General features: G+C 34.8%; 2 protein-coding genes across 3 annotated transcripts; both read left to right on the top strand.

The window, feature by feature from the left end:
• Nucleotides 1-6,032: 6,032 nt before the first annotated feature.
• On the top strand, nt 6,033-14,995 carry LOC145242723 (uncharacterized). Its single transcript, XM_080105867.1, has 2 exons — nt 6,033-6,142; nt 10,676-14,995. Exon 2 carries the CDS (start codon nt 11,041-11,043, stop codon nt 11,734-11,736), a length of 696 nt encoding a protein of 231 aa, XP_079961993.1. The 5' UTR covers nt 6,033-6,142; nt 10,676-11,040; the 3' UTR covers nt 11,737-14,995.
• Nucleotides 14,996-24,333: 9,338 nt separating this feature from the next.
• Nucleotides 24,334-40,442, top strand: LOC145242720 (uncharacterized). 2 transcript variants are annotated; one of them, XM_080105863.1, is made up of 3 exons: nt 24,334-24,480; nt 32,458-32,498; nt 35,112-40,442. In XM_080105863.1, the coding sequence occupies exon 3, from the start codon at nt 36,106-36,108 to the stop codon at nt 37,297-37,299; it is 1,194 nt and encodes a 397-aa protein (XP_079961989.1). In that variant the 5' UTR covers nt 24,334-24,480; nt 32,458-32,498; nt 35,112-36,105; the 3' UTR covers nt 37,300-40,442. The 2 variants fall into 2 exon arrangements, with proteins under 2 accessions (XP_079961989.1, XP_079961990.1); XM_080105864.1 differs by lacking the exon at nt 32,458-32,498.
• The last annotated feature ends 31,647 nt before the right edge of the window (nt 40,443-72,089 follow it).

Below are 72,089 nucleotides of genomic sequence, written 5' to 3' on the forward strand. Positions count from 1 at the left end.
AATAAAACGCGCGTCTCCCTCAAAACAATTAATCTCAAAACGGTAGGGTCGCCATGCTTGTTCGTTCCAAGTCAGTCGGGCGCCAGTTTGTTGTGGACTTGTGGCATAGGAGGAAATGCGTGCTCCTCTCGCGTTCTGAGGGAAAATGAATTGTCTCGAGGAAGAAACGAACGACATGTTAAATTGAATTAAACGAACAGGAATGTCTTTGGTGAAAGAAACAAGTAAAAGAAAGGGTACCACACGTGGTTAGTTTTGCGTGCGTCTTTCGCTGTAAGCTGGTGAGAAAGAAAGTTTATAGCTTGGCGTGCGTCTCTCGTTAAGTGGTGAAGAGGAAAAGTTTATACCTTGGCGTGCGTCTCTCGTTAAGTGGTGAATAGGGAAAGTTTATCTTTGTAGAGAAAGAGTCTGTGTGTGTATGAGTGCTTCATTCAACCTCATCCATTTCATTTAAATAACGGGGTCACCAAATTTGTAGGGGACTAGGATATATAAATACCCCAATCCCGTTACAAAATAATAATGAAACGAATGGGAGTTGAAGGAAAAAAAGACACAATTAATGGATAAGATAAATGTCATTTATTTGCTGTTAAAAGAAATGAACATTTTAGTTATAACATGTCCGCGCGTGGGAAGAGAAATAAATGTTGTGGGAACATTGAGAATGGTAGTCCAGCGTGTAGACAAAGGAGAGGATATCAGAGTTGTCATCAGTTAGTAGTCAGCGACGCGAAGGTGTTCTTAGTGGCCAGTAGTAGGTGGAAAGAGAAAGGGTGAGAATGTATACATACAGTCTTTAGCTCGTGCCCCATACATAGTAGGAAGTGGGCGTGAGGTGCGCGCGCGCGCGCCGAAACGGCGCGCGGCTTGTTCGCCCAACCTCTCTAGTTGAGAGTTGGTTCCAAAGAGAAAGAAACAGCTTATCACCTTGTTTTTATACTCGTTTCCAGAGTGTATTTTGCGCATGTGTATTTCCTTAGAAAGCGGAAGTGACGTCGTCCATGTGCGTGATCGTGTTCGCGTGTGTGAGTACATGTGTGTACGTAAGTGTGTGTGTGTATATATACGTGAATTTGAGTGTATGTACGCGAACGTGAATAAGTGTACATGTGTGGACGTGGGCGCGTATGTTTGTGTGCGCGTATGTATATGACAGCTTGAAATATTAATGTGTGTTTTGTGTGAGACTTGAAAAAGGCTCGTACAGAATGACAAACATTTTTAGCGGACATATAAACATACAAACAAACACACATACGTCGTGAGTTTTATAAATTAGATGACGATATTATCATATGAACAAATGCTAAACAAGAAAGAAACGCAATTCGTTTGTTTTTTAATAAGAGTTTCACGTTGCTTTTGGCAAATAAGTTTTATGTATTTACATACGAGCTGATCAGATACTTATGCGTTCATGAATTAAGTCTCTTGAGATATCGCGTGAAACATGTATTAAAATGCGTTTAACTTTTTTGCTATTTTTTTTTTTAAATCTGTGTTAATGTAAAAAAGAAAAAAGAACAACGGTTGCGTTCTTGCTTAACTGCATGTAAGCATGCATATGTGTGCATATACGTCTAGGTTTTGTAAAGGCGGAGAAAGGTTTCCTACCCCCTCACCTATTCACATTGAAAACCGATACTTTCGCATAACGAGGCCAATGCTTGCATTCCTGCTGTAACAATGCCCTATGCAAATAAACAAGTCTCTCTCCAGCAGACATTGAAAATTTTCAGTGCAAAATTTATACAACAATGAATCCAGTTGCATACGATACTGCAGGATAAGACTACAGGATGGAACGATAAAATTATCTCCCTAGAAAAGACGACATGATTCCATTTCCGTTTGATGAAAGCCGGTTTTATTTTTTTGTTGTTGCAGACCATCTATTGGCCAGTTGTGTACAAATCCCAAGAATGATAGAAGATTTCTATCGTCTGAAAGTGACACAATGTTCAACAAGCGAAATCAAAGATGCGCCGCTGTACAACTCATGCTCTCTACTGATCCAAGTTATGACAACAGGACCATTGCCAGCATCCTCAAAATGCGAATCTGGACGGTTCAACGCTTTAAGGCACAGCTCAACTAAGTTTTCGGCCATGGTTTATAGTCTTTGGTGTGGTTTCAAGTAAAGGCCACATCATGCCACCTCACATCTTCGAAGGCGGCTTGAAAGTCAACACCAAAGCGTACCTGGATGGGCTGAAGAGTGTGGTGATGTCCTGGTGCAATCAGGTGGCGGCTTGCAGACTCTGGGTGTGGCAGCAGGACTTGGCGCCGGCCCACAAGTCTAAAGAGAACTAGTGCTAAAACTTTGTAATTTTCTCTCACTGCCCCCCTCCTTCCCCGACCTGAACCCGTTGGACTACTTCCTTTGGTCATATGTCAAGAACATCACAAACATGACCTCCTACAACACCAAAGCTAGCCTGATCACCGCCATCCACCGAGTATTCGCCAAGCTCCTGCGGCCACTTGTAGAAAAGGCATGCTCCCAGTTCAGGGCCCGTAATATCAAGGCACGGATATTGAGGCTGAAGGCAGTTACATTGAATAGATGTCAGTTCTGTTACATAATGAATTTATCTGAATTATATATATGTGTGTGTGCGTGTGTATGCATCGTTAGTTCTCATTTCCAAACTAGAAATGTGTTTAATTCACACTCATAATATTTTATTAATTTTTTATGAAGATCGTCTCACACTTATTTCGTTAAACAGCAGAAGATGGCAAAACAACTCATTAGAGGCAAATATATGTTCCTAAAAAACTGTTAGAAAGTTTGTACATGGACAAAACAATAGGAGAAAAAAAAGATAAAAGGAAATGGAGATATGTAAAGTCTGCAAAATATAAATACAAACAACACTTACATATTATAGTGATCATAGGAATCTATACCTCCAAAAATTAATTGAATTCAAAACACACGTGGAAAAAAATCGTATGTCGCCATAGTAGATTTCGTATATATATATATATATATATATATATATATATATATATATATATATATATATATATATATATATAATTATCCACTGACACGTGTTTCGTCATCTACGACTCATCAGAGTTGCTGAGTCTAGCGAGATTCGAAATCAGGACCCAACGGTAATGAGCCTAAACCCTTACCCCTGAACGATCTCGCCAACTGTCTGGATATATCGCGATTTACTTAGATGTTGTTTTTGTTTTGGTTTTTTAGCGATATGTTTTGAATGAATTCAATTATTTACGAAAGGGCATTTTTATCTAAATGCGAGTTGGGAATAATTTTCCCTTTAACCAATTTGGTATCCCCCACATGGGGAGCGGTATATATATTATTTTTAAAATATAATTATCCACTGACACGTGTTTCGTCGTCTACGACTCATCAGAGTGGCTGAATCTATAAATAATATATATACCGCTCCCCATGTGGGGGTACCAAATTGGTTAAAGGGAAAATTATTCCCAACTCGCATTTAGGTAAAAATGCACTTTCGTAAATAATTGAATTCATTCAAAACATATCGCTACAAAAACAAAACAAAAATAACATTATATATATATATATATATATATATATATATATATATATATATATATATATATATATATATGTGTGTGTGTGTGTTTGTGTGTGTGTAATTCTTGGTTCGTTCGATATCAATAAAAGCATATTTCTACATTACCAATTTTATTGAAATTTTCAGACAGCCTTTCCTTAGAGTAAAGGAATGTTTTTATGTTATTAAAATAAATTAATATATCAAATTATAAAAATGTTAAATAAAATATTTTTCGTAAGTCGTTTCTGAGGGACTATTCGGTTTTTACTTCCGGTAGTTATTTCAATATATCCACCACGATTTTACGACTCTAATCGATAAGTGAAAAAAAAAACATCCTCTATTTTTTAAATTTAAATTCATTTCCCACTTTTTTTTAAAATTTAAAACAAATTGCTCGCCAGAACGTGCGTTTTGAGTTGAAACATAAAAGTCAAAGAACCTTAACAAAACCATCTTTGTCATAAAACAAAATTGGCAACACACGTTTTTAAAAAAAAATTTTTTTTTTTTAAACAGTTTTTTCTATATAAGAAAATATGAACTTTTTTATTATTAAAACTATAAATTGTTAGGTGAAAGTACAGTTTTTTTTTCGAAGAAAATTCACGGTACATATGCATTTTGGTAACGTGCGGAAATATCTGTTTTATTTTTATTTTTCATTTTTTTCAGCCATTCTTACCATCAAGAGGGGAGGGTGTTTTGTAACTATTCTGTGCTTTCAACTAACAATTTATTATTAAAAAAACAATTTATTATTTACAATTTATTATTACAAAAAAAGATATTGTGAAATTATATAAAAATAACATTGTGAAAGTTGAATTTAACTTGAAAAAAAAAACAACGCGATTAAGGTCCGATTAAGATTCGATTGTTTTGTTTTTGCTTTTTTTTACCGTAAGAAAACTTTTTAAATAAAATTGAAAGTACACTTTTTTTTTCTTTTTTTACAGAAGTTTTTATATGCGAAAATATGAATGCTTTTTCTTTATCAAAGAAATTGTTAGGTGAAATACAGAAAGGTTTTCGGCAGATTTGACGTTTAGTTGTACAAATATCCTCAAACGAGGTAATAATCACTAAAAGGGACTCTTAAAAGTCAACATCAGTATCGAACAGAAGGTTTAAAAAAATTTTTTTTTTTTTACATATTTTACAAACTTTAAGTGGGTAAAATATAATTACATAATTATTGAAAATGTGATCATATGATTAAAATTTAATTTAAATTAATCACGTTGTTTAACAAATTAAAACTAATAATGGAAGATGAAGTATTACAAAGATTAAATATGTTTTATTTTATAATTTAATATTAAAAACATTGAACAATAAAAATAAAATTTTGGGTAGTTATATATTTTTGTTACTGTGCTGAAATAATAAGGTTATTATTTTTGAAAGCCATTCTTAACATGGGGAGGATGTTTTGTAACTATTCTGTGCTTACACCTTACAGTAAAAAAAAAAGATATCTTGAAACTTTAATTTAACCTGAAAAACTATTTAAAAATAGCGTGGTATCAAAAACGCATAAGCACGAAATTTTGGTTTAATTTTACAGGAGATATTGTTCTCGGATGTATGTATGTGGAAAATTTAAGCTCTGCATTCGTAGAAAGATTCGAATGGCAGGGTCTCAAAACGTGTTGATGTCTCCAAACTAAGAGATCCTACAATTTGCATGCTTTGAAGGAAAAACTAAGCACAGTTGAGTTTAATGATACCTGGGAAACTTTTAAAGATCAGGTATATACTTCTGGAGTGGGGATACTTGGTCTGAAGAAGTCTGTAGCGGCAGCGGGGGCCGGGGGCATGATTGATTTTATTGGAAAAAAGGCGAGACTAACCGCGACTTCAAAAGGATAAAAGACCAAATTCGGATGTATAAGGGCCAAGGAAGGGGCTGTGCTTTTACTCAAAACAGAAAACCAATGATAAAAGAGAAAAGTTCCTTTCAAAAGAGAGTTTCGAAGTGTGAGACAGTTTTCAAAAAAATTTTTTATTTGAAGTAATAAATATATGTTTATGAAACTATAAAATAAATATATGTTCATGAAATTATAAAAATGTTTTTCAAATTTAGATTTTTTAATAAATACATTTCAATAATTCTTAAGAATATAAAAAGGATTGGAAAAAGTGTTTTCGCTAAACTTAAGAAAAAAAAAATGCAAAAAAAAAAAAAACGTACATGCACAGGGAGCTTTAGACGTGAGCAAAAATAGCAAAAATAGCGAATGGACTATTTTGCCTTATCACCGTTAGCAGTTATGCGGAAAATTAGGATGATGCTGTTTTTTTTGTTATTGATTTTTTCATTGAATTATTCAGATAAATAAAATAGCTATAATTTTTTTTAATTTTTTACATGGGCGGAGGGCGAGGGGGCACCAAACGAGTCTCTCTTTAAATCGTTAGTTTTAAATTTTCTGCGCTTTTATTTTCTGTGAACCTGCGTTTTCGGTCGACATCTTGAATTTTGGCTCTCGATTGTTAACTCTTTTAATAACACGTATTAAAAGCGTTATTTAATTGAAAGTAGATAAGTTCTACAACAAAAAGTAAGTATTACTTGAATTTAGTTGCTTGTTCAGGTTCTATTCCAAAAAGGTAATCTCCAAAAATACCGTTAGGGCTTACAACATGGCCGCCAGAAGAGTCAACAAAAAACTGCGAATAAAATATATAAAACTCGTAATTTCTGTTTTTAAAGTGGGTTGTCAATTTTCTTTATGAAATATACTTCCAAAATAAACTATTACAGTCGTTTAAAACATAATAGAAGTATTATTTTTTATTTTTTAAAAACAATGTTTACAAAATGTCTACGCACGTTCGTAGACATTTTGTAAACATTGTTTTTAAAAAATAAAAAATAATACTTCTATTATGTTTTAAACGACTGTAATAGTTTATTTTGGAAGTATATTTCATAAAGAAAATTGACAACCCATTTTAAAAACAGAAATTACGAGTTTTATATATTTTATTCGCAGTTTTTTGTTGACTCTTCTGGCGGCCATGTTGTAAGCCCTAACGGTATTTTTGGAGATTACCTCCAAAATTTGCCCTATTGTAATGCGATTTTCGGTTATCTTTAAATTTAACAGGTTTAAAATAAGCAAACAAAATTGGCTGTTTTTCAAAATAACAGAATATTTCAAAACTAATTTAATTAACATTAATCAGAAAGGACTTCAGAACAATAAAAAATTAAAATGAGGAATTTGGGGATAACCCAATTTTCAGTATTTATAGAAAAAGAAATCACACTTGTGCATTTTAACCTCTTCAAAAAAATTTAGAAAGCCATTCTTAACATGGGAACGAAGGGCGGTGTTAATGCTTTCCCTATGTGGGCAGAACTGTACTAAAATGAAACAATTGATTTGCATGGGGATGTTAAATTGCACAAGTACCAACGAAAAAAAAAAAAAGTCTCCCATGAAATTGAACATTTCTCAAATTATATTTGCATATTATCTGAACTCAAAAACAAACAAAAAAAATATTTGCATATTATCTGAACTCAAAAACACGCGGCTTTTTTGTATTTTTATTTTTATTTTATTTTATTTTTTCTTCTAAAGTATGCATTACTTCTAGCTAAAGTTAATACATAACCCTAAAGGTATTACTTCTTAACCAGATTTTTAAACGAGTTAAAAATAACCAGACTTTTTCAATTTGATAAAAGTTCCATTATAGCATATTTATTATGGGGTTGTCGAACATTCTGGCATTAGATAGATAACTCAATGTTGAATTTAAAAGAAATAAATAAAAATACAAAACTCACCAAGACCCCCCCCTCCTCCTCCCACTGCCACCCAACATACCCTTTAAATATCGGCATAAAAGCAGACTGACTGACTGACTAGCTTTCGTCCTCTTTAAGCTATCGCTTCCAAGCTAAGTCGAATGCTATGGTCCCAAAAGCTAAGAAACTTTTCTGTTCATAACTTTTACTTCTCCTTTTTTGTCCTTCAGTCCTCATTTCCAATGAGTGATTTTTCTGACAAAGGGTGAAGAAAAAGCTGCTTTCCAGGTCGGTAGTACTTTGTAAACAGTAGCCTGAGATGTCGAAAATTTCTGTTTCTATGTCTATCCTTGTGGTCATATCACTAGTAAGGGTGCTGGAGGTAAAAGTTTCATCTAGGCTGACGTTACCCGCCTGATAGTCAGGAACCCGAACCTTGGATTAACTACTAAGGAGGCTGTCCTATCAGCAGGTGCAAAGTACCGGGGCTGCTGTATTGCCATCTGGTGAATGGATTCTTTTTTTTTTTCTTTTTTTTTTTTTTATTCAATTTTCACCCCAAACAAGGCACAGTGCCACTTTGAAGCAGGGAGCTACTATCAGGGACTTAATTAGCGGGGTCATTATGAAGGGAGATGAGTAGAAAGATGTTTGTTAACATTACACTTGAACTTCTGCATATCATTGCAGTTGGGAAAGCAGAATCCCGGAAGGGAGTTCCAAACTATTGGAGTAAAAGGCTTTTTTGCACCTAGGGATCTCTACTGTAAAGGGATGAGACTTAGTAGCTTGTTGGGTTTGTCGGGGGTAGTTACGTCGGGGAGGTACAAGTGTTTGCAGTTCGTCAGAGCATTCACCATTGAAGTATTTGTAGAACAGGCAGAGGGATGCAACATCTCGTCGATGGGACAGAGGCTGAAGCCTAGATGACAGTTCAGGACCTATCAGCTTGGCGACTCTCTTTTGAACCCTGTCCAGGAGCGAGAGACAAGAAGCAGATGCACCAGCCCAGATTTGACAACAATACTCCATACATGGGCGAATGGTCACCTTATAGAGGTATAGGATACTGTCAGGCGTAAGTAGTTTTCTAGCATGGTAGAGGGAGCCAACCTTCCTTGCAGCAGCCTTGGCAATGCCCTCAATGTATCTATTCCAGTTCATATTCCCTGTAAACGTTAGGCCGAGGAGTTTAAAAGAAGTACTTTCAGGTAATGTGTTCTTGGCCATTGCTATTGGTGGCAGAGAAGGTTTCTTGTAGTTATTGAAGGAAACAAGCTTAGTCTTAGCAGCATTGAATGTGACCAACCATTTTTGTCCCCATTCCACTTCTGGACCATACAGTAGTTTCTGGTAGGGCCTCTTGATGCCATACTAGTGAGTAATTGTTACGGCTTTACCTTATCATGTGCTACAAAAAAAAGAAAAAATTACTTGTCTTTTTCTCTCTTACTTTCCCTCTCTGTCCTGCTCCAACCAAGTCTATCGACCTGCTCCACAAATCCCAAAACCTCAATCATGACAAATCTCCAAAAAAGAAACACGAATAAACCTAGAACCCCATCCACCAACATAGACCCCTACTACCAGGTCTCCTCCAACATCAGGGGTCTACGTTCCAACCTTCCAGAGGTTGAAACCCAATTACAGGAGACAAAACCGGACATATTCTTTCTAAGTGAAACTGACATAGGGCCAACTACTTCTCTAGACAAATTCATAATTAAAGGATACTCCAACTTACCATCTAAATCTGACCCCCTAAGATCGCCATGGGTATGGAATATGTGCCTACATCAAAGATGGCTTTCCATGTGGTAGGGAGATCTCCAGAGAAGACCCTAATTTACCTTATATGTGCTTTCGGGTTCCACTAGCTTACACCACTGCATTTACATTTGCTCTCTATCGCCCCCACAACAGTGGGGTTACTATCTTTAAGAGCATATCTGAGAAAATTGACCACATCCTGTCTGCTCATCCTTCACATTTAAGGTGATTTCAATGTCCATAATGTGGAATGGCTCACCCATTCAAATAAAACCGATGATGAGGGGAGGTTTTGTCATGATTTTGCCATTGCCTATGACCTCACTCAGATTGTTCACGAACCCACCCGTGTGCCCGATACTACCAGTCAGTATGCAAGCCTTCTAGACCTTTTCCTCACAACTTCCCCTGAGCTGTGTTCATGTTCCATTCTATCTCCTCTGGGATCCTCTGACCACTCTGTTGTAGCAGTTAAGATAAAAATGAAATGTAATAAGTCTTCAGATGTACCTCTCCACCGTACTGTATACCGATACTCCATGGCTGACAGGGATAGCTTCCGTACATTCATATCTGATCTACCTCTGCATTCCATGTTTAAAAAGGATGTGTACTCTATAGTATCAGACCTGACCGAATGGTTAATTGTAGTCATAGACCAATTCATACCATCCAAAAAATTCCAACAAAAACCTAACAGCCAGCCAGGGTTCTCCCCTGAATGTGCTGCTGCTATGGCGCACAGAAATCACTTTTCCCATAGCTACCAACGTAATAGATGTACTGAGACTAAAGCTGCTTTCAGGAATGCCAGCAACCACTGTAAATGAGTAATAAAACATGCAAGAGAGCTATATGCTCAATCTGTTAAATCCAAAGTAGCTGATCAGCGGCTTGGTTCCCACCAGTTCTGGCAAATAGCAAACAGGATCCTGAACAGAAGCATGCGTTCTATCCCAACTATCATCAATGGACCTGAGGTCATCTCGTCAGCATCAGACAAGGCCAGACTATTTGCCAAGAACTTTGCAGCTAATTCTACCCTATGCAACAATGACCATCAACTCCTTGTATTTGCTCCTATAATAGACAACACACTATGCAACATACAAATATCTATGCGTGAGGTCGCCAAGCTAATCAAGAACCTTGATTCCAGTAAAGCAACCCAGGAGTTCATTCACAAAGCAATAGTTCCAGAACCACAATATTAATAACGTCCAGAAGAACAGCTGAAAATGTGCAGAAGAACAGCTGAAGATCATTAAAACCAATGTCAAACCTCCAGTCTACAGGTCTACAGTGTTTGTCACTAGTCCCATGACTAGCTGTCCATAACTATCTTGGCTGCTGTAGACCACAGAGTGGGGGAAATTATTGATAGTAGTTTCAGATAGATGAGTGTTTTTCATGAAAGTTTGCAAGGGGGAAATTATATGCATAAAAAATTTAAAAAATTGAGTGATTATATTAGTATAATGTATCAATATATATGAATTATTTTCATGAATTAAATTCTTTTTATACTGTTTGATATTTGTTTGATATTTATTTTTATTCACAGATAACACCTATAGTGAAGAATAATTGAACTTAAAGGAAAATAACAGGAAATTTTATTCTGGATGAATCAACAATTTAACTAAATCCTAGTTGAACGACATGCTTAAAAGAAGCTTAATTCTTGCATTATGTTTTTAGAATTTATTTATGCATAAATACATTTTTAGAAAGAATACATACTCGAAATAAAATTTTATTTTTATAAAGTTTCTGAATAAGAATGTTGCATATTCTCTTCAGTTCTTTGACAGTTGACTTCTGGTTCTGATATGTTTTTTTTCATTAGTTTGCATGCTTTTGTATTTAACTAGAAAATTGTAGATATTGAATGAGAATTTCCATGGATAATTTATTCAGCAAAAAAACATGCAGTCAAATATTGAATCAAAACGTCGTTCGTGTGAAGTTTGTGGTTTAGGAATTTTAGACAATTCGCATTTAGAGATTCATATGCGAACACACACTGGAGAAAAACCATATTCATGTGAAGTTTGTGGCAAATGTTTTTCAATCAATTCAAATTTAAAAAAACATATTCGAATTCACACTGGAGAGAAACCATATGAATGCGAAATCTGCAAGTCGTCCTTCTCTCATAATTCTGCATTAAAATCACACATGCGGACACATTCTGGTGAAAAACCATATTCTTGCCAAGTTTGTGGGGCATCGTTCACTGTCAGCAGCGCATTAAAGCGACACATGCGAACGCACACCAAAGAGAAACCTTACTCGTGTGAAATCTGTCATTCAAGGTTTTCGTCAAGTTGCGCTTTGAAACGACATTTTCGAATCCACACCGGGGAAAAACCATATTCATGCGGTGTTTGTGCATCAAAATTCTCAAACAATTCACACATGAGACTTCACATGCGAAAACACACACGTGAAAAACCTTATTCGTGTCAAGTGTGTGCATCAGCTTTCATTCAAAATTCCGATCTAACGAAACATATTCGAACGCATACGGGAGAAAAACCTTATAAATGTGACGTGTGTTCTGCAAGATTTGCACAGCATTTTGCTTTAAAAAGACATTTGCGCTCTCACACTCGCAATTAATGATACAAATGCTATCCCATAATGAGGTTCAGCCATTAAGGGTCTGAGCCATGTAATGTTTAGATGCCAAACCTTAAAAAGACATTTCCAGTCACACACTCAGTGAACTTCTTTACTAACTGTGTTTCATAATGTAGTTTGATATGCATTGATGTTATAAAAAAAGACTAAAGTGATATTTTAAAAATTGAAAGTGTAGAGAAATGGAAATATTTAACGATTCGCGTAAATAGAAATATTTTGCTTTAAAAAGATATTTGTGGTCACACATTTTGGTGAACTTCTTAACTAACTATGTTTGATAAAGATAAAGCATAACTTTAATGGAACATTCAAATATTTATGCGTCTCATATAGAAATCAAGTGTTAGCCTCTTGGAAGGGTCTCTTTGATTTTTGAGAATTTTGAATGAAGTAAAATGAAGCAACGAGTGAACGAAGAGAGATTGAAACAATTGTGAAAGAACGGAGATAAGTCATACAGCATTCGTTATGATTGTTCCTATAGCTACATACTTACAAAATGGAACTATTAAGCTTGACATAATGACATGATCTCACCCTTGAATAGTGAAATATTCTTGTGTATGATGTAAAAAGAAACTGGAATCTTAGGAAGAACTCAATCATTCTAGTAGTTACTGGTCTCATCAAAAAGAATAAAAAGGATATTTTTAGTTCTCTATAATACTTTTATGAAAATCAAAAATTACTGGAATAATAAAAAGAATTATAAAGTATCAACAATTTTTTGTATTGTTTAATGTATGCATACAAAATTTCAAAAATGAGTGACTATATTGCCATAATATATCACTTAATATATATGAACTATTTTCATTTATTAAAGTGAAATGAATTAAAATTACTGAAGACCTGAAAAGAAAATGGAGCCTATTATTCCAGTTATCATAGGAGACACCTGGTTCATGGAAAAGCATTTTAAAAAACTGCCCAGTGAAAATACTTGATGCGCCAAGTGTAAAAAAGATGCATGAAAATTGCACTTAAGGAAGCAGTTTAAATATTAAAAACATATCTAGATTAGAGTCTCAATAATATTGGTTGAATATCTGCCATCCCCAGCAAAAACACAAAGAAAAGAAAATTAAAAAAAAGAAAGACCATGTTCTTTTAAAGTCGACAGGTGCTATTTGCAAAGTAATGTCATTAATTATACATTTGAGACACAATTTATTTACATTTGCTTGTGGTATGTGTAACTCCTTGTTTTCAGATAATTTTCTTTACAAAGCTATGTCCAAATGACTAATTAAGTGACCAACGTGAAAAGATAACAAAATATCAGGACCTCAAGAATGCTTTAAAGACGACATGGTCCCTGAAATAAATAAACATCATACCATTTATAATAGTAACTGGCTTGATGAAAATCAATCTTAAGAAATATTTGGAAACAATGCATGGAAGACCAAGCTGTAGCAAAATGCTGATAGCCGCAATTAAATTAAATTATGAGAGCCTTGGGATATAAATTAAAATCATAATGAAATCAAATGTTAGCTCCAGGAGGGAGACCCTTCATCTCTAAAACCTCAAGTAAAATAAAATAATTCAATTGCTCATATAGTAAATTTTTAAAGTAAACAACACAAGGAGGCAAGAACCAAAAGAACCAAAAGAGATTGTGAAGACCTGGAGAAAATTGAAGATAAACTGAAGACCAAAGTGTACCTGGATGTGCTGAAGAGTGTGGCGATCCTCTGGTGTAATCAAATGGCTGCTGGCAGACTCTGGGTGTGGCAGCAGGACTTGGCGCCAGCCCACAAGTCCAAAGAGACCCAGGCTTGCTTGGCTTCAGAAATAGTACTACGACTTTGCCCTTCTTTCACTGGCCCCCTTCTCTCTCAGCCTGAATCTGCTGGACTACTTCGTTTGGTTATACATCGAGAACATCACCAACATGTCCTCTCACAACACCAAAGCCAGCCTAATCACCATCATCTACCGAGTATTCGCTGAGCTCTTGTGTGGAAAAGGCATGCTCCCAATTCCAGACCTATATCGAGGCGGTGATTGAGACTGAAGGCAGCTACATTTAATAAATGTCAGCTCTACTAATACTATAATCTACCTGAATTGATTTTTTCAATAAAAGTTTTAAAATAAATCTGTAGTGTTGTTTTCTTTAGGGTGAGAACTTTATCGTTGCACCGTGCATAAAGAGTCATATATATTTTTGGCCAATGTACTCATCAATCACTACATGTGGTTGTGGCATTATCTTTTAGGCGAGTATTCACTTTTGATGTATGTGTATATTGATGCTGTGTGTATGTAGGGGGGGGGATATGTGGCTCCGGTGTTTTTGTGTCAAGAAAGAATCTTTCCACCCTATCAATAGATACAGTCTCTTTTTTTCCAGGTTAAAAAGTTTGTCAATTCATGAAAGCACACAATAAAGACCAATATAAATTTCTCAAAAAAGCACATGTTCATGAGGAAATGTCTTTTTGAACTGAAGATTTGATGGCCTGCTCCCTGTGATGCATCAGTGAAACTAAAATAAACTCATGGTCTGTTTATATAGAGAGCTGGATCAGTTGATATTAAATCTATCATGGTTAGCATTGTACAAATACTGTTGATCCCTAAAATCCTGGAAAATTCCTAGAAGAGGTTGGATTCAAGTTGCACACTACGGTCAGTGGTAATAGTTGTGGGAACTCTGTAACACGACATCCAGCCTAATATAAGGGCTTGCTGAAATTTCATTTAGGGAAATGGTTTCAGCTGAAATTTCATTTAGGAAAATGGTTTCAAGCCATCGTGTGAGACGGTGTATACAGGTTAGGAGATAAGTAAATCCCTGACTGTCCAGTCATGATCCAACCAGATCCATATGAACATGACTGAACTGAATGTTTAGAATGCTGAATGTTCCAAGCAGTGTACGGATATGCTTGTACACCTTTAACTTTTAACAGGATACCCAGAAACGTGTCCAGGCAGTGATGTCCAGCCTCATATTTGTCCAGAAAGATCTATCTGTAATCAGCTTCACTGTTGCTTTTGAGTGCTGGGTGTACCAGACTGTGTAGAGTATCAAAAACAACCCTACAATGAGTCATTCGAACAAAAGGTTTAGGTGAATCTGTGAACATATCACAGATGATCTCCATATCCGAAGTGGGCACAAGCAGATATGTGAATTTGCAAGTTGCAAACTCAGGCGACGACAGATCCATAATATCCAGATGTGACTGATCTAAGGTCATCTGCTATGTCGATATCCAAAGGAGAAGACAGAAAATTAATAGAACGGCAGGACAATGTATCTGCCGCAGCATTCTGTTCACCAGAGATATGTTGAATATCATTGGTAAATTGCGAAACAAAATCCAAGTTGCGAGTTTCATAAAGAAAAATTTGTCCAACTTAGAATGCAGTGCAAACATAAATGGACACTGATTGGTATAGATCACCAATTGATGACCCTTGAATGAATGGTGAAAGTGTTTCACTGCAAGGTACATAGCTAAATGTGTTGTAATGTTGTTCTGACGGTTTCAGCTGTCTTGAAAAATATACAGGAGGTATTTGTTGTTAGTGCTGCTGTTGCAGCATTGCTCCTACAGTTGTGCTCGCTGCATCAACAACCTATGAAAACTGGGCATGAGGCACAGGATGCACAAGTAACGATGTATCCAAAATTAACAAGAAATTTTAATGTTTAAAAAGGAAAATCCATCACCTTACAGATGCTAAATTTCTGACTGACCAACAATATAGATTTAGGCAAGCACGTTCCACAACCAACATTCTAACTGTAATCTCTGGACGTATATACCATTCACTGGATAAAGTGGGGGAGGGTAGCGTGGTAGCTCTAGATATATCTAAGGCTTTTGACAGGGTATGGCATGAAGGTCTTCTCAGGAAAATCACTGAAAGAATACTTAACATAATTAAATCCTTCTTAGATAAGAGAAAAATCCACGTTGTCCTCGACGGTCATACATCTAAACGATATGATATAAATGCAGGATTGCCTCAAGGGTCTATCCTTGGACTGCTATTATTCCTAATATTCATAAATGACCTCTCTGACAAAATTGTCTGTGAGATGGGTATATATGCTAATGACACCACGCTCTATAACAGACATGACAGGAAAACAAATGAACTCATATCTAAAGAAATGGCAAAAATACTAGAGGATGACCTCCGATCTGTAGTGCAATGGGGGACAAAAATGGATGGTCACATTCAATGCTGCCAAGACTAAACTTGTTTCCTTCAATAATTACAAGAAGCCTTCTCTATCACCAATAGCAATGGTCAGTGACTCTTTATCTGAAAGTACATCCTTTAAACTCCTCTGCCTAACGTTCACAGGAAACATGAATTGGAACAATTACATTGAAAGTATTGCTAGGACTACTGTGAATAAGGTAGGTTCTCTCTACCGTGCTAGAAAGCTACTAATGGCCGAAAGTATCCTGTTCCTCTATAAGGCCACCATTCGCCCATGTATGGAGAATTGTTGTCATATTTGGGCTGGTGCATCTGCTACTAGTCTCTCGCTCCTAGACAAGGTTCAAAAGTGGGTCGCCAATCTGATAGGTCCTGAACTGTCATCTAAACTTCAACCTCTGTCCCATCGACGAAATGTAGCATCCCTCTGCCTGTTCTACAAGTACTTTAATGGTGCTTACTCTGACGAACTGCAAGCACTTGTACCCCCTCGACGTAAATACCCCTGACAAACCTGACAAGCAACTAAATCCCACCCCTTCACAGTAGAGATCCCTAGATGTAAAAGGGCCTTCTTCTCCTGTAGTTTCTTTCCCAGAACCGCTAGACTTTGGAATTCCCTTCCAGGTCCCTGCTTCCCCAACTGTACTGACATGCAGAAGTTCAAGTGTGACGTGAACCAACATCTTGCTGCCCAACTCCTCACATAGTACCCCTGTAGCTTATGTCCCTGATAGTAGCCCCCTACATCAAAGTGGCAACGTGCCTTGTTTGAGGGGAAAATGTAATTTTAAAAAAAAGAAAAGAAAAATAGAATAGAAAATCTGAATGTTTTTATTCTTTTATGGTGTTTCAAAAGTTAATTTATTCAAAGTTTTTAAACTTTTTAATGTTTGTTTTCTTTTTATGTAACATTTATATGCTCATCTGTTTATATCCATTTGCTAACATTTATTATATTTTATTGTCAAGGTAAAAATTAGCATATTTTCTAAGATGCAAACAAAGGTCAACATTTTATATAAACTGCGATCTAAGTTGCAATCTATGCTTTTTACTTTAATTTATGGTTTCCTTAAATCAGATTTTTTATGCTTTTCTCGTGAACAGAAAAGAAAGCAATTATTAAAAGCAACAATTTTGTTTTAACTCCTTTTCAACCCCAAACAAGATATGTTGCCACTTGGAACATAAGGATTTACTATTACTAATAGAGGACTCTAAGGAGTTGAGCAGTAAGATGTCTGTTCATATTATGTTTAAACTTCTCCAGGTTAGTACAGTCAGGGAAACCTATAAGTTATATTTTGGGGGAAATTTTATTATGCTATCCGTTTCAGTTGCTGTGTTATCAGTCGACTGTATTTTGTGTGTAGATCTGTAAGCTAGCTTATATGGAGTGTTGATGCTGGTATTTGTGTTTGGTGTTTAAGCAGTTTGAATTATCACTATGTGAAGGAGATGTGTATATGTCTTGTTGGCAGTATTGACATCTTCCTTGTGATATCTGTGAAGAAACTGTCCTGCTGCAGTTTCAACGACGTAGGATCGTGGTTTAATGCAGACTTGTAAAAATGATGTCCTGTGTGGAGACATAGATTAAAGATTAGAAAAGCCCATTGAAAGAGAAAGAGTTTATGTATGTGTGTGTCTATGTTAGTAGTAGAAACGTGCGTCCATGTGTATGGACGTCACAAAAGATAATAGACAGCGCTGTATGAAGATAAGAGTTCATTTATGTACCATATTGAAGTCTGGTTGTAATACTGGATTATTTGTATTTTGGCTTAAGTCAAACCCCGATCCCAAAGGGCGAGGTGGGTTGTGTAGCGTTCCACATGGAGATGTTGCAAACTCGAGTGCCTAATAGAGGAAGAGAGAGAATTACCGGGTGTTTAATCTTTTATAAACTCATTCGCGTGGCTGAGGACTGCTGGAGTCTCACCTCATCTTGACCAATTAACCTCTAGCACGCTTTGGGTGGGATTGAAACCGCTATCTTCAGACAATGCTCATCTGGAACCGTAGAGATTCAACGTCTCTATCAATTGCGCCACGAGTTGGATTCTTTGATCTTATAAATCCACGTTTATTTATTATCTGATCTTCAATAGTCGGGTCCGTACCGATTGGTATATATATATATATATATATATATATATATATATATATATATATATATATATATATATATATATATATATATATATATATATATTATTCCTTAATTGGAATTCATTAATTGGTCAAGATGTGGTGAAACGACAACAACTACGGATGGCTGTGATGGCTGAGAATTCAGTTAGGAGATTCGAAGTTCCTATCCGTCGCGGTTACCATCTGACGAAGGCCAGAGGAATAGTTGGCCGAAACGTTATGAATAAACAAACCAATAAAAAGATCAAAAAACAACAACTAATAAAGATGAGACTAATAGTCCGAAATAAAAATAAATTAATATATAATGCTCATCTCAAAAAATGAATTCCAATTAAGGAATAATATATATATATATATATATATATATATATATATATATATATATATATATATATATATATATATCCTTATATTTACTTGGAAATTCTCGCATTCTGGACGATCTCCGCACTGACTCACAGAGATTTTGGTCCTCAGCGTCCACATCTTGGGAGCATGGATATTTTTAGGATCAGGTATGGGATTCTTCTCCTTCACGTAGGTATTGTTTTCGTTAGTTGGCGGTTCTTTACGGGCTTCAGGGCTTGCAGGATTGTTTTCATTGTGTTGGTCTTCTTGATTTGAGGAGTTAGGACCCAGGTCTTGCACATTGATAGTAGTTTCCTCACCAGAGGGTAGTCGTACATGAGCATAGTAGGGGTTGATGTCTAATAGGGTAGCAGGGGTTACTGGAGGGTCGAGCTTACTAGACTTAATATGATTTCTGACATATATTGGGCCTGGTTTCGCCCAAATGGGAACAGAAGTTCCGGAGGAAGATTTACGACTATATTTGAATATTCTGTCATGAGGAGTCGTATTAGTGGCAGTGCATAGTAACGACCTAATTGAATGGAGAGCGTTTGGTAGTATATCTTCCCAATGGGGCAGTTTCATGTTGCTAGAGTGTAAGGTCGTTTGGATGGCCTTCCATAAAGTTCCATTGAGTTTCCCAACTTGCCCATTACCCTCAGGGTGGTATCCACTTGTTTTAGAGGTGGCGATACCTTTGCCACGTAAGTAATCTTTGATTTATTCTGCAAGGAAGTCGGCAGCCCGGTCAGTGTGTATCATATCGGGCATACCAAAAATTGAAAATAGTTGGTTTAGGCAGTGGATCACGGTTTTGCAAACATATCCTTACAGGGGAAGGCAAAATGAAAGCGAGTATATTCATAAATTATAGTCAGTAAGTATTTGTTACCACGCACAGAAGTAGGTAAAGGGCCTTTTAGGCCGATGTTTAATCACTGGAAAGATAGTATAGCCTGTATGAGTGTTCCTTTGTTACAACAGACAAATTTAGGTTTCAGATACTGACAGGAGGAGCAGGAGTCTGTTATATTTTTAATTTGTTCTAAAGAGAAAGGAAGATTTCTTGTCATTATGAAGTGGCTGAGTTGCGTGACACCAGGATGGCATAATGTAACATGCAAGTCGCAGAGGTCTTGCAAAGTCTGCATTAATGCAGAGATGCGAGAAAATGTGTCAGCAGCTGTATTTTCTGTTCCTGGGCGGTAAACAATACTGAATTTGAATTGTGACAGTTCGATCCGCCAACGACATATCTTATCATTTTTAATTTTAGATTTCCTCTTATTATCAAACATAAAACTGATGCTCTTTTAATCTGTAATAACTTTGAAATGTCTCCCGAGTAGGAAATGTTGCCACTTTCTGAGAGCTTCGACAATCGCAGCAGCTTCTTTTTCGACAGCATGATGTCTAATCTCATTCAGGTTTAGTGTCCGAGAAAAGAATGCAACAGGTCTACCCTGTTGGTTTAGAGTAGCAGCAATGCAGTAATTACTGGCATCAGTTTCTACTACAAATTCTTTATCCGGGTCAACCATTATAAGGGTAGCATTTTTCAAGTCGGTCTTCAGCGTCTGAAAAAAATTTAGAATAGACGGGGGCAGTGGAAACTCCTTGTTATGGTTGAGAGGCAGTATCTTATCAGAAAAGTTTCGAATGAATTTACTATAGTAAGAGAACATACCAATTATTCGTTTTTATGACCGGAAATTTAGAGGCAGTAGCATTTCAAGGAGTGGTTTTAGCCTCAGGTAATCAGGAGCAATTTGGTTGTTCTGGATTGTGTAACCAAGAACTGTGATAGAAGTAGCAGAAATGATGCTCTTACTTTGGTTGAGCGTGATGTTGTATCTTTTCGCTACATTATAAAACTTTGAAGGTTGTAGTCATGCTCTTTTTGATCCTTTCCACATATTGTGACATTGTCTACATACACAAAAGTGTCTGTTAATTTTTCTTTTTCTACAATGCCATCGATGCATCTTTGAAAGGCACTTACTCTGTTAGCGATGCCAAAAGGGATATGAGTAAATTGGTAAAGTTTCCCATTTACTTCAGATGCTGTGTATTTCTGATCGGTGCGACTAATTGGGATTTGATGGTAAGCAGACTTCAGGTCAAGTGTTGTAAAAACGTTGTATCGAGCTATGTCATCAACCATTGTATTAATGTTCGGCATGGGATAGGCATCCCGTTCTGTAAATCTATTTATAGTGTCGCTGTAGTCGACCACCATTCTTTTTTTTTTTATTCTCATTAGAGGTCACTAAAACTTGGGCTCGCCAAGGAGATATAGAGGGCTCTATTATGCCTTCTCTCAATATTCTAGCAGTTTCCGCTATAATAAATATGTTGTCAGTGAATGAGTGTCGACGAGATTTGGTGGCAATAGTGGTCGTCCGTGTAGAAAGATGAGAGAAAAGGGGAGGAGGAGAAATTTTGATACATGGAAAACTGTCCTTCTTACCCATTGCTCCTATAATAAGTTCTTTTCTGGAACCGTCGAATTTCAGGGTCACAGTTTTATATTGTTTTAGGAGGTCTTTTCCGATAATCATATCAATGAAGAGGCCGTTAATTACTTCCACTGTCATGACGTGGTGGTTTTTTACTTTTTAGGGAGATGTCAACAATAGTTTCGCCGATGATTTTGGCATGATGATTAGGGTCCGCCAATACTACGGTTTTCTGTTTGGCAATAATAAAAAGTTTCAGCTTTCTTGCTGTATTTTTGCTGATAAATGTCCCCACGCTGTTGGAGTCCACCATAGCATTCACTACTTGGCCATTTATTTTGCATTTCGTGTATGTAATGTCTTTGGCACCCGTTCCTAGTCAGAAGAGATTGGGTGGGTGGGGGGGAGTCTGGATCGTATAACACAGCAGCAGTGGAGGAGGAAGATTTACATACCTTCGCCCAATGGCCAGTTTTCTTACATTTCCTACACTCGGTGTTACACGCAGGACATATCGGCCGTGAATGTTGTGTGTTCCCACAGAAGGAACAAATTCCTTTTAGTAAGGTATTTCCTTTTATGGCGACTAAGGGAGTGTCTTCTGGCTTAATTATGGTAGTGACTACATTCGGGTAGTTATCGAAGCTTATTGTATGCTTCTCCTAGAGACCTAGCCATTGTAAATGTCTCTTGTAGAGTTGAGAATGGTTTTTCGAGTAGGCGCTGACGAATAGACGAGGAGGAGATGCTGCTAATGAAAGCATCACGAATATATTGCTTTTTGTTCTCCTCAGCACTTACTCCTTGAAATTCGCAAGATTTGGCAAGTACTTCCAGTTGTTGCATGAAATCGTCAATAGTTTGTGCCGGTTTCTGTTTATTCATCAGAAGTTGATGTCGCTTAAATATAACGTTTGCCGGTTTTAAACAGCATCAAGCATTTCTATAGTGCGGTTGTAATCTGTAGCATCGCTTATTATTTCGAATATTGTTGATGAGACTGAATTAATCAGGGTGAAGAGATGTTGTGCATTATTTTCTATTTCCCCGTTGTTTAAAGTGCGTAAGTAATACTCGAACGTCAATTTCCAGTGTTTATAGATTTTTCCCGAATTCGGAGCTATTGATTCTATGTTGAATCTGTCCGGCCGCAATAGTTTGTCCATTTTTTTTTTTTTTAAGTTGATAAAATTGAAATGATAAGTAGAGATAAAAGAAGAGTAAACAGAAATGCCTTTCATAAAGGTTTTATTAACTTAAAAGTATACACGTGTTTTCGAGAAATCAATATGGCGGAATCCTTAATTCTGGCCAAGGGGAATAACTACGATCCTTTATTTCCGGAAAAGTCAAAGCAATTTATTCTAACAAATAATGACACTACCTTTTGGAGCAGCTTGTTTGAAGAATTCATGGATGAATGGAGAATGAAACTTTGATTTCGTTGTGCATGTGTTTCCTCCAATAATGGCGTGATGTCACAGAACTGTGAAAAGGATTGCGGCTGGAAAATGGTGTACTATACTGGAGGCAGTATACTTGTACAACACTATGCGAAAGGATGACCTCTCCTCTACTACAGCCTCTGCCAATATGGTCTATCAGTACCGCATATGACTTAAAGGAATTAATGAAATAGCGGCACCGATAAACAAACAACAGCAATCTATCTACAAAATGGGTGACCGAGTGTGGGTAAAGACTCTACACAGATGATATACTACAAAGTATGGAGTGGGATGTGTGACTGGGAGCACTAATATGCAGAATCTTTCAGTTGATGGAATGCCATACCATGTGAGAGATGTGTGATACATAGTGGGACCGGGCTTGCCAATGACCTGCTCTGACATGCCTTCGAGGAGTGGAAGTGAGCAGTTCATAACCATCAATGAAATGCTGGGTGAGTGGACACCTGGTGTGGATGAAGATAGCTCATCCGATGACATTCCAGATGAAGACGCAGTAAGTGTGGGTACGATTCCTGATAAAAACACGATGATTGTGCCACAGTGAAGAAGTATACAGCACAAGAGACCATCCCCTGTGTGTTTCATGTGCGCTCATAGGATCAGCGGGGAGTGTAGTAGTAATTCTAACACACTTGCCTCCAAAAGATAGAAGATTTGCTCTATCTGCTATCGATACATAGGGGGCTGGAAGAAGAAGAAGAAGAAGAAGAAGAAGAAGAAGAAGAAGAAGAAGGAGGAGGAGGAGGATGAGGATGATGATGATGATAATAATAATAATAATAATAATATGCGGTAAATGTGGTTGGTTTTATTGGGAAAAAGGCGAGACTAACCGTGAGAATTCCCGAGACTTCAAAAAGCTGTGTTTTTGCTCAAGACAGGAAACCAGTGATAGCAGTTTCCAGAAAGACTTGTAGTAGAAGCACCAGCCAAAATGTGATAGCAATACTCTATGCATGAGCCAATTGTGCATTTGTAAAGATATAGCCAACTCTCTGGTATGTAATTTTCTAGCACAATAGAGGGAGCGCACTTTCTTTGCAGCGGCCTTGGCAATGCTCTCAATGTATTTTTTCCAATTCATGTGGCCTGTGAATGTTAAATTTGTTTTTTTAACTGTAATTTGAACTGGAAATTAATTTCGAATTCATAGGTTTAAAATTCTAAAATTCGTAGTCAAGAAAAAAAAAAAAGACCCACTCCCCCAAAAAACCTAATGGAGAAAAACTATAAGAAAAGATGTTTATGTCGTAAATTTCACTCATTCACTGACAACATATCTATTAGAGAGGTAAAACCTTCAAACTATCAATTTGCAAGTTACTTTAGCGAAAATTAAAACTAAAAGTCAAATATTTTTTATCATAGTTCGATGATTTTCCAGAATAGTTAAAAAAAAAAAAAGTGGCGAAAAAATAAACACACAACAAATAAACGTTATAAAAGGCTAAGTTACTCTTCTACCTATTTGGATGATCTTTTTTTTTGTTTGTTTTTTGACTTATTTTAAAAAAATTTTCTTTCTTTTTTAACTTAAAAATAAACCTACTGTAAAGCATGTCAATGTAGAACGAAAAATTGAAAATTAAACATAATTCTATTAGAACATATTTTCGCACGATTGGTTACCTTTATTGGATGCGTTTCTATCAGTATTTTGTTTAATTTTCGATTTTTGAGCGATTAGCGGGTCTTGAATATTTTTCTAATGAGACCATTTTGTTTTTTATTCTAACTCGACACCATCTTTATTTTTAAGCAAAAAAAAAAAAAATGAAAAACTTTTAAACAAAAACAAAACAAAAAAAAAACGCATTTATTATTGTGAGATTTTCATTCGGTCCTGAAATTGCTTTTGTCTGCCCCTACTATGCACTCTTGAACCCCCCCCCCAAAAAAAATAGTTCCTTCCCAGTAGAAAGTATTTCCTTTGTTGACTTCATATTGAATTATCTCCCCTTTTTTATTCGTACATTTATTTTTTTTCTGAAGTTAAAATTATACTTGAAAATGTTTAATTGATATCTGATTATTTTAGGAAGTTCCTTTTTGCAAAGAAAACAAACAAGGCGAAAGAAATAAAGGTAAGTTCAATCGCCATCGAAATTTGCAATCGAGTTTGAGTTAAAAAAGAAAGCGGCGACACGACCCAGCAATCCAGCGTCGTTTAATCCCTAAAAAAAAAAAAAAAAAGAAGAAAGAAAAACGAAAATCTACTTTTTCTTTTGTCTGATAGGTTTAAACGGCCTTTTAAAATAATATGAAAAAAAAATCTTTTGAAAAACATAAATAAATAAATAAAAAAAAACTAACATTTTAGAGTGGGGGATCATTTTCCTGTATAAATATAACGTAAAATGAGCACAGACAAGTCACCCTAGCGTTTTTTTTTTTTTTTTTTTTTTTTTGAAGTTTGACGACTGAGGGAGGGGGCAGAAATGGTGGCAAAACATGACAAATTCATTTTTTTTGGGGGTGGTGTGTGTGTGTGTGTATGGGGGGGGAGAATTACATTTGAAATATAAAAATAACGATAAATTTAATTAAACTTTTTTGGTGGTGGGGGGGGGGAGAATTAAATTTGAAACATTACACGATGAATTAATTGTTTTTTGGCAGGAGGTGGAATTAAATTATTTTTCTGAGACTATTCTGCACTTTCACCTAACATTTTCATAAACAAAACGGGCCCCAAAACATGACAAATTCATTTGTTGGGGGTGGGGGAGGGGGACTTAACACAATAAATTAATTAAAAAAATGAATTTTTTGGGTGGGGGTGGGGGGAGGAAGAATTAAATTTTAAATATAAAATAACACGATAAATTTAATTAATTTTTGGGGTAGCAAAAAGGAGGATTAATTTTTTTAAGCCCATTCTGTACTTTCAGCTAACAACTTCATAAAAAAACAAAAAAACAAAAAAAAAAAACGAAAAAACAAGTAAATGATCAAAATAAGTTACTCAGGTTTGTTTTACCTAAGAAACTTATCACTCTTCTACCTATCTGAATAAGATTTTAGTGTTTTTACTCACTTTAAAATGTGTTTATTTGTCCCGCAAAATGAATACTGTCAAGCGTTAGATGAGAGCAAGAAAAATATGACCGCCAATTGATGCTTATATCTTTGAAATCTCGATAATGATGTAAAATTTGTTTATTATCGAGACTTCAAATAGTTACATGTCAGTAGCCGTCCATTTTCTTGTTCTCGCGTTTGGGGACGTGTGTTTGTGTGTGCGTGTGTGTGTGAGAGAGAGAAATGACAAGTTCCAAACATCAAAATAAAAACACAATAAATTAAATTTATTGAGGGGGGGGGCATTTAATTGTGAAATTAGAAACCATGTGTTAAATATTCTGTATTTCACCAAACAATTTCAGGTAAATGTGGCCTGGTAGACCAACACACAACGTGCCTTTAAAAACTTGTTCTCTTAGGATTTTAAGGTGCGCTAAAAACGAATATCGCATTTAAAATTTGTGCCGGCAACTAATTTTCATGATATTCTTAACATCTTTTCAGCCTGTTTCATGTAATAATGTAACGTGGTGGCCATGTTTGTATATGACACATGCAGAAATGAGGAGGGGGAAATGACGTAATGAAATTACAAGATAAAGAGGGGTTAATCTTTTTGTTTTTATTAAAAATAAATTTAAAAAAATTATTTTTTTAAGGAAAGAAAATGGTAATTGTGGCCTGGTACACCAACACAAAACCTACCTTAAACTTGTTTGCTAATGATTTTCTGGTGTGCTGAAAATGAATATTACATTTAAATTTTCTGCAAATAAATAGTTTTACAGATATTAAGCAACGTAATTCTTTATGTTATAAGTCGGTGGCCATTGTTATACATGCAAGTGCAGACATATTTTTTTGTCGCATAGCAAAAATTTGTGCACGTATGCATACAACTATGGCCACCACTTATAACATAAAGAATTACATTGCTTAATATCCGGAAAACTATTTATTTGCAGAAAATTTAGATCCAATATCTTTTTACAGCACACCTGAAAATCCCTAGAAAATAAGTGTAAGGTAGGTTTTGTGTTCGTCTATCAAGCCACAATTACTAATCTCTTTCCTTAAAAAAATATTTTTTTTAAATTTATATATATTCATTCTTTCCTTCCAGAAAAAAAAATTCTGTTTTATTATATATATTCATTATTTTCCTTTTTTTTTTTTTTTTTCGGTTATCTCCTATCTCCTATATGATATTTTGACTGGACCAAAGTATCACAGGTTTGCAAAAACATGCTACCTACAAATTCAATACATCTAGGGTAATAGCCACTATCTTATGTAGATTTCAAACACCATTTTAGTAGCATTACAAGTTTTATGTTTTTAGATAATTGTTATTTTATCAACTTGCATGAAAAGAGCTATGTAAAAGATGTTTAAAACCGTTTCAATTATGCAAATACCATCAGTAGTTCAAAAGTTATGAGAATTTTAAGTGCCAAAGTTTATGCTTTTCCATGGACATTTTTCTTTAGAAAAAGTGGGCTAAATTATGGCCCTCAACATTTCAGGATATTCGGTAATTTCGCCACCATTTATTTATTTTTCAAGCTAATCTTATGAAACTTGGTATTCTTATGTAAAATTGTGTGCTCTTTCTGATTATGCAGTCAAATCTGATGTATCTCTTTACCATAAGCCATGAATTATAAATTAAGATGTACAAATTTCAATTTTTTTTAAACTGTCTATATAAAAGCCAAGTACGGCCAAGGATGGAATACTGTTGCCATATCTGGGCAGGAGCTGCCAAAAACAGCCTATCATGCCTTGACAGAGTACAAAATAGACTTCGTGGTTTAGTGGGGGATGCCCTTTTCTCTACCCTGCAACCCCTCTCCCACAGAAGAGACGTTGCGAGCCTATCCTTGTTTTATCGTTATTTTCATGGCAGGTGCTCGTCTGAACTCCAATCCCTGGTCCCCCCTCGCCAATCTTTCACGAAAAATACCCGTCTAGCTGAATCCACTGTGAAAAATTTCCCCCACTCTATATCTGTGCCTAAATCAAAACGCGGATTTCATGAGCAAAGCTTCTTTCTTAGAACTGCACGCCTGTGGAACTCTGTTCCGTCTGCCTGCTTCCCTCCGGACTACAACTTGGATGTCTTCAAGTCTAATGTTAACAAATTCCTAATGAACCGCCCCCCCCTAATTAAACACTTCATAAAATCTCCTCACTAACGTGATGTACTTGCAATAACCCTTATCCCTGAGTGGCTTCCGGGCCTTGATAAGTGGTGATCACTGTGTAAAAAAAAAAACAAAAAAACTGGCGCATGGTATCATTGTCATGAACAAAACTAAGTATTATAGTGGTATTTAAAATATAGCTTTATTGAGAGTAGGCATTTTCCTGCCTCCTCACCAAAGGATAGCTTAATCTTGGGTGTAGCCATTGAATGCCTATTTACTACTCCCCTCAAGGAAAAAAAAAACATGAGTAGATATGAATTAATTTCAGAAATAAATCGAAGAAAATTTTTCATATAGATTTTGGATTTCTGTAAAAGATGGAAATTCCCATAGTCAACCAGAACTTATGCCTTTTGGGACCAGTCTAATTTTCAATTATCTGGCCCAAAATGTAGTCCTATTTTCTGAGATGCAACCATAAATCCTACTCTACATGAATCCTTGATGTAGCTTTCACAGTACCAGCATACCAATAATCCTTATAAGCAACAACTATATATTCACCAGTTGATGATAATTTTGGTCATTTCTATTCTGTTGTTTTACTGAAAACCTAACTATGTAAACAAAGAAATGAAACAGTAATTTTTTACCTTGTTTCCACCTTAACATTTAAAATGATTACTTTTAGGTTTTAAGGTATGCTGAAAACGAATATCGCATTTAAATTTTCTGCAAATATGTAGTTTTCCGGATATTAAGCAATGTCATTTCTTATGTTATCGCTGGTGGCCATCTTGGTACGCACGAGCACGCAAATGTAACCCTGAGAAACTATGTGAAACGCATGTACCAAGATGGCCACCAGCAATAACATAAGAAATGACATTGCTTAATATCTGGAAAGCTACTTATCTGCGGAAAATTTAAATGTGATAATCGTTTTCAGCATACCCAAAAATCTTCAATGGTAGTCATTTTAAAGAAAAATGTTAAGATTGTAACAAGGTAAAAATTTACAAACTGCATCACATCATGGTACGTGTGTGTGCTTCTTTGTGGACCTAGGCCTCGACGTGTCGAACAATATGGTGGAACTCCGGCTCCTTTCCTGGTTCCATAGTCGTCGTGGTACCCGCGTCAGCTTATCTATGTCCACCCTGTTTAGCCGATGCGTTTGCTGCAGCTTCTGCTTCCACCTCAGCCGTCCGCCGCTCTCAGCCGCCGCTGTTGTTGCTGCCGTTCTGCCATTCAACCACAACCTGCAAATCTTTTGAGATAGATTATCGAATTGCCTAATTATTATTATTATTATTATTTAGAGTATTGTTGTCATATTTGGGCTGGTGCATCTGCTACTAGTCTCTCGCTCCTGGACAAGGTCCAGAAGGGAGTCACCAACATAATAGGTCCTGAACTGTCATCTAAGCTTCAGCCTCTGTCCCATCAACGAAATGTAGCATCCTTCTGCCTGTTCTACAATTACTTTAACAGTGAATTCTCCGAAGAACTGCAAGCACTTGTACCCTCTCGACGTAAATACCCCCGACAAACCTGACAAGCAGCAAAATCCTACCCCTTCACAGTAGAGATCCAGCCTTCTACTCCAGTAGTTTCTTCCCCAGAACAGACATCTTGCTACCCAACTCCCCACATAGTATCCCTGTAGCTTATGTCCCTGATAGAAACCCCCTACATCAAAGGGGCAATGTGCCTTGCTTGGGGTGAAAATATAATTAAAAAAAATTAACAAAACACCCTTCCTTCCCCATGTTAAGAATGGGTTTCTAAATAATAACGTTATTATTTCAGCATGGTAGTGTAAGCGCACAAGTACCTTTTATTTGTTATATATTTGTTTTTTATTTTTTTTACTACTAAAAACACAATCCTACCTTAAGTGCAAGTAAGAAGTATAAATACAATGATAAGAGAAACGCATGAACTTAGGACTTTTTGTTGTTTTTTCACGCTTTTAGTACATATGTACTAAAAGCGTTAAAAACAAAATAGTATTGTTTGGAAATCAAATTTGAAAAACTTGAAAAAAAATTTTTACATTGACAAACTTAGAATAAAAAATGAAATGGATTTTTCTGCTTTTGTCAAAACAAAAGCAGAAAAATCCATTTTTTGTCAACGTAAAAGCAGAAAAAACAGTTTTTTATTTTTAAGAGAATACAAACAAAGTGGCGTCGATAGCGATTCCTCGTTAACCAGATTTGAATTTCTATAAAAGATAACATTTTAAAGAAATTTCTGCACAATTAATAATTATCAAATATTTACATATTATACATGAAAATAATTCTGACACTATTATGTATATGAAAATGGATGATATATACCGATTTATTGCATCAATTTTGAAATATTCTTTGTCAAATTTGTTCAGTCATAACTTTGCTGCCATTGGTTGTAAAAATCAAAAATCAAAGTCCAGTAATGATGCACTTCTATGCTTATATAGCCTGTACAATTTTAGCCATATCCAATAAAATTTGACCTCGCACATATGTATCCAAACATAATGTATGAAATGTAAACATTGAAAAAAATGTTTCCCTTTCTCCTGTCATCATTTTTTCCCGTTTTTTCATTTTAACTTGGAGCATAAAAACATTGAACGCATAAAAGAAAAATAATTCAACACAATTGGAAAGATATTCTATTCTCTTTCCAGCAATGTAATTCTTTTAAAAATTGATCCACAAATAAAAAAGATATGACTTGTTGAAGCACATTAGGTATGTAATATTGCCGATGCTCACGAAAATACAGCATATGCTTGTAGTGCTCATTTTAGACACATTGAGTCGTGATAATAATATGCTACATTGCATCCTACGAGCAATACCATCATAATCGCAACATTTGTGGAGGAAGGAGTCCCTATTTTTCTCTCTAAATATTTAGTCCTAGGACTGCTACCAGTTGTCACTGGAACTAATTCTATATGTTCCACAGAATCTGTGATTACACAGACCGTAACTGGCTTATAGATACATAGCATAATCTTTCCAGTTTCTGATTTATAAATAATAAAAGCTCCCTTCCCAAGTCAGTCCATTCTGATTGACTGAGCTCTGAAATACTGATATTCTGGAATCCGGTTAATCGCTTTATAAACGAACACTTCATAACATTAAAATATTGTGTCACTAAGGAACATATTTCTCCAGCTGTCAAGTTTATTTAATGCATAGGTCATTTCAGAGCTTTCAAATATTTGTCTTTTATGTCAAGATTTTTTCTAAAAAGCATAGATAAAACAAAAACAATTTAAAAAAAAATATGTAAGTTTATTTGTTAACTGTTTTATCACAACAACGACGACATCTTAACATAAACAAACTTACAGTTTCTCGAGTTTTCTTATCATGATGACGATGACATTGTCTTCGTCATCTTTGTCTACATCAAAACATAACCAAACTTTGTTTCTCAAATTTTCCTACCATGACGACGGTGACATCTTTGTCAAAACATAAGCAAACTCTCATAGTTTCTCGAGTTTTTTTATCATTAAACACACTATGTGTACATTGGTGATGTTTCAAACCGTCGCATTTCATATATATATATTTATATATTGAAGATTTTAGCTCCCATATATGGGCATCTTTTATATTAAGATTTCTTCTAGAAAAAAATTAAACACTACATGTAGATTGGTGATGTTTCAAACCGTTGCATTTCATATATATATTTATATATTGAAGACTTTAGCTCCCATATATGGGCATCTTTTATATTAAGATTTCTTCTAGAAAAAAATTAAACACTACATGTAGATTGGTGATGTTTCAAACCGTTGCATTTCATATATATATTTATATATTGAAGACTTTAGCTCCCATATATGGGCATCTTTTATATTAAGATTTCTTCTAGAAAAAAATTAAACACTACATGTAGATTGGTGATGTTTCAAACCGTTGCATTTCATATATATATTTATATATTGAAGACTTTAGCTCCCATATATGGGCATCTTTTATATTAAGATTTCTTCTAGAAAAAAATTAAACACTACATGTAGATTGGTGATGTTTCAAACCGTTGCATTTCATATATATATTTATATATTGAAGACTTTAGCTCCCATATATGTGCATCTTTTATATTAAGATTTCTTCTAGAAAAAAATTAAACACTACATGTAGATTGGTGATGTTTCAAACCGTTGCATTTCATATATATATTTATATATTGAAGACTTTAGCTCCCATATATGTGCATCTTTTATATTAAGATTTCTTCTAGAAAAAAATTAAACACTACATGTAGATTGGTGATGTTTCAAACCGTTGCATTTCATATATATATTTATATATTGAAGACTTTAGCTCCCATATATGGGCATCTTTTATATTAAGATTTCTTCTAGAAAAAAATTAAACACTACATGTAGATTGGTGATGTTTCAAACCGTTGCATTTCATATATATATTTATATATTGAAGACTTTAGCTCCCATATATGGGCATCTTTTATATTAAGATTTCTTCTAGAAAAAAATTAAACACTACATGTAGATTGGTGATGTTTCAAACCGTTGCATTTCATATATATATTTATATATTGAAGACTTTAGCTCCCATATATGGGCATCTTTTATATTAAGATTTCTTCTAGAAAAAAATTAAACACACTACATGTAGATTGGTGATGTTTCAAACCGTTGCATTTCATATATATGTATATATTTAAGAGTTTAGTGAAGTGTGCACATATTTTTGGCAGGCACATACATGCCAAAAATATGTGCATGCTTGCATATACAATGGTTACAATGGTCACCACTTTTAGCATAAGGAATTATATTTCTTAATATCCAGGAAACTACTTATTTGCAGAAAATTTAAATGCAATATTCTTTTTCAGCATACCTGAAAGAAGTCCTCATTTTAAAAGAAAATGTTAAGGTGAGAACCAAGTAAAATTCACCTTTTTTTCTAATTACAAAATGTTTTATTTTAAGTAATTTTTCATACTAAAAAAAATGAAATTTAAGAATTTTCTTTATTTTTAATATTCTTTATTAAATACAGTGAGGACCAAACAGATGCAACATCTCTTTTTGCAAAAGATATATTTTTTTTAATTACTAAATATTTTATTTCAATAATTTGCCACAAGACTGTTAAAATACATCAATCTGATACTGTTTCTATTAAAATGGATCCACAGATAGCACATAGTGTAGCACTAGCCTAAAGCAATCAAGCGAACAATGCTCTCCTTGCATGGGAGTCAATCTCCCTATGCCTTGTCTGTGCTCGTCTGCTAGGTGCCCTGTTCAGCATTTCCATGGTGGCTATCTACACCCCAATCCTTGATACTGATGAAGATGTAAAATATTCATTTTATAACAGACTCCAAACTGTTATGAACAATATTCCTTCTAGAGATTTTGTGATGATTTTAATGCATGAACATGTACTGATGATACTCATAAAATATATAGTCAAACTATTTGCTACCCGTGATTATTGATTGAATGGAGAGTGGCTAATCGACTTTGCCATTACCAGCAAGTATCCGGTTTCAGCACCCTTGGTGGCACCTGGTAACATGATATTTAAATGTCACCCAGAAACAAATTGATCACATTCTTGTTAAGTCCCAGTGGGCCTCTAATGTTCTGGACTGCTGCGCATTCTGGGGAGAAGAAACAGGTAATGAGAATGACTCTGACCATGCCACAGTTAAAGCAAAGTTGTGCCTTTGCATGAAAGCCAGCCTACCACCGAACTACTTCCCACACTATCCAACAACCTTGAGGTTGTTTGCAGGCAACCAAGAAGGCTTACCTGCTTGCCCAATAGTTTGCCTTCAACTTCACTTTGAACCCAGCAAACCACTCTTTCCAGATTTTTTTGCAGACAGAAACCATATTTGATGATCTAAAAATAACCCTTTGCCAAGTTCAAGATATAAAAACTTAGACACCTCAAAGGCATGTGGGTCTGATCTTATCCCAGTGATACCATTAAAAAAAAACGTTGCATTGAGGTTGTCTCAGATTTCTCCAAACTCTTTTACAAATGCCTTGTTGAATCTTGCTTTCCTTACTGTTGCAAAATTGCTTTTGTGGTACCAATTTACAAGAATTATGGCAAAAGAACTAATCCACTAAATCATCGCTCCATAAACCTCCTCCCACTCTTTGTCAAAATCTTTGAGTTTTTAATCAATCAAACACTAGTCCACCACTTTATAGATGCTAAACTTCTTTCTGACCAAAGTATGAATTTAAGCAAGCTTATTCTACTGCAGATATCCTAACTGTAATCTCTGAACATATATACTAAACATTGAATAGGGAGGTAGCTTTAGATATATCTAAGGCCTTTCACAAGGTATAGCATGATGGTCTTCTGAAAATGAAATCATGCAGTACTACTAAATATAATCAAATCCTTAAATAAGGGAAAAATCCAGGTTGTCTTCGATAATTGAACGTCTAAACAACATAATATAAATGTGGGTGTGCCTTAAGGGTTGATCCTTGGGCCTTTATTATTCCTAATATTCATAAATGGCTTCCCTAATAAAATCGTCTCAGAGATTGGTATATAGACTGATGACAAAACTTTATAACAGACAGGAGTGGAAAATGCACAGGCACACATCTAAGGAAATAGCTGAAACCTTAAAGGAAGACCTTCATTCTCTCATGAAATGGGGATATAAATGAATGGTAACATTCAATGCTGCCAAGACTAAGCTTCTTTCTTTTAATTATTATAAGAAACTTTTTCAAACACTGATAGCCATGGTTAATGGTAAACTACCTGAAAGCTCTTAATTCTGTCCTCAACTGTTCACAGAGAACATGAATTGGAACAAATACATTGTTAAGGCTGCCATGATGAAGGTGGGTTCTCTCTACCATACTAGAAAGTTACTTACGCCTAAAAGTATCGTGTACTTTTACAAGGCCACCATTCGCCAATGTATTGAGTATTGTTGCCACATTTCAGCTAGTGCATCTGCGACTAGTCTTTCAAATATGATAGCAACTGGCTAAAATAAGTACCAAAATATATAGTAATTGATGAAAACTTGATTTATTTTTTATTTCATGTTACTTGTCAAAATATATAATAATTGCATCAAAAGATTAAAAATCAAAATATAGTAATGTATTTATGAGTCTGTTACTAAGAAAATGTTTTTCACTTGGAATAAGTAGGTTATTAAAATATAATTTTGTGTGAAAGAATTTAAACTGTTTAAACTGTTGTTCATTACATGTAACACGATTTTAATGAAATTATATATTAGGATATCAACTGCAAAATACATTAGTTTTGACCCCCAGCAGGTTTTAAATTTTAAAATGAAAACGTTTTATTACTATATGATTGTTTACAGATTATTTACATATATAACTAACAATAATCTTTTATATGTATTAAAGATCATGGTCACTATCTTGAATATTATGTCTGTAATTAATATTTATACCATTTATGTCTGTTTTATGTAAATCAATATTTTAATGCTTAAATATTATTTTTATTCATTTACAGGGCACAGCAAGAATAAAGAAAATTGAAAGCATTTCATATATTGATTGTAAGACTTATTCTTCCGAAAAGTGTAGATAACGAATTTACTAATGAACCAATGCTAATCCTTTATAACCTGAATTATGATGCAGATGATTAAAAATTATTTAGTGTTAATTTTAGTTAGTTTAAAGAGTAATGATACTATGATTGTCTTCAAACTGGAAAAATTATGAAGTTCAATAATTAAACTAAAAGTTTTGCATTTCATAAACTTACCTTGATTATTATCCATAGTGCTTGAGAAAATGTGTTAATGACAACAAACGAAATCCTTCACTCTCTGTGACAGATGGCAACACACTGAATGTAAAGCAATGGACAATTGAAATCTGGAGGAATCTGACATCTACCCAGATACTGAACTAATATGTACAAGGCGTGTTTGAATCAATTTCCACTTTATTTATGCTGTTCATGTATGTATGATTCAATGAATTAGTTCAACCAAGTCATAAAAAGTTGAATATAAACATTGTAAAGTGTGAAGATAATTAATTTCTTACAAAACAAAAATGCAGATGCAAAGTGTAAATCAATATTTTAAATATTATCTTTTATTCATTTACAAGACACAGAAACAATAGAGAAAATTGAAACCATTTGTATATATATTGAATGTAAAAGTTATTCTTCCAAAAAGTGTGAATATTGAATGTACTAGTTTTCATTTATAAAGAACAGTGAACCAATGTTAAAATAAAAACATTTTAAAGCGTGTACATCAATAATTTCTTACAAAAAAGTGCCGATACAACGTGTAGTGACCTCTTTTTCTTGTTTATTATATGGTTTGTTGTATCATGCTTGAATATAATTTAATCATTTACAGGCACAGCAACAATGAAAAAAGTGGAAGAAGTAGGGATAACAAAATTACAAGTTTTTATTAAACTAATCTTAAAAGAAAAAAATATTGGTAAACACGAAGATCATTAATTTCTTACAAAAAACAATGCAGACACAAAGTGTAGAGAAACCACATTCATGTTTAGTATGTGGTTCATCGTTTCGCAAATCGTTTCATTTAAAAACACATATGTTCACTCACACTGGCGAAAAACCTTATCGTTGTGATGTGTGTAGCAAATCCTTTACAGATTCATCAAATTTACAACGACATATTCGGACACACACGGGCGAGAAACCTTATTGTTGTGATGTGTGTGGATGTTCATTTCGACAAGCATCACATTTCCAACGTCACAAACGAACTCACACAGGAGAAAAACCATATTCTTGTGAAACATGTGGTTCAACATTTTATGATAGCACGGCTTTAGGCAAACATAAGGCAACACACACTGGATTGAAACCTCATTCGTGTGACGTTTGTGGCACATCATTTATGAGCAAGTATGACGTTACAAAACACATGAGAGTTCACACGGGAGAAAAACCTTATTCTTGTGACGTGTGCAGTGCATCATTTGCAACGTCATCTTATTTAACATTACACATGAGAAGACACACTGGCGAAAAGCCATATCCATGTGATGAATGTGACTCCTCATTTTCAGGGAAATCCCGGTTACGTGAACACATGCGAATCCATAGTGGGGAGAAACCGTTCACTTGTGAGTCATGTGGCTCATCATTTCGGCGAAAGTTTGAGTTGACATTGCATATTCGAACTCACACAGGAGAAAAACCCTTTTCATGTCAACTTTGTGGAAAATCTTTTTTAAAATCGTCAAAATTAACACTGCATGTACGAATCCACACTGGAGAAAAACCATATTCTTGTGACGTGTGCACCTCGTCATTTGTAACATTATCAAAACTAAAGAAACATAAACGAAGCCACACCAAGGAGAAACCTTATTCCTGTACAGATTGCGGCTCTTTTTTTGCAAATACATATAGTTTAAAGAAACATAAACAGATACACATCGGAGAAAAACCCTTTTCTTGTGAAGAATGTGGTTCAGCATTTCGACATAATATTGCATTAAAACAACATAAACGAACGCACGAAGCAGAAAAATATTTTCCATGTGAACTTTGTGGATTATTATACACAACGTTGTATAATTTGAAGCAACATAAACGAACACACACTGGTGAGAAACCTTTTTCTTGTGACGTGTGTGGTTCATTATTTACACAAAAATCACATTTAAAGGTGCATATGCGATGTCACACATGACAACAGTCTCAAATGTCTATGGCTTGAATAGAGCTTAACATGCATAATTTACAAGAACTGGGAATGACTTGAACATTGTCTATTCTTAAAAGAGCACTCGGATATAAATTCAAATCCTAATGAAATCAAGTGTTAGCTTCAGGATAGAGCTCCTTGATCTCTAAACTAACCAAAGTACAATAATAAAAAAGAGAGAACAGTTTTAAATATCTGTGGCTTCAATAGAGTTTGACGTGCAAAATTCACAAGGAACATGGGAATGACTTGAAAATAATATGAATCCTAAAAGATAAAAAAGATTATTTTGCTTTAGATTCTGGATGTATATAAGTTGTTTCTCCTCTGTGTAAAAGAGAAATTGAAAATATTAATGAATTGGACATCGCTTGAAAAGAGAAAATATTTGATAATTTTCTAGTTTCTGGGCAGATAATAAAGCAATAATGAAAATAATTTCAGAATTAAAAACAAAACAAACAACTGTGTATTGCATGTGCATGGTTTCGTATCTCTAAAATAGAACCAGTAAAAAAATTTTTTAAATTGTATAAATTAAAATAATGGAACAATAAACTTAAAAAAATAAAAAAAATCAACCATTGTAGCTAAAAAAGAAAAGAAAAAATAAATTTAGGGAAAATAATGCAGAAACAAACATTATATTCTGATATTTTATTGTATACCTCTACTCCTCATGAGCTTCCCAAAGTTGGCTGATGCTGGATTTTTGTTTGTCACTTGGTACATACTGACAAAAGATTGCAGATGTTGAAAGGTCTACATCTGTCAAGTTACCACTCTCCCCACATTGTCAAAGTCAGTATGACAATCGTCCAACGTTGATCATCAGAATTGTACTGCTGAGGAACAAAGATCATTTTGAAGCATGAAAGTAAATAACAATCTGAATTTTGTTCTTTTTTGTATAAAATTATTCTGAGTAAAAGTTACCATGTTATGTTTGTGTAGAAAAAATCCTTCTAAACGAACTTTTTATTTAAAGGGTGTTTTCGACTGGCTCGATTATCAATTTCTCTGCAATTTTGGTCTGGCGATTTTGATCCTAAATCCAAGATCTGCCTCTTAATGATGTGGATTTGGTGGGCAAGCAGAATGGAGTCTTCAAAACTTGTTACAATTTGTCTTATATTGAGAATAGGATGAGTAGGACTTCACCTCTCTTTTAATAAAATTTAATTAACAATGATCAAATTATTTTATCATCTTTAAGTTTTTCTTAGATATTGCCAGGTGCCTGGGAATGATAGCAAAGGACAGTCGGTCAGATCTTGGAGGCAGATGCACCTAGGAATGATGTCAAAGTAGTCAATGTATGGAATGTAGAATCCCTAGAGATTAGGTCAGTGAGGCTGAGCAATATTTCAAGACAATGCATGGTGAAATGCTTTGATGTCATCTGTGCCAATAAAATAGAGGGGCAGATAAAGAACAGAAGAGAGCAACCACGATGGCAAGCTAAGCGACACATTTTTCTCCATTGCAGAACCACACCAACCCTGCCATACGTGCTGTAACTAATGTCTTAACTGTCATTCTGAAATTGAAAGGTTATTATGGATAAACAAAATATTTTATAATTACCTGTGTTTTATTTTGCTGCCAAGTGTATATATCGAGACAATGATAAAAGTTGAAAAACTCATTTGACGACCAAGTAAATATATAAGAATAATTTCATTTTTTAGTTTGCAGGAATTCCTCGGTCTGATTCTAGAATGGCCAACGTATTTTCTACCTCTGACTATCACCTCGTCTGTGATGAAAATCTGCTTTTCTCTGTTTCTCTTCTCTTTCCTAAACCTCCTCCTTATTTTCTAACTGATATCTCCACTGGGGTGGCAATTTGCTTTCTCTCCTTTATTTTCATTTATTTTCTGTTACTTGGACTAGGGAAAGGTTCTCATCTTCCCCCTCCCAGACTCATTGTCATATTAATAACTTTTTAAAAATCGAATCGATTCTATTTTTCTCAACTATGAGATATGTCAATTATCACTGTTCACCTTAGATGATTTGCACCAGGTAAACAAATTCCTAATGAACCTCCCCCTTAAGTAAACGCTTCATCAAATCTCCACACTAACGTAATGTACTTGCAATAACCCCGATCCCTGAGTGGCTTCCGGGCCTTGATAAGTGGTGACCACTGTGTAAAAAAAACAAACTAATTGTCCTGTTTGTCATCAGAATTTCCTATTCACACAATAAGAAAAGCAATTCTTTGCTTTTCTCACCAGATTTTCTAATAAAATCGCAAGTTTTTTCTTTTTAAGAAAAAACAGGTTTCACGTCAACCTTTTGCAATCTGACTATTGTCATAGTGATAAACTTGAAATTTGCAAATTATTTTTTCTTATCTATAGGGTTATAAAATGATTTTGTTTTGTCTTTGGAAGCAAAACTGAGGTAAATGCTGCAAGAAACAGCATTTTGAACAGAAGGTAATTATGTAAACATGCACTAACCACCATGTTTAGTATATTGCATGTTTGTAAAGCATATGAATAACGCTGATTGTTGATTGATGTGAAAGATATTTAACAAAGGAAAGCAAACCACAAAACGTAAATGTGTCTCGTCTAGAATCTTGATGTGTGTTTCTATTGCGTTCTATTAGATGCATATTTTTGATTAGTTCATAGATTTTAGGAGTAGAGGAGAATTATACTGGCGTATAAAAAAGTACAAGGAAAGTATATCCGGTGCAAGTCTAACAATACTTTATGCATAGACAAATGGTGACGTTATAGAGATATAAGATACTGGCAGTTGTGAGAAGTTTTCTAGCATGGTAGAGAGAGCCCACTTTATTGCAGTAGATTGTGCCTGTTCAACTCTCAAATAAGGTGCTATTTGCTGCACCAATTGATGGTTGAAGTAGTTTCTTATAATTAATAGTAACATTTAATGTTATTATGTATTTCTGAACCTAACACTAATTCAATAGTAATAGTTTTTCATAAAAGACCTTTATATGAGACCTTGTCAAAAGTTTCAAATATACCAAGCATACGCAACACACAGAGTCTCATACTTTATCCACCAAAAAGTAATGTCTGTATAAAGAATGTATAAATATTTTTACTTGTTTTGAATAAAGTCTACGGTTGTACAGAAATAAACTCTGTATCTATTTTCATTAATTTATTTCGCTGAAGACCAATGCTTCGGCAACAGACTAAGTGCCCTTGGTTTGCCTGCCTTGTACATCAACGATCATTAGGATATCCTCAGTATAAAGGATTAATCCATACTTATGGTCAAAAAGAAGTTTTTGCATTAACAAAATGATAGACTATTGTTAGATTTATTAACGGTTTAAAGATTTTAGCAAATAATAGGAGTAGATGCAGTGTTAATTTGGCATTTGTTTAGCATTTCTTTATTACTATAACTGCGATAAGATAAAAATCATATGCTTTGGGGATGCATTGGTATTAACTACTGGAACTTAATCGTAAGACTGAAAATATATGATTAAAAAACATGCAAATATCAACAAAAATCTTGCAGAAAACGTTAGTAGAAATACATTGGAGAACACTACGGAACAGTATCATAATCTAGTAACACTTCTTGGACAAAAGAAAAAGAAGAGGACATAAAAATGTATGGGAAATTGAAATAAGGATGACGACAGGGGAGGCAGAAAGTTGTTAATAGGCAAGGCGACATTTACAACAGGCATTTAATGAAGAATGGATGAACTAGATCGTGACTAATAAATGGATTTCCGAAAATGACTTGAGTTGCAAAAACTAGCCAATGTACGGTCTGTCAGTCAGCCATTGAAAGACTGGACCACCTAATGTCTGGATACAAGATCCTTTTTGAAGATGGACATTACATGACACTAACGATGTATGTGGGTACCTCTATTGTAAGAGATGCAACTTAGATTGCCAAGTATCCGGAAGCATATATTTTTAACTATAGCTTCAAAAAGAAAATGTTATAGTTTTCCATGATAATAACAGACAGGAAGGCATATACATAAAATGCAATGTTATCAAGTAATTGACATTTTCATATTGAAAATAAATGAAAGTACTGATTTCTTTATCGGTGTAAATATCTCAAATGACTGTCGTCTAAGTACCATAATCTTATGTACAATGTGAAAAATATGACAATATCACGATCTTCATGAATGATATGTAAAACGGTTTCTGAAAGAAATATACATTATGCTAGTTGTGATAGGAGCAATTGACCCAATGGAAAAAGAAAATAGACAATCTCTAGAAGACAAGATTGTAGCAAAGTACAAAACGCACATCAAAAACGGAAAACCTCGATATACATCTAATATATAAGAGGCTATATGTCTATCTTCATATTTTCAAACTCTATCTCTTCCGGAACTAAAAGTCGCAGAATGGCACTAGGAACCTCAAATGATTGGATTTTTTTTATGGACCATTCTTATATGGGTCTTTAGCCGGTTAAAATAGTTTTTAAGGTATCAAAAATGAGTCAAAACAGAAAATCGTTATACATTTTATATATTCATCTTAGTCTATTTACAATTTTTAATTTTTAATCAGTTTGTGTGCGTCTCACATTAGTACAGTGGTAACGTTAACAGCTTTCAATGCTATAGTTTTGTTCTCGGTTTCGATTCTAGCTGATGGCACTCAAATACTTTTTTTTAACTTTTGAAGTCATGACTAATAATATATACAAAATCTGGAAAAATTAAAATATATTTAACCGTATTTTACGACCAAGGACATCCGGCCTCACCCCCGCTAGTTGTCACTAAATATTTAACTATTAATGAGATCAAGTGATCAACACAGAAGGGGATTTTCAATTTTTTACATTTGCTAGAAATACAATAATTAAAGAGAGAAACGTTTGTGCAGTTATATAACTTCAAACTATTGTGAATTTTAAAAAATACAAACAAATACTGGATAGGTGATATTGGATAAAGTGGAGAGATGAGCATCTCTAGTTAAAGTCTATCTCAAAAGGCTGGCTTAAACAGAGCCGAGAAGGAGTAGAGAACTAAATACTAAGGTCTTATGTGCAACATGAAAAGAAACGGGAATCTTAGGAAAAACTCGATCATTCCAGTAATCAAAGAAGCCACAGGGTACATGAAAAATAATTACAAAAACTAGCGAGTATACCTGATGAACCAAGTGGGCGTGACGCGCGCGAGCGTGCGCATCCCGAAAGGGAGGCGGCTGGTTAGCCCAACCTCTCTGGTTGAGAGTTGGTCCTAAAAAGGGTTAGAAACAGCTTGTCTCTTTGTTTTATACTTGTTTCCAGTGGTCATTTGCGCATGTGTATTTTTCCTTAAAAAGCGGAAGTGACGTCGTCCATGTGTGCGTTCGTGTGCGCGTTAGCGTGTGTGTCTATACATGTGAATGTGGGTGTATGTACGCGAACGTGAATATGTGTACATGTGTGGACGTGTGCGCGTATGTTTGTGTGCGCATATGTATATGACATAGCTTGAAATGTGAATGTGTGTTTTTGTGCGAGACTTGAAAAGGGCTCGTACAAGGATAATGCCCTGGACATATTTTTCCTGCTTGAAGTCTCGCCAGACCAAATACAGAAAATATGCATTCAGAAGTCATGCGCTTTCATGGACTTTGCTTTGAACCTCTGACCATTTAGATTTCCACTGCAGCTTTCCATCAAACAAGACAAAAGATGGAGCAGATATGTTCCGATTAGCCAGACGTCTTGTTTGATGGAAAGCTGCAATGGAAAATCTCTCCAAGAAATGACAGCGTCTAAGGTTTTATTTTCGGCAAATATTTTTCCCCTTTTGAAAAGTCACAATGCTAATTCTGACTATCGCCCTTTCTGACTGGGAGGTATCACAATCTGAAAACCGTCTCTGTCCCTGTTGAAAGTTTGATAACTTGTGTTGGAAGTCCGATAACTCTTGTCTTTTTACTATCTCCATTTTTTTGTAAATATTTCATAATCCTTTGTTTAATCAAGATTCCTTCTCTCTATCGTTCACACGTGTGGTAAATTTTCCTTCCTAAAATTTCTGCTTATCTCTTCCACTCGCAACAAGTTATGCACCCAGCAAAGATAATAGAAATCGCTGGAGCAGATTATTATTTGACGGAATTAAAGCAAAATACGAAATTTGGTTGGTTGATTGTTTTTGTTTTACGGCATATCAATCCTTTTCAGGTTATTTAATGCCGAATCCAGTTATTTTGAAGGAAAATTTTTCAATAGAATATATTTTTTTTTCAAGTTAGTTTCTATTTAACCCATAGTTGGAACCCTAACAGGTACTACAACTCCGGGTCAGAGTAGACCTGGAAGCAACGGCAATTAAAGGGTGCCTCCACACTCCCTAAAGCCCGCAAGCTGGGGCCTCACCATCAGATATAGTTTAAGGTCATATCCAGGATCACGAAATTTGGGAAATTAAATTCTTAGGCCATCTATGTAAAAAAATCTAAAAGACGTTATCTTAGGTGTAAATCCCGTTGGAGATGGTGATGATAATGAGATAAATGAAAAACTCGTACAGCTCCTGGATGATAAAATCATCTCTGATAATGAGAGAAGCTGCCAATAATGGAAGAAAGGCACTTGAAATATTACACAAACGTTACGCAGGAAAAGAAAGCTGAGAGTCATTTCTTTATACACACAACTAACATCGCTCAAAAAGAAAACACCATGGACTATATAATAAAGACAGAAACCGTTTTAAAAGCTCACAGGAATGCCATACAAACAGTGGGCGACACCTTGGTTATTGCCATGATACTAAAAGCCACTTAAACCATTTTTCTACCTATGTAACCCACAGCAATAGGGGACTAATGTTTAAACCCAATTTGACAGCTTCAAAGAAATGTTAAAACACAAAGACCAGTCGAGCAGTTACGACGTCGTAAAATTAACTTCCTCTTTTTCACAGACTACTATGAGAAATGATCTTTGATGGTCAAGACACCATGTGCTTTACATATAACAGAAAAATGGCATCTATCCAAATCTGTTCCAACTATGAGAAAAGACGAAAACTATGATGTAACTATTGCAAAAGCACCACTCATAAGAGAGAGTCCTGTCGCTACAAACGAAGGAATACTATGATAAAGGTAGTAGACAGCAAAAAAAATACATTTGCACTTAAAACGGAAGCCTACTACATAGACATGCTAACATCACTCAGGAGCTTACTAGTCAATGCAGGAGTCACTTTCCATATGCTGCAAACATTCCAATCAGAAAACCACTATACAGAGTTAGCTGAAAGCACAAAAACACGTGGTATAGCAATATAGCACTAAAAAGAGGAGACGCCAAAGTATGCCAACTAAACATAAATGGAAACTGCATCACAGTTACCCTAAAAATGGCGCTAGTCTATTACCCAGAAAAAAGGAAAAGTATATAAACATAGACACACACACACACACACACACACACACACACAAACACACATATATATATATATATATATATATATATATATATATATATATATATATATATATATATATATATATATATATATATGGAGAGAGAGAATAGGAAGAAAGAGATAGAAACAACACACATGCAGGTAATATAATTTGACCTATAACATTATCAATTACGTTAAGAAAACAAATTTTGATAAATGATAGCTTTATTTTCTCTGTAAAAAGTTTCATTACTGATAACAATAAACGTTTCACTAATTTTCATTTTTTATAAACCTTAGTATTTCAATCTTAACACAAATTAGTGAAACGGATAGATAGATAATTCAAATAGAATAACAAATGATATAGACAGGATAACGGGAATTTTATCATGATGCCCAATGAAGGTTATCCAATTGCACAACAAGAAGGAAAAAAAAACGAAAGAATACCACGATAAACAATTTTTTTAATACATGGGAAGGTAAATAGGGAAAGAAAGGTATAGTCAGTTTTATGTTCACCAATAGCAGCGTCTGCGAAATTAGTCCCTCTGGCGGTTCTCAAAGAACTCCATTAACAATATTGTAAGGGATAGTAGGGGTAAGAATATAGGTGTAGTCAGGGCTTATTGCGTGTCAAAGAACTTAAATAAAACACATCAACACTTAATCTTTTTAAAAGAGAGTGTATGTAAATTACCTCCCTTGCGCCATTAACTTAAATGTTCTCATTCGAGAAAATTTCAAACCTCTTGATTCTGTAATCCAAGAAAATAATCCAAATCTTCTGTGGTGTAATGTATTTCTATAAAAGATTTCTTGGTTCTTTTGGACTTGTGAATTCTAACGCCTCACTGGAGTTAGTGTTCTTTTTTTACAAGATCAATTCTAGGCCTTAAAATAGTTCAGTGAAGATGCCGTTGTAATTTCGTTTACAAGTCTTTTCTGACTAAGTCTGTATCGTCTTCTTTGATGAATCTTGATTGAAGAAAAAGAAACCAAACCGCTGGTTTCTCTTGTTTAAACTTGACATGGGGTAGTGAGCCGACTTCTCTTTCTCTTGTTCAAACTTGCGATTTTTAACGTCTTTTCTCTTGACGCAGGATAGCGAGCTGACTTCGTTCTCGTGTTCAAAACTTCCAACAAAATGGCGCACACATCTTTTATCAATCGAAAGGTACGCATTCAACACGTGATATAACAAGCAGTAGCAGCACAAGATACACCAAGAACCAAGAAGGGGGGGGTAAAGAAGGGGAGGGAGAGAGAAGGAAAGAGAAGGTGGAAAATAAAATTTCTACAAGGAGAAAGTAAGCCATTTAAATGAATATCGCTAAGAGTATTATCAGTCCTGGGATGAAATTCAGAGGGTAGGCAACCATTATCACACAGGATGGAGTTTGATACAAAGTTCTTAGTGAAGAGTTTGGCTTTGTCAGACGCTGATGTAATCATCTCAGATCCGTTGATGATGATTTGAATGGAAGTTATGCATCTGTTAAGAACTGTTGTGCTCCAAAACTAGTGGGAACCTAGCTTCTGCTCAGCTACTCAAGGCTTGACAGTTCACAAGAAATAAAGTTTCTCGCTTAGTGTTAGTATGTTTATTTAAATCAGACTTTTTACAAATTATGAGCTAACATCTTAACAAGAATGAAATTAACTTCAGTTTTCTTTTTGTCTCAGAGATAAAGGTGACATCTTCTAAGGTTAACACTTTTTCTTCACGAGTTACATTTATATTATCAGCTCTTTTTTACATTGAGCCTCAAATGTTATTCTTTATTTTCTGCTTCCCAACCTTGTGTAAGTTCTCTTAAATTTAGTCTATTTAGTTAGAAGAGATCAAGAAGCCCCTTTACTGTGTTCTCATGTGGCTTTTAAAATCGACATTTCCTGAAAATGCTGCACCTTATACTTCACAAGAAACATGTTTCATTTTTTTATTTTTTGTTAGCTTTCAGAGATAAAAGTGTTCTTCTGGGGACGATTGATTTCTTTATACATTATATACATATCCAAATGATCATTTATGTATTTCCCATACGTTACTAATCTGTGATAAATGTTTTCATTTCAAGTCAAAACATTAACTACGTTATATGTCTATGTTTCTTGTAGTCTTTGCTTTATTCTTTCTGGTTCAGAGACTAAAAAGGAGATCGTCTATTTCTTGAATATAAAACTTCATGTAATATAATGGTGCAGCACTACATTTTCTGTATGAATTCGTATAAAGTAGGGCTGAGTAATTTACTCGGTCTTACTTTATACTGATTCATGCATACGTTATTTGAGCTTGGAATATACTTATTTTCTATGAATATTGCTCAAAGTTTATTTCGGTATTACCATGATAAAATGTTTGCAAGATAATGTACGAATAAATGAATTCAGGGGGATTTTTAGTATGAATTCAAAGTCTCTCTTTATTGCATTTTACTTCAAGCAAAACTCTCAAAAATCAAAGAGTCCTTTCCTTGAGACTAACATTTGGGATACATAGATATTCGAGTGTTCCATTACAACTTCTTTTTGGATCTCAAATATTTAGTTAGTAAAGAAATTGAGAACATTATTTTCCTCTCCCCAATTGAGCAGGCATCTATTTCATAGCATATCGTTATTGTGTTCTTTTGGTTTCATCATATTCCAGGATAAAAATTAATCTAATCTGGTGGAGTATAAAGCTTAGTGTTGTTTTTTAGGCAATATCACTTAGAGGATGTGCACTATTCCTCGTATAATCCAGTGTAGGGCAACCATAACGAGGGAATTTTATTTGGCTTTAAATACTGACACACTCCGTGATAGAGAGACTTTACATAATTGAGGATAGTTTCTAGTACATATTCAAGTTCCCAGTCTCTTTTTTTTTTCATTTTTTGCTTCAGGGATTGTATGGTACAACTCTAGCCCAGGGTCTTAGTTGCAGCCCAATCCACGATGGCAGTGTATCCAAAGGCTCTTTTGAGGATTTTTATAGTTTCTTTTGTTGCCCCAAGTTGTATCTCAGGTGCATTTGGGCAGCCTAGGATGGATTTCAGGAGGGTTGAAAGGTTACTCTTCATCAGACCTGTTTTACTGATTACTATTGGTATTATGTCTATTTGATTTAGCCTCCATGTTGTACTGAGGCTATTTTTGAAAACGTCATATTTTGTCAGTTTTTCTCTTTCGGCTCTATTTAGTCTGTAGACTTTAAGAACCTTCACATTGATGATTTTTACTATATGTACGGTTTTATGGCACTATTTTCAACATATCTTCCACCTGTTACTATGGTGTCGTAGTAGATGTTAACATTCCCATTGGTGTTGATGGATTTTGGTTCATGTTCCCAGATAACTTACAGCAAGTTTTCAGTGTAAATATGTGCAGATCTTATTGTAATCTCTCCTGAATGCGTTCGTATATATTCATCATGTACCTTGGCATTATTTTCCAGTTTTCAGCAAACTTTGTGATTGAGGTTCCTAGGGGAAGACGTTCATGATAGTCACTCACTATTTCCATTATCATATCTGTTGAGCTGCTGTTACAAATATTACAATCATTGACTAGCATACATTTGGCGTTGCCCTGTTAATATCTAACATCCCCAATTGACCAGACAACTAGCTTACAGTATATCTTTCTTGTGGTCTCTTTGTCTTTACATATTCCAGGACAAGAATTAATCTAGTTTGGTGGAGTATTCAACTTAGTGTCTTCAATATAGGTAATATCACTTAAAGAAGATGCACTAATCCTTGTATAAGCCAGTGTAGGATAACCATACCAAGTGGATTTTATTTTATTTTTAAATACCGACTAGAGAGACATTGGACAACCGAGGATAGTTTCTAATAGGAATTCAAGTCTTCAATCTCTCTTTTTTTTTTTTTTAAATTAATTACTTTTAAGAGATCAAGGGTCTCCAACCTCGAGCTAACACTTGATTGCATTATGATTTGAATTTGTATCTAAAGACTTTTAAGAATAGACACTGTTCCTTTTATGGCTGCTATCCATATTTTGTGCCAACTTGGTTTTCCAGGAATTGTTCCAAGTATTTAAGATTTTTTTTTCATTAGGCTAGTTGCACTTATCTCAACTGATATAATGTTGATTTCTTTCAGGGACGATGTCGTTTTTAAATCACTCTTTGGGTCCTAATATTTATTATCTTTTTCTGTTCAGCTCTATTAAGGCAATAGTCCTTTGGGACAGTGTCATCGATAATAAGTGCAGTTCTTTCAAGCTTGTTCCATATTACAATCTGAGTGCATTCGTATATGTTTTTTTAAATTGGAATTATCTGCAAAGGCAGATCCGCAAACAACACAAGAATATGGTTTCTCTCCAGTATGAGATCTTATATGCATCTTTAAATGCGATGACGTTTTGAATGATGAAGCGCAAACTTGACAAGAATATGGTTTCTCTCCTGTATGTGTTCTCATATGTATTTTTAAATTAGATTTCTTTCGAATCGATAAACCGCAGACGTGACAAGAATATGGCTTTTCACCCGTGTGAATTTGCATGTGAATCTTCACATGAGCTGCCGTCGTAAATGTTGATGTACATAATTCACAAGAATAAAGCTTTTCACCTGTATGTGATCGCATGTGAATCTGTCGATGTGAAGATGTTGTAAATGAGGAGGTGCATATTTCACATGAATAAGGTTTCTCACCTGTGTGCGATCGCATATGAATTTTTAAATGTGAAGACGTTGTAAAAGACGAATCACAAATTTCACAGGAATATGGTTTCTCTCCAGTGTGGATTCGAAAATGTCTTTTTAATTGCGAAGATGTTGGAAATGATGAAGTGCACACTTCACAAGAAAAACGTTTCTCCATTGTGAACAATGAACCATAAAATTGTGAATGATAAATCGCAAAGTTCAGAAAACAAAGGTTTATCTTAATTTTATGTTAGCATCTATGTCATTAAAATTGGGTTTGTAAAGCAGTTAAGAATAATAATTATCTTATAGAGTTGATAATCTGATTGGATTCGTGAACCAGAATTAATTTGATCTCATGTCCAGTTTTATTGTCTTAATTTTTGGTGTAGACACTCATTTTCACTGGATACGTAAACATATCAAAGCCTTTTCATATTAATTTATTTGGAATTATGTTTTTCATCAATATACTATATCGTATAAGTGTGATACGATAGTTGACCGCTCTGCAAATGGTAGAAAGTAAGATAGAAAAGAAAAAAGAAAAAGTGACAAAAGAAAGAAAGAATAGAGTTTTTAGTAGACAATTTAAACTTTACATTGCTTTAATCTGTGCTCCATATTGTATAATTTTTTTAAGAATTGTTTAATTTCTAAGTGAAGGTTCAGTTTTCTATAAAAGTTTAATATACCCATAATATGAGACGCAATGAAAGGGATTAGACCAGTCTTCCGTAATGTGCAAAAGGATGTCTATTTTTTGTGGGTTTTGTTTAGTCTGATTAGATCCATGAACCAGAATTAATCTAACCTTATTTGTTGTTAGTTGTTATATCATCACTTCTAATATATTCATTGTACAAGCCAAATGTGTAGCAAAGCCAATCATATTTTATTTGGAATTCGAATACTATTATTCTTAATATTTTGTCAGGTTTTACTTTTAGCCAGAATTATCTTCATGGCAGCATGTCCTGATAAATCTATGAGCAAAGTGATGAATGAAACTCAATGTAATGTGCAAATGTATGTTTCTTTATGTGTCAAACATTTCACAAGAGTAAGGTTTCTCACAGAATTTACTTAATAGTCAGCAACTGATAATCTTCAAGACATTTTTACATTGTTCATTTTAAAGAAAAACTTAGAGTGTATTATCCACACATTTCCAAAGAATAAATTCTTTATTCCATAAATGTGCATATTATACTTTCATATTTTCTCCATTGTTGTATTTTCCTGTGAATGAATAAAATATTTTATTAAAAAATTTGTGTATTGATTAACGGGAAACAGATGTAAATTATATATACTAATAAATTATGTATACTAATAAATTATGTATACTAATAAATTATACATACTAATCACAGTTATTGTTCATAAAACAGGTTAATAACTTTGATTTATATATTTATTGTATGTAAAGATTTAATAATTGATTTTTTACAATGTTCATGTTGTAATAAAAACATGTTTTTATTGAAACGAAAAATGATGGTGGATCAAAACATATTGTTTCTTCATTTTAGACTTATTTTTGCATCATGCTAAAATAGCTAGTTGACAAGTTAAATAGCTTTCAATGTTATATAATTCCATTAAATCAAATCTGACTTTTCTTACTTTAAGTAAGAAAATATCTTAACAATGAAGTTACAGATAAATATAAATTGTTTTGATCTTTTTTATGTATATATCACTGCCTATTGTCAACTTGATGGTCATAGGTTTGAACTCTGGTTAGGGAAGAGTGCTAGTTTAGCTGCATTGAAGAGCATGAAGTATATCTGTGGATGACTACTATTTTTCGTCTTTATTTTTGGATAGAGAACTGTCGTAATGGATTTCAACTGCTGCTTGCTTGGTGTACTGCAAAGCTCTGTTTGTAAATAAACATACAAATCGAGCACTGTAAAAAAGTGTCAGTCAAACGTTTATATAAACAAACATGTGAGCAGGTCGTTTGCAGGCATCGATCCAATGAGTCAGATGTTAAAATTCTGTCAACTTGATGGTTGTAGGTTCGAACTCTGGTTTGGGATGAGTACATTTCTATTGTCATGGAAAAGTTGTGACACAGCAAAACAGTCTGTAGATGAATACCATATATATATATAAATTTCTTGCATCACAGTAAAAAGTAAACAGAATTTTAAAAAATGGATATGTTTTTGCCACTTCTGCATTACACGAACTGCGCCATTGTTGGGAGACGATAACTCCAATTTCTTCAAGGTCAAATAACACTGCAAATAAATAACAAAATTTTCTTTTTTTTGTTATTTCGAACAGAAAAATATTTGAAAACCAAAACATTTATTGTATAAAAATGTATCAACATATAATGTAAAAACATTTATTGAAAAGTCTGCATAAGAAAATATAATTTCAATAAAACAATTTTTTAATTAAAATAAAATTTAATATATATATATATATATATATATATATACATGATAACTATTTGTTGACAAATTACAAGAAATCAAAGAACAAACTTCCCAACTACAATGTAAAAATATATTTATGATAGACAATTTATCTAAGCAATATAGTAAAAAACACATAAAATATGTTAAAATAGCTAATATAAAATGTATCCACAATAGACACACGTTTTCCAGAAATTTATTTTTGATGTGAAATAAATATTTTAGAAACTTTTTATCACAAAGAATTAGAAACGAATTAATAAAGTAATTATCCAATGTGATGTAATATTTTACCGTTAAAAAAATATTTTCCATTTTTATTGTTAAATATTCAAATGTGTTTGAGCAATGGAAAATTGTAAATCCAATTTTTGCCAAAGTTTTCATTGTAGTTTTAAAATGTGACTGAATTGGTATAAATATGCATTATTCCTCCTTAACAAAGATAAATATTCTTCTATTTACACATGAAGATAAACAATGGCACTTCATATTTCATATAAAACCAACAATATTTGAAAATCGAAATTAAAATTATTTGTTGTATAACAAATTATTACAAACTATCAATAATCACAAGAAGTTGGATTTATTTTGACAACCCATTTTTTTTATTGTTTATTCACCCCAAACAAGGCACAGGGCCACTAAGTTGTAAGAAACTATTTATTGGGATCAGATTTGCCGGGATACTATGTAGGGAATTAGGCAGTGAGATGCCTGATCACAATATACTTGAACTTCTGCATGTCAGTATAGTCAACGAAACAGGGGTCCGAGAGGGAATTCTAAAGTCTAACAGTTTGAGGGAAGAAGCTATTTGAATAGAATGCTTTATGGCATCTAGGGATCTCCACAGTGTAGGGGTGGGATTTTGCTGCTTCTCTAATTTGTGGGGGGGTATTTATGTCGAGGGAGTACTAAAGCTTTGAGTTCATTTGAGCACTTACTATTAAAGTACTTGTAAAACAGGCACAAGGATGCCACATTTCAGCGATGGGACTGGTTGGAGTTTGATTAACACTGCGGGACCTAGTGGTAGCTCTTTTTTTTAACCTTATCTAGGAGTAAGAAACTGGTGGCTGATGCACCAGCTCAGATGTGGCAACAATATTCCATGCATGGACGAATAGTAGCTTTGTAGAGATACAGGATGCTTTCAGGTGTGAGTAAACTTCTAGCACAATAGAGAGAGCCCACCTTCCTTGCAATAGCCTTGGCAATTACCTCAATATACTTGTTCCAATTCATGTTGTTTGTGAATGTTAAGCCTAGGAGCTTGAAGGAAGTATTCTCTGGTAGTGTATCCTTAGCTATGGCAATCAGTGGTTGAGATGGTTGCTTAAAGAAAATAAACTTAGTTATGGCAGCATTGAATGTTACACTCCAATTTCGTCCCCATTCCATGACAGATTGGAGGTCTTTCCCTAGTGTCTTAGCCATTTTTTAGATATGTATTCATTAGTTTTCCTCTCAAGTCTGTTATAAAGCATAGTGTCATCAGAAAATGTACTCATCTCACAGACAATTTTATCAGAGAGGTCATTTATTAATATCAGGAATAATAATGGTTTGAGGATTGACCCCTGTGTCACACCTATATTTATTTCATGTTGTTAAGGTGTACGACCATCAAGGACAACCTGAATTTTGGAAGCTAACCGTTTTAATATAAACCAAATAATATTTGGACTAAAATGTAAACAACACTTTCAAAATATTTAATAGCATATTTCTGTAATTCTTATAATTACCACCATAAATCATTTCAAAGAAAATACAATTATGAAATTATTTAAAAACTTATATCCATTACTGGCTTATTTATGTAAAACTAAACAATGTTGATTAGACGTCATCAATTCTATGTACAAAAAGAAATTTTAGGTTCAACTACACTATAATAGCCAAATTCGAAATTTTTAATATTGAATTTGAACGCAGACCAATGGTTTCTACTTAATAGTGATGCTACACAAAATATCCAAAAATTACAGAAAATTATGAAATAGAAAAAAGTATTAAAGAAAACATTTTTATACGAAAATTAGCAATAATGAAATGTTTGGCTAAAAAAAGGCACTGAAGAGTGCCAAGGGAGGTAGATAGCGCTACTAACGCCAATATTTTTTAATAGATTGTGTGTCCACAATCACAAATATGAGTTCACTGTTTTGATTTTAGCATAAGCTGAGTTACTTCCATTGTTATTATGTTATGTGTTCCCAAAGAAGTTTTTATAATAAAGATCGACAACTCGTGATTTGTGGGTTCTCCTTCATTAATGCAGCGAAATCCGGCTGCCAAAAATTGAATTTTCATTAAAAATAATGATAATTGCTTACCTTTTTTGACAATTTTAATAATAAGCAATCTTGTCTACTTAATTGTTATGTCACAATAGTTAAATATTACTGCATTATTAAAAAACACATTTTTATGATTCACGAAAGAGAAAAGGCCGGCCATATTGTTTGGAATAGTGAATGTAAAAACATGAGAAGTAACACAGGTTGTTAAAATCTAAAAAAATATTTAAAGTCAAATTTTTCAGAAAAAAGAGCTAAAAATGGCCAAATGAAAAAAAGTGTTCTTAGATATGTTTAGTACAGAAATTCATCCAATTCGTATCAAAAATCGAAAAATCTGATCTTAAAAATACTCTTTCTTTTCTTATAGATAAAAAAAATTTTACAGGAGAATATTTTACATTACCGCGGGGTAACGTTAGGACAGTGTAACGTAAAATATTCCCCCGTAAAAAATTTCTTTTTTATTTATAAAAGAAAGACTACAGTGCTGCTAAAAAGAAAGTCTGCACTTGTCATTTTTTTCAAAAACCACAAATATAAGCTAAATTTAATGTAGGTGTTTAAACAACCTATCATCATCATCATCATCATCATCATCAGAACAGGCTCCTTGCCCGGATTAATCTTTAGGTACACAGTTGGCGTTGTGTGCTATTTGCTGGATGTATGTGAATCTAGGTCGCCTTTGCTTGCGCGTCCGTGTTGTGGAGTCCATAGCAGTACATTACTCACCAATTCATACTTGCTCCTCAGACAATGACCGGCAAATCGTAGGCATCTTTCTCTGATGGTATTAAATATGGCAGGTAGGTTGCCATAAAAATGCTGCTTTGTGGGATGATTTTGCCAAGATATATTTAATGCTATTTGTAGCATACAGGTGCATGTGCCATCTAGTTTTCTTTCCAATCTTTTGGTGAGTGTCCAGGTTGTAACACCGTAAACAAGGACAGACTCTACCACTGCTCTGAAGCCTTGCCTTTTCAGTTTGTTAGTTAGTCCTGAAGTCCATACTGAATGCAGCCCATCCAATATGGCCCATGCTTTTGAGATGCGAATTTCGATATCTCTCTCTGTGGAAACTATGTTGCTGCTCAGATACGTAAACTCAGCGACTTATTTCAGTGTTGATCCAACCAGAGCCCTGATCTCTCCTTTCACATTGAAAGTCATGAACTTTGTTTTATCTGCATTAATGTGGAGACCAATTTCATTTGCAGACTTTTGTAACAGCGTTTGCGCATCAGCAGTATTGTTTGAGAACAAAGCAATATCATCTGCATAATCTGCATCAGTTATATGTGCTGATTGATGACGTCTGTTTCTGGATTCATTTAGGGTGAAGCCTAGCGTGTTGTGTATATCAATAGAGGTACGAAGTACAAAGTCAAAACAGACAATGAAAGAAAAGGGGCAAGTGTATCTCTTTGTAGAACCCCAGTGCAGATGTCGAAAAATTCAGTGTCCCCATCTGGCAACCTGACCATTGCTCGAGTGTGCTCATATAGCATCATGATAGCATTAATGACTTCATTTGGAATGCCATATGCTTTTAATATGCTGGCCATTTTCCCTCTATGTACAGAGTCGAATGATTTGAAGAAATCTATAAAGATCATGACTGCCTCAATGTTTTTGGCTTTGACTCCTTCAATTAGTCTCCTAACAGTAAGTATTTGACTAGTAGTAGAGTGATTCTTTCTAAATCCATTCTGGTTCTTCTTGAGCACTTCTTCAATGCATGGCATTGTAGATTTACTAAATAACTCTGAGTTAGCAAAAAAAATCTTCTCTCTAATCAAAGAAATATGGACTGTTTATATGCTCAAATTCGACATATGCAAATTAAAACATGGTCGAATTTGAGCATATGTTATCTTTTTGTCTCCTATCAGACAGATTTTGAGTTTTGAGTGTCGCACATGCCACCCTTGGTCGCTTGTTTCCATGACTTTTGTAACACTCCTCCAACCTCATCATCATACAGGCTGCATCCCAGTGGTGGTTGTCTTTGTCAGGTGCTTCTTCACAATTGTGGAGCCTCTTCAGAAATGTGGGCTTTATCAGGGGCACGCACGTCTTCTACTCCTGTCTCTTGACCATCTTCTGAGTCTGTTTTGTGATACAGTATTAGGCTTTCTGACCTGCTCTCTGAACATGTTGTACTGTTATAATCTTCTTCTGACGAGAGTACACAACCCTGGCCAAACCTCGTGGTACAATGACTCTGCAGTGCTTTCACCCACACATAATCTCTAATTTGATATGCACTATGCTTGGTGTTTTCTACTGGTGGCATAATATCGATTCCTTTAACCCAGACTTCATACTGGTATATGGCATTGGCTGGTGGGGTCAAAGATGACTCGGTGTCTTTTAGAGTCACATTGTACCAGTAGACCACCTCTGATGCATCCTAACAGTGATTTGTTATACTGTTTCTGGCTGAGGCATATGCACAGCAAAATCTCAAGTTCACACCCAATTCATCTGCAAACATCTTGAATTCTTTGCTGTGGAAAGCTGTGTCATTATTTGTTAGTAATTTGCGAGGTCGGCTATATTAAAAAAAGACCACTTCCAGTTGGCGAATTATAGTTGCTGAATCCTTACCTGCTAATTGCCTCCACACTGAAAACCACAATGACCCATAATCAGTAGTAGTTAGGAAATGGTAAGCATCATGGTGTGTAATGTCTATTCCCAACCGTTGCCAATCATTACTCACCTCCATCTTTCCTTTCTCCCAGTGAATTGGCACTGGATCTATAGATTGGCATTCCACACACATTTTTATTGCCAATCTGACTGTTGCTTTTGTTGTTGCAGGGCAAATTGTCTGGGTGAAATAAGTGGTGCATTGCACTCCAGGATGTTCACTGTTTCTGTGAATGGACATGATCTTGGCTGCGTCCAGCTCAGCGACATGCACTGCACTAATCAGTGGCTCAAGTCCCGCATCCTTTTCATAGCATGGAACCATCATTGTTGTAGACGCGTCAAGTGATCAACCATGTTTTGAACTGATGCAACCAATGTCACGTCTACTGACAGCTCATATTTCTTCACCAATTCTTTGAGGGTATTCAATCATCTTCTAATGAGCATCTCATTGGCGGCCGCAGCGTGAACTCATACTTTCCCACTGAGAGTTTCTGATACCTAGTTGTGTACACATGCAAAGTCGGTCTTAATGTGCAACACCTTAGTCTGCTACTGGAGCAACAAGTTAATTTCTCTCAACACAGCATCCAATTCATCCAGATTAATATGTTGCGCATCGTTCTCAGGTAGCAGCTAACAAGCGTCCTCCACCACAATTCTATCTTTTTCAAATGCCACTCCGGTTGCTAGCATGCAGGCATCGACCCATGTGTTCAGTTCCTGGCTGTCCATGCACCAATCCCAACAAGCTGGATCATTCCGCTTTACTGTATCCACAGTCTCACAAATCATATGCCGCAGTAGAGTTTGTCACCTCGTTCCAACCATTTGTGATTGAACAGGTTCTTCTCTTTATTACTCTGGATGCCATACGCAACCATATACATACTGGAAGGTGCCATATGAGCTTTCCAGACAAGGAAAATACAGTCTGTTGTGTTATAATATTGGGTATTTCTAGGATTGTGTTCCCTTGTTTCCAGCATAGGACACCGTGCTCTCTTAAGACTGTCACGTGTGCCATTGCCAAGTCATTCCAGGTGCTTTCATTCTAGTCCAAATTGAGCTAAATGCTCCTGGACTCAAGAGGCAAGCACATCTTCATTAACAAAGATATCATCGATGCAAGCCAATGTCGTGTGGTTCACGGCTTCCTCCTGTGATAGCACCTTGTTAACAATAGCCTTCCTATAGAGGGGAGCCACATTCAAGCCAAACCCTAAACATGTCAGACAATATCTATTTCAATCGACCTCTACAATCTAGTATGGCCACAGTGTCTTTTGGACTCATATTTGGAGATATGCTCCTCAAAGGTCAAGCAGTGATATGTTTGGACCTTTTTGGCACTATTCATGCATCTTGGCAGTGCAAACATCTGCATTAGCTGTGAATGTGTCTATGATTGTTGAGTTTGCCATAGTCCATCACTGGTCACACCTTTGCCTTATTCCACTACATCACAGCCATCAATGGAATTAATCCCTTGTGAGGTCCGAGTCAGTATTCTGGGTATGGCACAAGCCAACCCTTGTTCATCCATGCCTAGAGTTTTTGATCATACTCTGGTCGAAGCTCCACAACCACTCAATATTCTGGCACTCCATTATGCAGTCCTTCAGGTTATCTGCCCATTTTCATACTCGCTTCTGATGGTCAAATGCAATAGTAAAGTTCAGTTCACTGATAGAGATAGACGCACACGTGGAAACTTTCCCCGACGCCAATCCGGACTGTACCTGTAGGTCCAAGAGTGATGTCTCCCAGTGCTTTTATTGCATCGATCCCTAACAACAGATCAGATCCCAGTGATTTACTATGCATCACCAGAGTATCAATCCTAACATGGTCACTATCGTTTGTTGAAATAGTGACTTCTCCTCTTCTGCAACATGTGCAAGACGAACCTCCAATAGACAGGATGTTCACTTTTGCTGTCTTCCAGGATGGACATTGCTTCAGATCTATTATTGTATGTGAGCATCCTGTATCAATTAATGCTGAACACCGCATTTCATCAATGTAGACAATCTCTGGGAACACTGCATGTTCATATTGGTGAGGGAGTAGGCTAGTGTTTATGAATTGTCCCCTTAATCGTTTCCCGAACAGTCCTGGGCCCAGTGTCCAACCTTTCTGCATCTGTAGCAATGGGTTTCATGTCTTTGGCAATTTCTTGCTATGTGACCCTTGTGGCCACATTTGAAGCAGTTTACTCTTGTGCCAGGTCTATCTCAGGTAGAAACAGCAGATTTACCATTTGATGGATTCACAGCTGCAACCATGTGAAGACTTTGGTCCCTCGCACTTGCTATTAGGTCTTCCATGGTTAGGGTCTCAATTTTTGGTGCCTGCTGGAGTTTGATGGAAATGGCATCAGGGAATCCTGTGACAAACACCAGTTTGGCAAGTTGTTCTAGTCCAACTCCCTCAAAACCAGCCAGTCCAATCAACCATTTGATATTGTTTGCATACACGTCCACCTGCTCAGGAACTCATTTCACCATGGTTAACTTCCTGTAGGCTGTGAATGAACCATCTGTGAATGCCTCCTTTAATCGAGTCTCTATCTGCTGAACATCCAGTTGGTCAATCTCGCTCATTTCTAAGTAGTGGGCCAATGCATTCATCTCCAGATACAATGGCAACAGGCTTGCCACATCATCTATCTTTTGGAGTTTTACGACCACCCTTAACTTCTTCAGCTATGCTACTACATCTCCTGCGCCAGTAAATGGCTTCATCATGTCGCTGCTTAGTCGTATTTTCTCCATGATAACGGCTGAAATAGCTTGAAATGTTGAAATTGAAGTTTTAAAACTGCCGAATACCGTTTCGTGCACAAAATAAATCCACTGTTCTGACACACAAGTTCATCGTACCAAAAAATAAAAATCCGTCATTCTTTTTCTGACATGCTAAATATGTACAAAATGACCCTGAGTGAGCAAAAAAAACAAAACATCTTCTCTCCATTCAAAGAAATATGAGCTGTTTATATGCTCAAATTTAACATATGCAAATTAAAACATGGTCGAATTTGAGCATATGTCGCCTTTTCGTATTCTATCAGTCGGGTTTCGAGTTTTGAGCGTCGCACACATGACCCTTGGCCGCTTGTTTCCGTGACTGGTGTCACATTTCGTTTCCCAAATTTTTGCACATAATTTTATTACCGACCAAACAAAAGATATCTACTTTATTTATATGTGAACTTTAAACGCTTATGTCTATTTTTATTTCCTTTGAACTAAAAATCGGTTACAAATGAGGAAGTTAAACGGTTTCGACTACTTTCCCCAACTGTATGTCCATTAAATTATCTTATGTCGGTAATAATAATGATTACCCAATTATCGCCTTATATTTAAACCGTGAAATAGCAAGAAAATAACATATCCACTGCAGTTGATTTAATAGTTTAATTTGGGTTTATATTACTGTACACATAGATTCGAAAAAGTTGTCAAAAAACAAATATATAACAAATAAATGTTATCAAAGGCAAGATAAGTTACTTTTCTTCCTAACTGGATATGTTTTTAGTGTTTTTATTCAATGTAACATGTTTATTCAGCTCGAAAAACATACAGTGTTTACCGATGTATTGGAAAATTTAAAATGGCGGCTCACTCTCTCTTTGACATAATATGTTTGGGAAAAGGAGTTAAAAATAAAAATAAAATATGCAAAATACTGCTAAAACCCCACCGAATATATGTCAGTCTATGTCACGGTAACATATATTGAACGAGTTTTTAACCGTATTTTGTCTAGTTTTTTTTATTTATAACTCCTTTTCCCCAAACTTACCGTGTCAAAGAAAGAGTCGGCCGCCATTTTAAATTTTCCAATACATCAGTAAACACTGTATGTTTTTTTTCGAGCTGAATAAACAAAATAATAATAAATAAATAAATTAAATTAAATAAATAATTGAATAAATAAAATTATATAAAAACACTAAAAACATATCCAGTTAGGTAGAAAAGTAATTTATCTTGCCTTTGATAACATTTATTTTTTATATATTTGTTTTTTTGACAACTTTTTCGAATACAGTAATACAAACCGGTTTAATTTTAATGCGGTGAAATCCGAGGATTAAGAAGAAAAAAAAAAAAAAAAAAAATTGAATTCCTATTTTGTTTGCATCAAATGGAAGCAACGCAACATTTTTAATCTCAAACTTAAAATTCAATCGTAAAATGAAACCGATTTTGGCCGTGATTAGACTTACCGTTGAGTATTTCTTTTGTCTTTTTTGCTTCCCTTAAAAATAAAATAATATGATGTTAATTAAAGTTGAATTTGTAACTTCATCTTTCTACGTGACTATTTCAAATTAAATATATATTTTAAATCAATCATATTCAATTAAGTTAATATTAAATCTATAACGTAATAAAATTAATTTAAGTTTTAAGAATGTGAAATATTTCAAATTAACTTTAGGAAACTTTAAATTTACAAATACGAAACTCTCGGTTGTGAATAATAAACCAAACCAGAAAACAACATTAAGTAACTTTTTTTAATTAATTACAAAACAATTTCGGCGCTTCTACACTACTGGAACGAATTTTCGGAAATCGTATCATTGAATTTCACATGAAAGCAATGGTATCTAGTAGATCTACATATTCCTCGTATTTTTAAGATGATTATATCCAAAAATTACGATAATTGGTAGAAAATTATTTATTAAAGAAAATAAAAAATAAAATTTGATGAAAGAAACGATCGTTAGACACAGGAGAGTTCAAAAGGGAGGTAATTTTCCGTTTTCATTTAAACAAGATGACCGCAATTTTTTACCTGCTAACACGATTAAAGTTGTTCCGTTTAATAATTCAGTAATATTCAGGTAATTTCGACTGCATAATCTGGAAGCTACCGTTGTAACTTATTAGAATTGACCAAAAATAAATCAGTTGAAATCATTGTTTTTATCTGAAAACTCCATTTATTGATCACAAAATCTCGTCCCAATTTTGTAGAAGCGCCTAATTTTCTTTGGAGAAATTTGAAATGGTTAGTAAATATATAAATGCAAATACAAATTGTAAAATATATTTTATGGGCACTTCTGCATGACAGTGCCATGAGATGACTGAGGCGAGTTATCAACCCCTGTTCTTTGAATGAGAAATGGCCTCTATTGGCTCTTCTGTGAAACTCAAATTTAAACAAATGTCTCCGAGAACACAAACATATATAATAACGAAATAAATAACAAAAAGATATAGGAAAAGCGGAACATTTATTGCATAATTTTAATGTTTTAATATTATTTCTTTTAAATGAGGGATTTATAAGTGAAAATAAAATAAATGTTAAAAACATAAAACATTTATAGATTGTTTTAAGAATTATTTGGGTCTTTTTTCCTGTACGATTGTATAAAATGTAGCAACATATAATTTATTTATTTATTCACAATAAGATTGTAGGGTTTGTATTACTGTACACATAGATTCGAAAAAGTTGTCAAAAAACAAATATATAACAAATAAATGTTATCAAAGGCAAGATAAGTTACTTTTCTGCCGAACTGGATATATATATTTTTTGTGTTTTTATTCAATGTAACATGTTTATTCAGCTCGAAAAACATAGTGTTTACGGATGTATTCGAAAATTCAAGATGGCGTCTCACACCCTCTTTAACACCGTAAGTTTGGAAAAAGGTGTTATAAATAAAAAACTATTCAAAATACTATTAAAAACCCGCCGAATATATGTCAACCTATGTCACGGTAACATATATTGAGCGAGTTTTTAACAGTATTTTACCCGGTTTTTTATTTATAACATCTTTTCCCACACTTACCGTGTTAAAGAGAGAATCAGGCGCCATCTTGAATGTTCCAATACATCGGTAAACACTGTATGGTTTTCGAGCTGAATAAACATGTTACATTGAATAAAAACACGAAAAATATATCCAGTTTGGTAGAAAAGTAACTTATCTTGCCTTTGATAACATTTATTTGTTATATATTTGTTTTTTGACAACTTTTTCGAATCTATGTGTACAGTAATACAAACCCAGATTGTAATTTTAGCAAACTGTAGCAAAATATAATTTAAAAAATGTGAAACATTTATAAAGGTTAAAGGGGGAAATAGTGGGATCCTTCTACCGCTCCAGAAGATATCTCACACTACTGATGCATTGATGCAATTCTCTATCTGTATAAAAGCCAAGTACGTCCAAGGATGGAGTATTGCTGCCACATCTGGGCAGGAGCTGCTAAAAACAGCCCCCTGCCTTGACAAAGTACAAAATAGACTTCGTAGCTTAGTTGGGCTTTTCTCTTCCTTTCCCACCTGACTACAACTTGGATGTCTTCAAGTCCAACATCAACAAATTCCTGACAAACTGCTCCCTTAAGTAAGACACTTTATCAAATATCTATTACTAATGATTACTACAATATTGTCTCATTGATTACTGTACACGCAATAACTCTTATCTTTGAGTGGCCTCCGGGCCTTGGTAAGTGGTGACCTCCATGTAAAAAAAAAAAAAAAATCACAAAGATAGTTGGCGGAGTTGTACAACCATCACTCCCATTCGTCATTTCTATATTGATAGGTAGGTACCTCCAAACTGTTGTGTACTACGTCATCATTCTAAACAAAAAACACGACGTCATCAATTCGTGTGTTTATTGTAATTTCTATGGAAGAGCATTAACACTATAAAATTTATTTCAAATAACGTTATTTTACTATCGTTATTATTTTAGAACGGTAAAATAAGTGCATAAGTTCACAAAAAAGTAATTTCTCATATATTGCGAAAAACTAGTCCATGTTAATGATTTGGAGATATAAGAAAAAAGCTCGCAAAGAATTTAAAATTTATACATTAAACGATAAATTTATCAGAAATTTCTGAATAAATAAAATATACAATAAAAAATGAACAATAAAAATGTATAAAAAATAATATAAGACTTACCTTTTGTAAAGCAAATAGATTTTTAATAACGAACTAGACAGACGATAAAATTAATTTTAACCTGTTCTGTTGATACATGTATCTACAAATGCATGTCCTTATATGCATTTGTAGGTTCCGTATATTTTGAAAAAAAAAAAAAAAAAAAGCGCAAATTTTAATTTCAACCTCTGTCATTTTAAATAATCAAATCGAAACAAATTTTTTTGGTCGATTTTTCTTTTGCAATTTTTATTATCTCAAGAGTCATATATAGGAATATATTTTTTTAGTCATATATATACATATATTTTTGAGTCATATATAGGAATATATTTTTTTAGTCATATATAGGAATATATTTTTTTAATATTGGACACTTATATAAAAAAAAATCGGTTTAAACTTCATATCGCGTAATATTTGAATTTAATATCATTTAAAGCTTTTTAAAAAATAATTATATTTTAGAATTCGGTTTTTTCGTTGTAATTCAAATAATTATGTTACCGAGAAAAAAAAAGAAAAGAAAAATGGTTCATTTTATTTTTTTTTAACATAATATTAGTGATTTTATGTCCAATTTTATTTACAACTTTGAGGTAAGTGAAAAAACTATGGGATTTTATATATCTATATATCTATATCTATCTATCTATATATATATATATATATATATATATATATATATATATATATATATATATATATATATATGAAATAAAAATTACAATTAAATTGACCAAAATGATCCAAGATGGTAAAATTAAAGTATATTATAAATATTAAAGAATTAATATTTATAAAGTTATCTCAGCCAGATGTAAAAGCTCGATAAAACCAAATAGGAGATAGAGCTTATAATACGAGTAAACAGTTAATAAAACATGTTAAAAACACTTTGAAATGAGTCAAAAACATATCTAATCTGAAAAGGAAACACTAGATAAGTGGATAGTCCTTAATCCGTGGAGTTTCGAAGAAATACTTTCCTTCTCGTCAGAGGGTAGGAATTAGCAAAATGCGGGATCGGATTTTGCATGCAAAAGTATTTGATGAAACAACAAGTAAGTCAAAGATCTTACGTGATAACAAAAAAAGTGAAGCAGAGGGAATATGGTTAAGAAAAAGGTGATTACACATGAATGGATAGTCTGGTGGAAGATAAATGATCCAGTGACGGTAAAATCCAAATATATAACTTCAAGAAAGTTAATTGAATTTCCATTTGCACAAGTAAAATCCAAAGAAATCCCGTAATTGGAAGAAGATGGTCCATAATAATCCAAAGGCAGAAATCAATGGAATAATACACAAAAATGTTTACAAGGAAAAAAGGAAAAAATTCCAATAATATTAATAAAAGAAAAAAAAGATATGCTTTTCACTCTACTGCGGAGACATAAATATAAATAAGAAAGATCAGGGAAGAACAAGAGGAGAAAAAAATGGTGATGGCGTTAAATATAAAATAGAAAAACAAATGTCAAAATGACCCAAACAGGAAATGTTAAAGGCGCGAAAAAAATATATAGGGCAAAATAATATAGGTCAACTGAAATGTAAAGGTCATCACTTAAAAAAAATGTTAGCAAGAGTTGTTAGAAGACACTAAATGGAAAATAAATAAATAAATTAATAAATAAATAGAAAATAAATAATAAATAAACAATAAGTAAATAATCATAGTGAATGCCCTGGAAAAGTCCTTTCTGATTAATGTTTTGGCCATTCTTTTCTTTTTGTTTTTTCAGAATGTTTGACCACTTATTATGGTTTTCGGGGGTGCTGAAAACGAATATATACTTAAAAAGTGGCGCAGAGAAACTACTTTCTGGCCACCTAGTGAGGGGGACCTTTTTTTTTTTTCTAAAAGTTTTTTCGTTTTTTTTTTTTTTTTCTGCTTTCATCTTTCAATAGAGACACGAGGACATTAAAGAACAAAAATAAAAGGAAATCTGTATGCTGTAATTATCCGTGATGGAAAGGGCTTTTAATTCTTTCCTACTGCAGGAAGTTAGACACCATTGACACAGTTCGGAAAAGGAGGAGGAGCACCCTGACCTGCAAAAAGTGCCTGGGCAGTCCCATCATGGACTTCTGAAAACTGTATGGAACTAAACTTCCAGGCAAAATCAACAGGGACCGGATCATTACAGAAATGCTCTAATCTCTGTTGTTTTTGGCGTCCAAGAATAATTACGCATTCAAAATTTTTTTTGGAGTTGGAAAGATTCTTGACATTAACTTTTTTGTTTGTTTTCTTGTTTTGACTTTTTTTTTTTTTATTATGACTATCTGCCACCAATCGTACTGGATACCTCTGACGTCAGTGTTATATTGTGACTTTTGTTACTAGTTGTTGTAAATATGATTGACACCAGTGTAATATTGCATGTTAAGTGGTATTGTACCTCAATACCCAATAACGACCGTCACAATAACAAAAAATAGCATATGGTAGCAAGAAAGAGAGAATATTAAATAAAATATTTATTGATGAAACGTATCGAATGAAAAATCCTCTTGATGATAAGAAAGTTCTGAAAAGTTCAGACTGGAGTTAATTAGAATTGTCCTTGCTGAAAAGAAAAAGAAAAGTGTTCAGTGAAGAAAAAAGACAGGTCCAATAGCATCAAGGTTAGTTAAATTGAAATTAATTAAAATTGTCCTTTGGTGACAAAAAGTCTCAGGAAGTGAGATAGAAAAGTTCTATAACATCAATGTTTATGAGAAGGAAAGGACAAAGGCTTTTGCTTATTTGTTGACGTCGCAGTCAGAGAAAGAAAGGAGGAAGACGTTCATTGTGAGAAATATGCGGCAGCCATCTTTTCTTGTTGTCCGCCCATGCATTAGTGGTCAGCTGTTATTAGTTTAAATTTGAATGTGTCAGGTGATTTGACTTGGCGTGCTTTTTGTATCTTGCTTTGTTTTTCAGTCGAACAGAAACTCGGCATCGGAATAGACTCAACTCAGCGGTTCTCTCTCTTGAGGGAGCCAAGATAATTCCTTCATGAACACCAAACAGTTGTGAACGAAGGCCACATCTCTACAAGCAGAGACAACTTATATTGCTGTATGTATCCTAATTGAGGATGACATTCAAGAACTGTTCTGCATGTTTATTTACCAAATATTGGATCTTTTCTCATTTCATCTTGAGTCCCAAGGGTCTCACACATGCCTGATTATAGGCACCATCATTCCCGCCGAGTTTACCATGAAACATTCATGGATCCTTCCAAAGGAACAACGAACTAACATTCCAACAATAGGAATTTGGACTAAAGGCTCCATGCGTATGGAAGCAAATCAGGCTACTGTTTTGCAAAGGACTATACCAGAACTGCTAAATTATTGGATTTATTGCTGGGATTCAGGAGAAAACGAATATGTCCTTCTAGGTGATATAAGGAAGGCCTTTTTACAAATTCACTTTAAATTGGAAGAGGATAAAAACAGATTTTGTTTTTTCCTTAAAAGAGGTGACAAATTATGTACATACAGGTATAAAACAATTATATTTGGGTTCAATACTAGCCCCTTAATTCTGAACTTCATTTTAAAGTTCTATGCCGAAAAATATGCAAAAGATGCAACATCCCATGTTATTTCCAACAATTTTTATGTGAATAATCCTGTCACCACCAGTTGTGACGGAGAGTCCCTACTTGCTATTCATAACAATGTTCGTAACAGATTGTTAGAGGCAGGCTTCGATTTGCGATCCTGCAATTCTAACTGTTCTCAGATACAAGATAGACTGTTGGAGGATGAAACTATTTCTTCTCCCTTCCCAGCCTTTGAGAAAGTATTGGGATACCTATATGATCCTATTTGGGACATATTCAAACTTTCTGTCACTTTAGTGGACCCTGAGGTCAATACCAAACGGGGGATTTTTTCGCAAATATCAGGAGTATATGACCGTTTATCTATGCTTCTTCCCGTCATGATACAGAGGAAAATCATTGTCAGCTCAATCTGGAAAAGCAAGTTGTCGTGGGATGAGCGAATACCCGAAGAGCTCAATAAGCTGTGGAAAACCCATGCCAAGGATCTAAATGACTTGGGGGAGTTCGAATTTCCGAGGCGTGTATTGTTAGAAAATCAGTCTGTCGAATTTATTTGTTTCTGTGATGCAGCAAAAAACACCCTTACCTTGTCTAAACGAAACTAATAAAAAAATTGTATCATGTTTGTACTCTCAGGAGACACGTCCTTCTGAAAATACCTTCTTGTTGGATATTACAAGGTATTCCAGCTTATCTAAGGCAATCAGCGTTTTAGAAAAAGTGTTGAAATTTTATGATTTGCTACATTCCCTCGAAATGAGGAATAAATTTGTTAAAAATTCAATCGTATCTGGCATAATGATTACCTCTTGTCATTAAGAGAAATTGATGCCAAAATTGGGAGCAATTGGGCCCCCAAGTTATCTGTTGGAGAGATAGTACTTATTAAGACTCCCAACAAAACCAGACAATTTTGGAATCTTGGTAAAATAATTAAATTAATTACTGGAAGCGACAATAATGTTTGTTCCGTGGTTGTTCTTAAGGATGGGTGCGAACAGGTCCATTCCTTAAAAAATCTTGTGCCCTTAGAAATTAAGGGTAATGAGGATATTGCATCAACTGACATTATAGAAGAAGGAGGTCCCTTTTTCTGTCCAACCTGTTCTGTTCCTAATGATGGAACATCACCAATGGTGTGCTGCGATTCCTGTGATAGCTGGTTCCATTTCAGCTGCATGAGAGTTAATCAGCAAGATACCTTAGGAGAGTGGCTTTGTTTTAATTGTAAGGATGAAGCTCCTCAGGTCAGTCTATATAGTGGAAAGTAGCTAATGTCTGGATGCATAAGAAGTTTGAAGTTTAAACTGAAAATTGACAACAGATAGTGGCACGCATATATAAATATTAAGAAAGTTTAACTGAATTAAAGTTATAATTATTGAATCTCAATTTTGAATTGCCAACAAATCAACAAATATTAAAGTTAAGAAATTTAACTGAATTAAAACATATTGAAACTATAAATTTGTCTAAGTTAAGACTTATGTTTATTGGATTAAATTGCTATTTGTCGTTTATCCGACCATTTTATTAATAAACTTGCATTGGGAAAAAGTAATGATTATCCATTACTTTTTCCTCTCCTCCTTGGCAGTTTGTGAAAAATTCCACATGTGGCAGCTATCTTTTCTTGTCCACCCACACATTAGTGGTCAGCTGTTATTGGTTTAAATTTGAATGTATCAGGTGATTTGACTTGGCGCGCTTTTTGTATCTTGCTTTCTTTTTCAGTCAAACAGAAACTCGGCATCGGGATAGACTCAATTCAGCAGTTCTCTCTCTCGAGGGAGCCAAGACAATTCCTTCATAGACACCAAACAGTTGGTGAACGAAGGCCACATCTCTACAAGCAGAGACAACTTATATTGCTGTATTTATCCTAATTGAGGATGGCATTCAAGAACTGTTCTGCATGTTTATTTACCAAATATTGGATCTTATCTCATTTCATTTTGAGCCCCAAGGGGCTCACATATGCCTGATTATAAGCGCCATCACTCCCACCGAGTTTACCATGAAACATTCATGGATCCTTCCAAAGGAACAACAAGCTAACATTCCAACAATAGGCATTCGAACTAAATGCCCCATGCCTATGGAAGCAAATCGAGCCACTGTTTTGCAAAAGGACTATATCAGAACCAAAGAACTTTCATGGCTGTTACTTGTGAATAAATTTTGAGTTTGAAAAGGTATGGCTTTTGTTTGTGGAATTCATTTGCTTCTGCAGGGACGAAATTGAGTGTGTGAGAAAGAAATTTCTTACATCGTGTGAGCTGCTACTATGTTAGTGTAGTGTTGTAAATAAATGAAGACGTAAAACAAAACCTCTTTCCAAGGTTTTATTGAACAAAATTCGCAGCTACTAAAGCAAGAGAGAAAGAACTCAGTCTTTTAAAGAAAAAGGAATGCGTGCAAAATCACGTGGCAAGAAACTGAATTTGCATATCTATTTTTTTTTTTAAATAGTAAGAACAAAACAATTTAAATGGAAATATTTTAAACAGTAAGAACAAAATAATTTAAATGAACATATAACAATCTCCCTCACTTGTAAAAGAGATTGTAAATAGTTTTTTTGTTTTATAAATCCAATTGCTGGAATGGTCTGCGAATTCTGTTAGATCGGCGTGGAGGTAGTTCGCTATTTCAAGGACTGGTGGTCCTCTGGGAAGGTTGGTTCTCAGGGTTCTGATTATTATAGTCAAATTCATTTTCTGTATTAAGTGTAGTACTAACAGGACTTGTTTCGGTCAACTGGGTCAGGTCTGCATTTGCAATGTCGGGTTGAATACTTTTAGCAACATTTTGAGGTCTATCAGAGCGTGGAAAGCGAGCTAGATGTCTCAGTGCTACTGAATTTTCCCGGCCATCACTATGTCATATTCTTGCATGTGTAGGGTTAGCTTTGAGGAGTTCCACTATCTCGACAATCGGGTCATAATTGCTCCTGTTACTAAACCATTTTAATAATACCTCCCCAGGGTCACAGAGCCAAATAGGTAAAGCTGTACCAGTAGAAGTGTGCCTTTCAAAGTTGAACATGCGTTCATGAAGAGTTGCATTTGTAGTAGTGCACAGCAGGGAGCGAATAGCATTTAAAACATTCTGCAGAACATTCTGCTAAGCGCTAAGGGGTAATCGTCTAGATTCCAGAGCTAATAACATGGTGTTCCAAATAATGCTGTTGTAGCGCTCGCATTGACTGTTGCCTCTTCAGTTGTATGCAGTAGTGTTATTGAATTCAGTTCCAAGTCGCGTCAAACATTTTTTGAATTCTTCCGACATAAAGGAAGTTCCTCAAATAGAATGGATAAATGAGGGGAGTCCGAATACGGAGAAAATATTTGTCAGGCACTGGATTGCGGTTTGCGACAAACAATCGCAACAAAGGAAAGCAAAAGGAAATCGACTGTATTCATCAACAACAGTAAATATGTAACGATATCCCGTCGAAGATACCGGGACAGGTCCTTTGTAGTCCATGAAGAGGCGCTGAAAGGGAGCAGTAGAACGGATCAGTGTATTATTAGTAGAATCGAAGAATGTAAGTTTTATTTTGGCACAAATCATACATTCAGATGTGACATTTTTATTTTTTTTCAAGGCCCAATGGCCACTCGGGGATAAGGGTTATTATGTGTACAGTAATCAAAGGGATAGTGTAGCAATAGTATTGGAGAATTGGTAAGGTGTCATTACTTAGGGGGGGCGGTTCATCAGGAATTTGTTTGTGTTGGACTTGAATACATCCAGGTTGAAGTCGGGAGGGAAACAGGCAAGCGGAACAGAGTTCCACAGGCGTGCAGTTCTAAGAAAGAAGCTTTGTTCATGGAATCTACGTTTTGATTTAGGCACAGATAAGGAGTGGGGAAAATTATTGACGGTGGTTTCAGCTAGACTGGTGTTTTTTGAAAAAGATTGGCGAGTGGGGGCAGAGATTGGAGCTCAGACAAGCACTTGCCATGGAAATAACGATAAAACAAAGACAGGCTCACTACGTCTCTTCTGTGGGAGAGAGGTTGCAGGGTAGAGAAAAGGGCACCCCCCACCAAGCCACGAAGTCTATTTTGTACTCTGTCAAGGCAGAATAGGCTGTTTTTAGCAGCTCCCGCCCAGATGTGGCAGCAGTACTCCATCTTTGGACGTACTTGGCTCTTATATAGATAGAGAATTGCATCATTAGTGACATATCTTCAGGAGCGGTAGAAGGATTCCACCATTTTCCCAGCGACCTTGGCCACAGACTTGATGTATGTGTTCCATTTAAGATCAGGAGTAAAGGTCAAACCCAGAAGCTTATCAAAACATGGGGCCTCCCCTAGATGAGAGCCATACTTCATCAATTGAATATAGCGTATTTTGTGATCTTACAAAATGCCAAAAGCGCTGTACTCCAGGATGTATTAATGAATTGTGTAGTGACTTTAGTTCCTCCAAGGAAGAAGCAGCAGCACCACATACTCTCGATAATGCATCAGCAACAATGTTTTCACTTCCAGGACAGTGTTTTATGTCATATGACAATGGGAGACGTTCCATTTTCCACCATATAATTTTATTATTTAAAATTTTTCCTCAGTTAGCAGCTTTAAACATAAAAGATACGGCTTGCTGGTCTGTTACAATAGTAAAGTGCTTCCCAGCAAAGAGATCCCTCCATTTTATGATGCACTCGACTATGGCATAAGCCTCTTTCTCGACTATTGTGAAGTCGTATTTCAGATGTGTTTAGTGATCGAGAA

The sequence above is a fragment of the Euprymna scolopes genome, chromosome 21 (assembly GCF_053919585.1).
Source record: "Euprymna scolopes isolate OS-2025 chromosome 21, ASM5391958v1, whole genome shotgun sequence".
In the NCBI taxonomy this organism is placed as follows: Eukaryota; Metazoa; Mollusca; class Cephalopoda; order Sepiida; family Sepiolidae; genus Euprymna; species Euprymna scolopes.

Bases quoted from the DNA above. Each gene is read 5' to 3' on its own strand.
- LOC145242720 (XM_080105863.1), top strand. From the start codon at position 36,106: ATGCAGACACAAAGTGTAGAGAAACCACATTCATGTTTAGTATGTGGT.
- LOC145242723 (XM_080105867.1), top strand. From the start codon at position 11,041: ATGCAGTCAAATATTGAATCAAAACGTCGTTCGTGTGAAGTTTGTGGT.